General features: G+C 41.1%; 1 non-coding gene and 1 pseudogene across 1 annotated transcript; one reads left to right on the top strand and one right to left on the bottom strand.

The window, feature by feature from the left end:
• Positions 1-27,556: 27,556 nt before the first annotated feature.
• On the bottom strand, positions 27,557-27,664 carry LOC130972554 (small nucleolar RNA R71). Its single transcript, XR_009083716.1, has one exon. It is a non-coding gene; the product is annotated as a small nucleolar RNA R71 (small nucleolar RNA).
• A 10,788-nt stretch (positions 27,665-38,452) lies between these two features.
• Positions 38,453-61,074, top strand: LOC130966285 (uroporphyrinogen decarboxylase 1, chloroplastic-like; annotated as a pseudogene).
• The last annotated feature ends 11,015 nt before the right edge of the window (positions 61,075-72,089 follow it).

The following is a 72,089-nucleotide window of genomic DNA, read 5'->3' as shown; positions in this document are numbered from 1 at the left end:
AATTGCTCGATGGTCTAGAATTCCTCTCATAGAAATAAGGACTCTTTCGTTGTAAGCATAGTTCTAAACTAACAAACAATTCCCACATCAAAAATTTGAGTTGTCACAAGTACAAACCCCAAATAAGATTTAACCGAAGTATTTCAACTTCGGGTCATTTCACAAGGAATTACAATGAAATGCTCAATTATTGGCTATGAGGATGCAAGGGGGTTTGATTTTATATTTTTTTGCAAGAAAAGTAAATGGCAAGAAAAGTAAATGAACAATGAACCAACAAAAGAAATAGAAAAGTACTCTTGGCTAGACATAGGTAATTGAGATCACCATCCTTGTCTACAAACCAAATATTGGTAATTATGAGAGGCCAACCTATTAAGTCTACTTCCAAAAGCATTAAGTACGTAATATCTACTCCTAGGCTTGAAGTACGTCAAATAGGCTTAATCACATTAACCCATAAGGTCTAACCTCATACTAATTAACCTAGTAGTAGGAGTGTCAATGGCTATCAAATTGATCACCAAGGGTTCTCAAATCACCAATTCATTGAGACCCAATGATTCAAGGTCACTCGATTCCCTTAGCCTAGGCCAAGAGTAAAGAGAACTACTCAAAAACTAGTGTAAACATTTCATCAAACACCTAGAATGCAAGAAAAGTAAACATCACCAAATGCAAAAGTTAACAAGATCCATAACTATTATCAACAAGAAATCAACAATAACAATGAAGGTAACATAAAAGAAACATAGAAACATGAAATTGCATTCAAAGAAATCAAGATTCAACAATGGTTCATAAACATAAAAATGGCAAAATAGGGAAATTAACAAGAACTAGAAGAACAAAGGTGTAACAACAAGAAATTAAAAGAGAAAACTAAATCCAAACAAGAATCGGAAGATGAATTTGAGAGAATTAAACCTAAACTACCCTAAATTCTAGTGAGAAGAGAGAGCTTCTCTCTCTATAATTCTATCCTAAAATATGATGAAAACTAAACTATGACTACTTGGTTCATTCCCCCTTCAATCCTTGGGTTCAATAGCATCAGAAATGAGTTAGATTGGGCCCAAAACGAGCTAGAAATCGCCCCCAACGAGTTGCCCAAAATGGACCCATGCTGCTCCATCGGCGCGCACGTGTACAGTGCATGAGCACATCCTTAGACGTCAGTCAACTATGATAAATTTTATATCATTTCGAAGCCCCAGATGTTAGCTTTCCAACGCAACTTAAGCCGCCTCATTTGGATTTCTGTAGTTCAAGTTATGGTTGATTGAGTGCGAAGAGGTCAGGCTTGACAGCTTTATAGTTCCTTCATTTCTTCATGAGTTCTCCCACTTTGCATGCTTTTCTCCTCATTTCTTCCATCCAATACTTGCCTTATGAACCTGAAATCACTCAAAAAACACATCAAGGCATCGAATGGAATTAAAGTGAATTAAAATTACCAATTTTAGGGCCTAAAAAGCATGTTTTCACATTTAAGCATAAATCAAGGGAGAATTGCAAAACCATGCTATTTCACTGAATAAATGTGAGAAAAGGTGATAAAATCTCCCAAAATAAGCACAAGATAAACAACAAAATTGGGGTTTATCAAATCTCCCCACACTTAAACCAAGCATGTCCTCATGCTAAGAATAAAGAAGGACAAGAAAAGGGTATGAAAATTTATTCAATGCAAAGAAACTATATGCACCTATCTATATGAATGCAACTAAATGCAAAATGATTCTACCTACTTGGTCAAAAGAAATTGAATATCCAAGAGCATGTATAAACAAGTTGGGCTAAGGTCATATGATGATTCATGAATCCTACCAATTCAAATATCAAAATGAGGTTCAAATAGACTTGCAAGAAGAAAGCTCATGAAAGCCATGAGCAAGGAATTGAGCATCGAACCCTCACCGGAAGTGTTTCCGCTCTTGTCACTCAAGTGTATAGGTTTGATTCACTTAATTCTCTTCTACTCATGCTTTCCATGATTTGTTTTTCATCTAACAATCAACAATTATTCAATGCATGCATACATTCATCAAGAGGACTTGCGATGACAAGTCATCATATACCCATTTTTCAAGCTAATTTCACTTGTTTTATTAGTCTTTATGCACTTTCTTGCATCCTAAGCAAGAGATTTGGAATGAAAACACATAACTTCTTTAGATCAAGCAACTACCATTAAATTGATGCTAACTCATGAGGTTTAAGCTAATTTTAATTGAATTTTAATTGATTTATAAGCCTTGTGAATTTAGTGATACTTTGAGTAGTTGTTTTGGTTTATTGTAGGTGAATAAAAGAAGAAAAGAGGAAGCGTGGCTTAAGAAAGCGTGGCCCAAGGAGAAAAGAGCGTGGTGCATGAAAGGGAGGAAGCAAGCATTGCCCTCCACAAGGGCACACTGCCCTCTAGGAGGGCAACATGAGTAAACAAGCCTTGAGAGGCAACACTGCCCTGCCCACGACAAGGGCAGAGCACAAATTGATGCCATGGATCAAAGGGAACAAAAACACTGCCATGCCCTCCTCAAGGGCAATATCGGGCTCAACAAAGGAAGAAATCCAAAGAAAAAGCTCACCATTGCTTGCCACAAGGATCGAACACGGCACCATGAGGAAACAAGAAACTAAGCCTTAATTTGGTGCCAAGAAAACCAAGGAAAAGAAGTAGCGTGTGCATCCACCAAGTTTCGAACTTGGAACTTCACTTTTGGAAACACTGCCCTGCCCTCCGCGAGGGCAGGGCAGCATTTTGGTGATGCACACACGTGCACCATTCTGACGCACCAAGGGAAGGCTCGGCAGCACCAGCAGCACGCACAGGCACCAATCTGGTGCACCAAAAAGTTCTGCCCTGCCCTCCGCGAGGGCAGGGCAGCATCCTGCAGCATCACACACCAAGCACGCAAGCACCAACACGCACCATTTTCTGCCCTGCCCTCTACAAGGGCAGGGCAGCCTCCTTGGAGCAACACCCATGGGCCAAAATTTAATTAAAATTCCCTTTGAACTCAATTCTTCACCAATTGAACCAAGGCCATCCAAGACCCATTTCTCCTCAAATCCAAAGCAAGCAAAGCCCACATCATCACTCAAAGGCACATGGATAAATTAGATTAGGATTTTTATTTTAATTGTAATTTGTTTTAATTTCATTTTCATTTTCACTTTGAAAAGCCTATATAAAGGCATCACTCTCATTTCAAAGGGGAGAGCTCTTTCCTTTATTTTTTTTCTGTCTTAAATCTGGGATTGAGAGTGAAGGAATTCTGTTTCCCTCTTGGTCTAAGATTTCTCTTGTTATTCTTTTGCAAAATTTCAGTAAATTAAGGATTTCTCTTGTTTTGAACCAAAACTCTCTTTACTGCTTTCATCTTCTTTCCATCTGCAATTGTTCCTGGTTGGATCAAGGAAGGGAGTGAGATCTAGACTTGTTTTCTACTCTCTTTGATTCCCTGAGATCTTCAATTTTATTTTGCAATTGAGTTGAGTTCTTAGCTGCTCTTCTATTTTTACTGTTCCATTGGCTTTCAATTTACTTTCAAGCAATTTAATTCTTCTGCACTTGTTCTTCATTTTACATTTCTGTTCATGATCCCAATTTACTTTCCTGCAAGTTAAGCTTTCTGCAAGCGTTCTGAGTTTTGATCTATTGCTCCTTTAAATTTCCTGCACCCAATCCCCTTTACATTTGATGCAATTTACATTTCTTGTCATTTAAGATTTTGTTAATCTACTTTTCTTGCTCTTTAAGTTTCCTGCCACCTTACTTTCTGCAATTTAAATTCCCTGCAAATTTACATTCTGTTGCTCAACTTCACACAACTCATTCAATGTTAGCTTGACTAAACTATTCACCCACTAAAGTTGCTTGATCCATCAATCCTTGTGGGATCGACCTCACTCTAAGTGAGTTATTACTACTTGATGCGACCCGGTATACTTGCCGGTGAGTTTTGTGTCGGATCGTTTTCTGCACATCAAGTTTTTGGCGCCGTTGCCGGGGATTGATTAGATCAACAATGATTAAGTGGGTGAGAAGTCTAGATCAAGCATTTTTTTGTTTTTGTTCTCTGTTCTAAGTTGAAACCAAGGTGTTTGAGTTATTGCCTCACTAAGAAATTCTATCTCTATGACATGAATTTCAAATTTCATTGATGTTTACAAAATACAAATGGAGTTCAACTCATCTTATGGTCAAACAAAATTTTATGGGATATCACCCACCATTACCGATCTCTAATGGTGTTTGGGAATATCACCAAGAAAATACAAATTCTAAGCACTCCAATCCATGGAGATTTGCTTCACAGACACAAGATGAGCAAGAAAACCATATGGGATATTTTCTTCCACCACAAAATGATGCTAGTCATGATTCTAATGGTGGCTGGGAAGGAAATTCTAATGCTCCATATGATATTCATCCAAAGATATCATCACTTGACCATGCTTCAACAGAAAGCCTCTATCAAAATTCACCACCCACACAAACTTCCATGAACCAAAGCCTCTCAAAGCTTGAGACCATGTGTGAAAAATATGAGAAGGAGGCACAGATATCCTGGAACGAGCAAGAGAATTTATTCAAAAACATGGAAATAATGTTAGCTCAATTGGTGAGTGCAACAAGGAAAGAGGAAAAACAAGAGGAAGTGGCTACTGAGTTAAGTGAATTTTTAGTGAAGAAGGAAGAGGTGGTGGAAATATTTGAACCTGAAACTGCACTTGAGATGACAAGAGCACATGACAACTCACAAATCTCACAAACTTCCCTGGACCAAAATGCCTCAACACTTGAATCCATGATTGAAAGGTATGAAGAGGAGATGAAGAAAGCTTGGGAAGATCAACAAACCTCCTCCATGAAAGAGCTATTAAAGCAAATGTTGAGTGTAAAAGAGGAAGTGGAAGAACAAGCTAGTGAGGAGGATAATCAAGAACGTCCAAACTCAAGGGAAACAGAGAGGCACATGAAGGACAAGCTCATTGAACCACCAATTCAAAAGGCTCTGGATGAAGATCAAACTCCAAAAATCACACAGCAACCATGTCTTGACATCCAAGAAGTGAAGGCAACTAACAAAAGCACCAATCCTGTCCCTGAACCAGCAAGAAAGCTCAATCAAGCCAAATTCAAAAGGAAGCTTGCTGAGAAGAGGCCAAGAGAAGGGACAATAGCTGAAACTTCTCCCCCATTGAGGTCATTCCTCTTAACAAACTGGAAGAAGAGGAAGAAAGTGAAGAACAACATGTCAAGCTAATGACACTAAAAGAGCACTTGTTGGGAGGTAACCCAACCGTAGGTATAATTTCTCTTCTCTGCTTTGTTTTCTTTCTTTGCTTTGTTTAAATTCAATAAATTGGCATATGGTTATTGTTCATACCCTGACCGGGCTCCCCCAACTCGGTAAATCCATGAAAGGTCCGACCTCGTCCTAAGGCCCACGCCTAAAGGTCGGACCTCGGACATTAAAGGCAAGGAAGGCCCATCAGAAGGAGTGCAGCCCAAAACCTAAAGGCCGAAAAGGCCTAAGGAAGGCGGTTCCACAAAGATAGGGATAAAACTCCCGAAAGATAAGATAAGATAAGAATATCTTATCCAGGGAAGATCACAGCCAACTACTATAAATACACTGGAACACCCAGGTATGAGATTCATTCCACATTCTACACATATCTGCTTGGACCCATGCTAACTTAAGCATCGGAGTGTCATTGCAGGTACAACTACCAACCGTCAACACATCAAGCTCGGGTCCTTGACCCCCACCTCGGGCATCTCCAGACGACCGAGCTACACGTTTCAGGTAACCCTCGGAACATTGGCGCTGTTGCCGGGGACCTGGAAGTCATCCCTCTATCATGGCGGACGACCCTCACAACAATGATCGCGCTGCATCTGAACAAGAGGAAGAAATTGACACCGGAGAACGACCGGACAGCCCTCTATCACCACGCACTCCAGGAGGAAACAAACAGAATCACCCAAAGACATCACTCCCAAACAAAGATCCACCGAATCCCGAAAAAGGGAAGAGCTCGGAGAATTAGAAGAAAAACTGCGGAAAATAGAGGCCAATCTGAAAGACCGGACAGAACGCGGCACCACCCCCGAAGGCAACCATGATCCCTTCATGCAAGAGATCATGAAGGAGAAGGTACCGCGAAACTTCAAACCACCCGACATGGATCTCTACGACGGCACCACCGATCCAAGCCACCACCTCAGCAACTTCAGGAGCAGAATGTACCTAGTCGACGCCTCCGACGCAATTCGGTGCAAAGCCTTCCCCACCACACTCACCAAGTCGGCCATGAAGTGGTTCGACAACCTGCCACCAAGATCAATCACCAGCTTCGAGGACCTAACCAAAAAAAATTCCTAACAAGGTTCTCTATTCAAAAGGACAAGGCAAAACATGCCCCCAGTCTACTCGGGATCAAACAGGGTAACCATGAAACTCTCCGAGAATACATGGAGCGATTCAACAAAGCTTGCCTGGACATACAACACTTGCCCACTGAAGCAGCCATCATGGGACTAGCAAACGGTCTAAAAGAGGGACCGTTTAGCCAATCCCTATCCAAACGATACCCGACCTCCTTATACGAGGTGCAGGAGCGGGCAGAAAAATATATCAACATGGAGGAAACCTCCCAGCTAAGAGACTCTTCTAGGAAGGAAGCAACCTACCCACTCCGAGATCGAGATCGGGAACAGAAAAAGAAAGAAGAATCCAACTCGGACAAGCCCCGGAAGTACCACAACTACACCCCCCTCCGAGTCTCCCTGGTAGATGTCTATAGAGAAGTATGCCACACCGAAAAGATCCCACCGCCCCGACCGCTAAAACACAAGAGAGCGGGAAGAGATCGGTCCGAATACTGTGAATATCACAAACTCTACGGACATTCTACTAACGACTGCTATGACCTAAAGAATGTCATAGAAAAGCTGGCCAGAGAAGGAAAACTCGACAAATACATAGCGGAGAAAGGAGAAGAAACCAGGAAGAGAAGGCGGGGAGATAACGAAAGTCGGGCCGAACAAAACCCACGAACTCCTGATAGACATGTTCACATGATAAATGGAGGTTTTGCAGGCGGAGGAACATCCAGATCCTCGTAAAAAAGACACCTCAAGGAAGTCTATCATGTCCGAGAAGACAGTCCCCTGCCCGAGTTACCTACTATCTCATTTACCCGAGAAGATGCTCAAGGAATAATTCCCGGGCACGACGATCCGATGGTAGTCACCATTATCCTAGCAAACGCCAACTTACATCGAACCCTGATTGACCAGGGAAGCTCAGCAGATATCCTGTTCAAATCGGCATTCGACAAGCTCGGACTTGAAGAAAAAGAACTAAAGGCCTATCCTACCGACCTATTTGGGCTAGGGGATACCCCGATCCATCCCTTAGGATACATCTCGCTACACACCACCTTTGGAAAAGGCGAACAATCTAAAACATTAAGCATCGACTACATTATAGTCGACGTCACTTCGGCATACAATGCCCTCATTGGGCGACCAACCCTAAACAGGCTGGAGGCTATAGTCTCGACCCCACACCTCTGTATGAAGTTCCCTACCGCAAAGGGAATCGCTACTCTAAAAGGCGACCAAAAACTAGCGCGGCGATGCTATAACGAAAGCCTGAGCCTGAAAGGGAAAGAGGTCAACACGATAGAACTCGGACGAGTTCAGTCCCGAGAAGATCTTCGACCACAACCAGAGGGAGAAACCGAACAAGTCCAGATTGGGAACACACCTGAAAAAATCACAAACATAGGAGCAAACCTCAAAACGGGCCTAAAAGAGGAACTCATAAACCTCTTAAAGGAAAACTCCGACCTCTTCGCCTGGAAAGCCTCCGACATGCCAGGAATAAATCCCGACCTGATGTGCCATAAGCTATCAGTTTACCCGGGATCCCGACCTGTCCAACAAAGACGTCGGAAGCTCGGACCCGAGCGTATGCAAGCAATAGGAGAACAAGTACAAGCACTACTAGATGCATGATTCATTAGGGAAGTAAAATACCCCCTATGGCTTGCAAACGTGGTCCTGGTAAAAAAGCCCAACGGAAAATGGAGGATGTGCGTCGATTACACAGATCTCAACAAAGCCTGCCCCAAAGACCCATATCCACTACCAAACATCGACGCCTTAGTAGACGCGGCCTCAGGCTACAGATATCTCTCCTTCATGGACGCATACTCGGGATACAATCAAATCCCGATGTACGGACCCGACCAAGAAAAGACCTCGTTCATAACCCCAAGGGCAAACTACTGCTACGTAGTAATGCCCTTCGGGCTGAAGAACGCAGGGGCAACCTACCAGAGGCTAATGAACAAAGTGTTCTCAGAGCACATCGGACTACAACTAGAGGTGTACGTCGACGACATGCTGGTAAAGGCACAAGAGGACAAAAACTTACTGACCGACCTCACCAGCGTCTTCGGCACCCTCAGAAAACACAACATGAGACTTAACCCGACGAAGTGCACCTTCGCCGCAGAAGCCGGAAAGTTCTTAGGCTTCATGCTGACTCAAAGGGGCATCGAAGCGAACCCGGACAAATGCCAAGCGATACTCAATATGAAAAGCCCGACGTGTGTCAAGGAAGTACAACAACTGAATGGAAGGCTAGCCGCACTATCAAGATTCTTGGCAGGATCAGCAATAAAGTCACTGCCTCTCTACTCACTCCTAAAGAAAGGGAAACCCTTCTCATGGACCCCAGAATGCGAAAAGGCCTTCCAAGAATTCAAGGAATTCCTCGGGCAGCCACCAATCCTAACCCGACCTCTAAAGGGAGAAGAACTCGTACTATACCTCTCGGTTGGACATCGAGCAGTCGCTTCAGCATTAATACGAGAAAATGACCAAGGACAACACCCCATATACTTTGTAAGTAAGGCACTACAAGGGGCCGAATTAAACTATCAGAAGATAGAAAAGTTCGCCTACGCCCTAGTGTTCACAGCTCGGAGGCTCCGTCCCTACTTTCAAGCCCACACCATCAAAGTCCGGACAAACCAACCCATGAGACACATCCTCCAAAAAACAGACCTGGCAGGACAAATACTGCAATGGGCGGTGGAACTGTCCGAGTTCGACCTCCACTATGAAACTTGGACTGCCATAAAGTCTCAGTATCTAGCCGACTTCATCGCAGAATACACTGAGACCCCTGGAACCCCACTCTCATGGAACCTATATGTCGACGGGTCCTCAAACAAAACTGGAAGTGGAGCCGGGGTTATACTCGAAAGCGACCAAGGAACGCGGATAGAACTATCCCTAAAATTCGAGTTCCAAGCTTCAAACAACCAAGCCGAATACGAAGCCCTACTAGCAGGTCTAAAGCTAGCCGAAGAGGTCGGAGCCCGGAAAATCACAATCTTCAGCGACTCCCAGGTCGTCACATCACAAGTAAATGGAAGCTACCAGGCCAAAGACCCAACTATGAAAAAATACCTGGACCAAACACAGGCACAATTACGCCACTTTCCAGAGATACAGATCCAGCACATACCTCGGGAACAAAACGCCCGGGCAGACGCCCTCTCAAAACTTGCCAGCACCAAACCAGGAGGCAACAACAGAAGTCTCCTCCAGGAAACCTTACAATCTCCCTCCGTGCTAAGAGAGGAAGAAACGCTAAATATATCAGACCAGCAGCAAGGATGGATGACCCCCATACTCAGCTACCTGAAGTCGGGAACTCTACCCGCCGAAAGAAAGGAAGCCAAAAGACTCACGAAAGACACCCAGAATTACACACTAATTCACGACGTATTATACAGAAGAGGATTCGCAAGCCCCCTCCTTAGGTGCGTCCCGACCTCAGAAACAAAGAGCGTCCTCGAAGAAGTCCACGGAGGCATGTGTGGGAACCACCTCGGAGCTCGGGCATTATCCAAGAAAGTAGTCCGAGCCGGGTTCTACTGGCCAACTTTGCAAAGAGACGCAACGGAGTTTGTGAAAATATGCCCCCCTGCCAAAAACACGCCAATTTTCACAAAGCACCACCCGAAGACCTTATCAGCATCACTGCACCATGGCCCTTCGCAAAATGGGGACTCGACCTACTCGGCCCATTCCCCCAAGGACCGGGGCAAGTCAAGTACCTCATAGTAGGGGTCGACTATTTCACAAAGTGGATCGAAGCTGAACCTTTAGCCACCATTACGGCTCAGAAAAGCCGGAAATTCCTATACAAAAACATTGTCACAAGGTTCGGAGTCCCCTACTCCATTACCACAGACAATGGAACACAGTTCACGGACACAAGTTTTCAGAACTTGGTGGCCGAACTAAAAATCAAACAGCAATTCACCTCAGTCGAGCACCCACAAGCCAACGGACAAGCAGAGGCCGCAAATAAAGTCATCTTGGCCGGGTTAAAACGAAGACTCCAAGAGGCCAAAGGGGCATGGGCCGAGGAGCTCCCCCAGGTATTATGGGCATATCGGACAACTCCACACTCTACAACGGGAGAATCGCCATTTCGACTAGCCTATGGGATGGAGGCAATGATTCCTATCGAAATAGATGAAGGGTCACCCAGAGTCATCTTCTACAACGAAGAAGGTAACCCGCAGGCACAAAAGGAAGAACTCGACCTCCTACCCGAGGTCCGAGAAAGAGCCCGAATCCGAGAAGAAGCCTTAAAACGGCGAACGGCCCTCAGATACAATCAGAAAGTAATAAAACGAAGCTTCTCCACTCACGACCTAATTCTAATCCGAAATGACATCGGAACACAAAAGTCGGGAGAAGGAAAGCTAGCCGCAAATTGGAAAGGACCCTACAAAGTAACTGAAGTCTTAGGAACAGGCTATTACAAGATATCCGACCTAGAAGGCAATGAGCTGCCCAGGGCCTGGCACGCCTGTAATCTAAAACGGTACTACAGCTAGAAAAATCTGACCCGAGGTGTACTCTTTTTCCCTACAGGGGTTTTTTAATGAGACACCCGATCAGATAAGGCACCCGACCTAGTCAAGGGTAAACACTTTAAATATTCTTTCTTTCTTAATATTAATCAAATTTCTCTATTTTCTTTTGTTCCTTCTCGTGATAAAACAAATCCTGAAAAAGTACCCCGTCAAGGCGCATTAATTTATGCTCGACAAAGCGCAAAAAATCATTTGCCAAGAGACCACACAAGGTCGGCAAAGATAAAGCGACGAGGTTCAAATTAATGTGAGAAGTTATAAAAGTAACTCTGAAAAAGGCTCAAAAAAGCCAAATAAAAAGAGATTACAAAAATAACTTAAAAGGCCGACCAAAGACAAGGTCGGACCAACAAAGGGTGTACTCGACCGCGCCACCCGAGGTCCGATAAAAAGCTCGGACCCGAGAAGGAAGCCTTAAAACGGCGAAGACAAAGATTTCGAAAACGCTTACAAAAAAGTTGCTATACAAAAACAACTAAAAAAGTACGAGCGAAAAAACGAAATCAAACGCTAGCTAAAAAGTTGTTATCCAAAAACAACTAAAAAGCATAAAAGCGGAACAAACAAAGTCAAAACGCGAACAAAAACACCGCATAATAAGCTAAAAAAGTTACTACAAGTAGCTAAAAGCAAAAAATGTGTCCAAAAGCATCCACAGAAATCATCCAAAAAACAAAAGAGCCCACAGGCCGGGCAAAAACCCAAAAGATAAAGGGATTACAGAGGATCAAGATCCTTCCCGGTCGCCGCATCAACAGAAGGCTGCGGAAGAAACATAGAAATCGGGACAGCATCGACAGCACCATCATCCCGGTTCAAAACCTCCGCACCAGACCCATCCCCGACCAAAGGTGAAGTCGGGTTCGCAACCGGAACCTCGGGGACGGACACCGGAACCTTGGGGTCGGACACTGGAACCTCATCCTCGTTGGGAGCAGGAACAATCTCTCCCTCCACAACAACGTTATCCATACTAAATAAGCTCAGATCCAGGTCAGGAGCAAGAACCCGGACCTGAGCCTTCAAATTTTCATACATAGCATCCATACCCTTCGCCACATGCCCTTCTAGCTCGTAAAAGTCATTCTGAGCAGATTGCAACTTCTCCTTCGTCTCCGCAAGCTCGGCAAGTGCCCGAGTATAATTTTCCTTCGCTGCCTTCGCCATCCCCTCAGATGCATTCGCTGCCGCCACAGCCGCGGTAGCCTTAGCTTTCTCCTTCTCTAAAGATGCTTCCAACTCAGCAATCCTAGCAGCCTTCAGCTCACTAATCTTCTCGAGCTCGGACTGAGCCTTCTCAAGTCGGGAACTGGTCGCGCCAAGGGGAGATTTCTTGAACTCTCGGGCAATAGCAGCATGAAGACTAGCCATCCGAACACAACTCCGCGCCATATACTGAAAATGGTGCTCCATAGACACATCATCAGTAGAAATAAAGGTCTGAGGGAGAATATGCTGTTCAATCCAACCAAGAGCATCGAAATCCTTGTCATTAAAACCCGCAGGCTCTTGAGAGGTCTTCTGCTTCTTGGGAGGAGGACCCGAGAACGGGGGAGGAGAAGAGGTAGCAGGCCCGGAGGTCGGAGGATCTTGAGTTATAGCTCGGAACTGGGGAGTCGGAATAGTCATCGACCGAGTCTGAACACCCACAGTAGACTTCTCCGGAGAAGATCGGGCAGAAGCCCCCCCAGCTTCAATATTTCGAGCGGCCACAGACTTCTTCGTCCGACGAAGATACTTCATGGAATCCGCCTGAGAAGACATCTCTGCAGAAATAAAAGAAAAGGAGTTACCACAACAGAAATTCCACCAAAACAAACAAGGCCAAAATACTAAGAAAAAGATGAATCTCGAAAGAGGTCTGGAACTACCTAACTCGGAACGGAGAAGGCTTGGATCTCCCAACATTTTCTTCGTATCCAAGTGAGGTGCCCGACCCCATAAACTGCTCACCACACCCACAAAAGCCTGCTCAACCTCATCTAGACTCTCAAAGGTATATTTAACAGACACTACATTCTCCTGCCAACAAAGAGGAAAAGAAGGCTCCCCACTCTCATCTAGAAAGAAAGGTCGGACGTCTCCAGTAGCCCGGACCTTGAAGTAAAAATTCTTGAAATCATGAAAAGACTCATCACAAAGGGTACAAAACTTCCTTCCCTGGTTAGCCCTAAAAGAAACCCAAGATACCTTCCCTCCACCCGACCCCGGCTTCGTCAACACAAACAAATAGGAAAAAAGAGAAATAGAGGGAGGGACCCCCAAAAACTGACACAAAAGTTGAAACAACTTCAAAAACGCCCAAGAATTTGGATGGAGCTGCGTAGGGGCAAGGTTACAAGACCACAACACCTCGGACTCCAGGTCGGTAAAAGGAAGTCGGACACCCAGCTTAGAGAAAAAACAATCATAAGCATAAAAGAAGAGCTTCTCGGAACTCTCTAAAGGCGGGAAGCACACTCTCTCCTCGGAATCCGGGGCCACTAGTTCATAATCCCTCTCAGACTCTCTATTTTCACATATGCTACTGTGCCTACGGAACTTAGCTAAATATTCAGAATCTACCACAGAAGGGATTCTCAAAGGAAGAGGATCTACCCAACCAAGACCACTCGGAATCTTGGTCGACACCGCTTGAAGAACCTTTCGAGACATAAATTCCTACCTACAAAGAAAAATACAACAGAAAGCAAAAACCCATTCAGCAATGCAAGAAAACAAAAACCCCGCGAAGAAAATGCAGCAACCCAGACCGAAAAACACCAGAGAACAAAAAAGAACCCCCCCATATACAAACAACAGCAATGGCGGCGCCTCTTTTTCGGGGCAACCCAGGCATAAAGAGACAAAACAAAGAGCCACACAAAGAACAGAAGCATATGATCACAAGAAGGTAAAAACATGGAAAACAAACCTGGAAAGTAGAAACGAAGGCGAGGAGCTCCGAGGCAAAGGAGAAACGAAGGCGGCAAGCTCCGGAAGCAAGAAGCACGAAACAACGGCGTAGAGGAAACCCCGGAAAAACGCACGGAAAGAATCAGGGAAGAAGAACAAAGAAAAAGAAGAAGCGGCGCTCGAAAAAGAGATGGCGAAAACTTAGAAAAACAAGAAAGGAACAGAATAAACGAAGAAAAAGGAAAGGGAGCGAATAAATAAAGCCTTCACGAAGGCCGGAACGAAAATCAAGGAAAAACGGTAAAAAAGCAATAAATGCAGAAACGGCCATTTTTTGAAAATTTGAAAAACTACTATGCCCGAGCTCGACCTCTCAAAAAGGACGAACTCGGGCAGGGGCACTGTTCATACCCTGACCGGGCTCCCCCAACTCGGTAAATCCATGAAAGGTCCGACCTCGTCCTAAGGCCCACGCCTAAAGGTCGGACCTCGGACATTAAAGGCAAGGAAGGCCCATCAGAAGGAGCGCAGCCCAAAACCTAAAGGCCGAAAAGGCCTAAGGAAGGCGGTTCCACAAAGATAGGGATAAAACTCCCGAAAGATAAGATAAGATAAGAATATCTTATCCAGGGAAGATCACAGCCAACTACTATAAATACACTGGAACACCCAGGTATGAGATTCATTCCACATTCTACACATATCTGCTTGGACCCATGCTAACTTAAGCATCGGAGTGTCATTGCAGGTACAACCACCAACCGTCAACACATCAAGCTCGGGTCCCTGACCCCCACCTCGGGCATCTCCAGACGACCGAGCTACACGTTTCAGGTAACCCTCGGAACAGTTATATTCTAAGTTTGGTGTTGCCATGCAACACATTGTTTTCAATCTTTTTGGATGATTGCATCAAATCAAAAAAATGAAAGTGACACACCAAGATTCTAAGTTTGATGTGCCACCTATTTTTCTATGCAAATCATTCAGCAACACCACTTGTCTGCATAACCATAATGTCTTTGCAGTGTTAATTTTCTTTTGGGTTGATATTTTGTTATTCTGTTTACTTTAGTTAATTCTTTGTTTTTAATGCTTTTATTTTAGTTTGCTTATTTACTGTGTTTGTTAATACATTACCAAGAGAGCTTTATTAATGACAGATTCTTGGCTTGGTGATTGTATTTAACATATAACAGTTTCTTTTGTTTAGTTTTAATTCAAATAAATTGACATATGGTCGTATTCTAAGTTTGGTGTTGCTATGCAACAAAATTTGATTCCAATCCTTACAAGATACTTGCATCAATTCCAAGTGAAAGTGTCACACTAAGTTTGGTGTGCCACTTATATTTTTTTATGCAATGTATCATGCATACCATCTTATGTTTGCAATCATAGTGTTTTTGTTTCTCCGTGCCTTGATTGTTATCCTCAATTTTGCTTGCTTGAAACACATGTACTACTAACATTTCATTGTGTAAGACATTCATGATCCATCTTAGCCCCATAGCCATTGTTCTAATTATTGCTTGAGGATGAACAAGCATTCTGAGTTTGGTATGGGAAGGAGGAAAATGGGAGGAAAATGACAACAATAGAGAAGATGAACTACAAGGTTGTAAAGTTCCTTTTCCTCTCATTTGTTTCATAAACTGCATGATTGTCTTTACCTTCTCCGTATCATGTGTGTATGAATAAGCATAGCTTGAATTTTGATTTATAATATGTTGCTGTGGCATTATAACTACCAACTTGAGCTTTGTGAATTCAAAAGCAATAAAGCATCATGATCATAAACAAACAAGGCATTAAAGAAGATTTTAGCATGTGCATACAAGTATTGGAAAGCTAGTATGATTAATTGTTGCTCAATTGCATTGGATTTTATTTAATTGAAGTTTTTTATCTAGTATATTTTGTGAAATCTTTTAAAATCATGAAAACCTTGAAGAAGCAAATACAATTAAAGCAAGAAAAGAAAAAGGAAAGGAATGAGAAAGCTGAAGGCTCTGAGTACCAATGGCAATTTATTTGCTAAGTGCTTGTGGTGTTTATGTATCAAGCCAAATGCTTGAAAACAAAACACTTAGAAGTCAAGGCTAGGCTCAAGTGCAAAAGCACTCCCTCAAAGCTCAAGGCTCTGAGCATCAATGATTAGAGAGTCAAGAAAAGAAAAGAAAAATGAGCTTAATGAAGTCCTCTAATTAAATGATTGTGGTGCTTATGTATCAAGTGGTAATACTTGAAAACAAAGCATTTAGAAGTTGTAGCTTTGTTATCAACTCATGGGGCAAAGCACCCAAAAGGAGAAGCTAAAAAAAATAATAAAAATAAAATCAAAAGCTTGTTTCAAGGAAGAAATATAAGAAAAAGATTTCATAAAATAAGCTAGATAGAAGCATCAATCATTTACATATCTTTTGTAATTGTAGCATGCATAGAAAACTAGCTTGCCATGAACATTAACTTGCTACTCTTCTTACCTTGGATTGTCAATTTCTATTGCATGATTCTTTTCTTGCTTGGGGACAAGCAAGGTTTAAGTTTGGTGTTGGGATGACAAGTCATCATATACCCATTTTTCAAGCTAATTTCACTTGTTTTATTAGTCTTTATGCACTTTCTTGCATCCTAAGCAAGAGATTTGGAATGAAAACACATAACTTCTTTAGATCAAGCAACTACCATTAAATTGATGCTAACTCATGAGGTTTAAGCTAATTTTAATTGAATTTTAATTGATTTATAAGCCTTGTGAATTTAGTGATACTTTGAGTAGTTGTTTTGGTTTATTGTAGGTGAATAAAAGAAGAAAAGAGGAAGCGTGGCTTAAGAAAGCGTGGCCCAAGGAGAAAAGAGCGTGGCGCATGAAAGGGAGGAAGCAAGCATTGCCCTCCACAAGGGCACACTGCCCTCTAGGAGGGCAACATGAGTAAACAAGCCTTGAGAGGCAACACTGCCCTGCCCACGACAAGGGCAGAGCACAAATTGATGCCATGGATCAAAGGGAACAAAAACACTGCCCTGCCCTCCTCAAGGGCAATATCGGGCTCAACAAAGGAAGAAATCCAAAGAAAAAGCTCACCATTGCTTGCCACAAGGATCGAACACGGCACCTTGAGGAAACAAGAAACTAAGCCTTAATTTGGTGCCAAGAAAACCAAGGAAAAGAAGTAGCGTGTGCATCCACCAAGTTTCGAACTTGGAACTTCACTTTTGGAAACAATGCCCTGCCCTCCGCGAGGGCAGGGCAGCATTTTGGTGATGCACACACGCGCACCATTTTGGCGCACCAAGGGAAGGCTCGGCAGCACCAGCAGCACGCACAGGCACCAATCTGGTGCACCAAAAAGTTCTGCCCTGCCCTCCGCGAGGGCAGGGCAGCATCCTGCAGCATCACACACCAAGCACGCAAGCACCAACACGCACCATTTTCTGCCCTGCCCTTGTGGGAGCAACACCCATGGGCCAAAATTTAATTAAAATTCCCTTTGAACTCAATTCTTCACCAATTGAACCAAGGCCATCCAAGACCCATTTCTCCTCAAATCCAAAGCAAGCAAAGCCCACATCATCACTCAAAGGCACATGGATCAATTAAATTAGGATTTTCATTTTTGTAATTTGTTTTAATTTCATTTTCATTTTTATTTTGTAAAGCCTATATAAAGGCATCAATTCCATCTCACTAAGGGGGGGAGCTCCATTAGAAAGGCTAGCTTCACTAGGGAGTATTAGGATTTGAGAGCTCTCTCTCTGAGTTTTTATTTCTGTTTTGAAATTTTGGATTGAGGTTGGAGGAATTCTGTTTCAATCTTTAATCTGAAATCCATCTTTGTTCATCTTCTGCATAATTTCTAAGAATTGAAAGTTGAATCTGCGTTCTCATTTACTGCTTCCATCTTTCTTTCTTCTTCAATCTGCTTTCTATATTGATCAAGGAAGGGCTTGAGATCTAGACTTGTTCTCTAGTCTCATTGATTCCCTGAGATCTTAAATTTCTTTTCTGAATTTCACAATTGAATTGAATTTTGTTTCTGTCTTGATCAAGTGAGCAATTGAGCTCTTGGCTTTCCTTCTATTTTTTTTACTGTTTCATTGAAATTGTTAATTTCACTTTAAGACTTGAGAAATAATCTATGTCTCTTTGTTGCATCTCATTGCTCCCAATTTAATTTCCTGCACTTGTGTTCTTCTGCAATTTACATTTAAGCTACTGTAACCTTGAATTTACTTTTCCTGCAATTTAATTTCCTTGCAATTGTTCTAAGCTTGGATCTACTGCTTTCATTTAATTTCCAGCACCCCAGCCCCCTTTACATTTGATGCAATTTATAATTCTTGCAATTTAAGTTTCAGCTATTTTACTTTCTTGTTCTTTAAGTTACTTGCAATTTTACTTTCTGCACTTTAATTTTCCTTGCTATTTACTTTCTGTTGGCTACACTTCATCCAAATTCACTTCAATGTTAGCTTGATTAAACTAATCACCCACTAAAATTGCTTGATCCATCAATTCCTGTGGGATCGACCTCACTCTAAGTGAGTTATTACTACTTGATGCGACCCGGTACACTTGCCGGTTGGATTTGTGTGTTGGAAATTTGTTTTTCCACAAAAACACCATCAACTTGTTAATAGGTTGTAATGGGGCTAGGGTAAAGGTAGGGATGTGTATGGTCAAGTGAGCTTGGAATTTGAATCTTTGATTAACCTAAGCTCTCACCAAACACATATAGCAACCTATACAATTCTAATACACAACCTAGCTACCCATGATTGCCACTTTTTCACATACTCATGTATTCTCTTTAATTCACATTCCATATGCATTGATTTTTATTGAACTTTACTTTGGGGCATTTTTGTCCCCTTTTTATTTCTTTTTCTCTTTTTTTATTTTTTTCTATATTTTTTTCTTTTATATATATATATTTATCATTTTTTTAAAAGCATATACAAACGTATCGATGCATATGGTTTTACATATAGTGCATGAATATGTACCGAATTCCCAATATTTTTAACAAAAATAAAATTTACACTTTTACCTCAACCAATGTCCCAAGTTTCCCATATCCAAATGATACACACCCTCACTAGCCTAAGCTAATCAAAGATCCAAATTAAGGACATTTATTGTTTTTCACTTAGGGGTAGTGATGTGCTAAAATTAAGAACAAAAGAGATTAAATATGCTCAAATTTGGCTAACAATGGTTGATGAAAGGTAGGCTATTTGGGTAAGTGAGCTAAATGAAATAATGGCCTCAATCATATAAATGCATGTATACATGAAATAATGGACATAAAGAATCAAACAAATCAAAGATCACAATCATAGAAAGCGAACAATGCACACAAGAATGAAAATAAGTGGTTATAAGATGTAACCACGCAATTAGGCTCAAAACTCACATGTTTGTGTTCTTAGCTCAAAAACCATGTTCCAAAATAAATTCTTCAAGCAAGTTCAAAATTTTTTTTTTCAAATTGGTACAGTGCCCTAAAAATAGTTTCTTGGAAAAGAAATCATCACCCTAACCAAGTAGTCCTAACATAAAAAGAAATGATAGAATATATACAAATTCTAACTAACATGCAACCTATCATGCAATGCAACAACTAACTAACAAAGACAAAAATTAAGAATTGGTGTTGAAAAAGGAAGTTGTTACCCTTGGAGGTCGGTCGGACGACCTCCCCACACTTAGAAATTTGCACCGTCCTCGGTGCATGCAAAGAAGGGCAATATGGATGGGTTGCTACAGTTGATGAGCTCCTTCAAAAGGTTGTGCGGATGAACTTGTTTGTTGGCCCCATTAAAAGCTTTTCCATTCCTTTCCTTCTTGGTGGCCAACCTCAAAGGAGAGAAAAAGAAAGAAAGTTAAGCCTATAACAAAGATATTGAAGCAACTAGAACATAGGCGGGGCTCAGCACTACATGTTAGCTACGCATGTGAGTGAGAAAGCAATATATGCAAATGGCATATCAACTAATACTTGATGCAAGAACAAGTTAATGCATGAAGAGCATGTTGAGAATCAAGTTTAATCAACAATTGGCACACCCAAGATTAGTGATAAGTATGAGAATGTTTGGTCCCATCCTAACTCAATGATGATGAGGTATAAAAACAAGGGATCATGAGTTAGGAAAGACTAAAGCACTAATCTTGTGTGTAGAGCAAATATTACAATTAATGTCAAACAAGTCACAAAGCACCAAGATTAACCAAAAAATTCTCAACAATTGAGTAGGAAAATTCAACACCATTATTCAAATACGAAGCTCAAAAAAAATAAGGGAAAAATAGGCTATAAAAACAAAATGAAAATGCAAAGAATAACAGTATGCGAATGCAATGGACCAAAGAAAATGGAAGATGGGAAATAAAAACTCTTTTTTTTTGCGACGCGGATGTGTCATGCATGCCCACGCACCGATGGGCAGATTGGCAGAAGGGACAAGCGACGCAGACCCGCATAGTACGCGTACGCGTGCTTGATGAAGTTGGCGACCGACGCGGACATGTCACGTATGCTTGCACGTCAGGTCGCGGGCACAGAGTAGGCACAACTTGGGCATAACTCTCTGGTTTTTGTACCAGGAGTGTGAGATGCACCACCGACGCGCGCGCGTACAGCACGCTTGCGCACGGATGCCTGCTTTTTTAAAGATGCTTAGAACAAAAACAGGGCACTCTCCTAATCTACAAACATTCTAAAACAATCAAAATCAAATTTAACAACAAATCTTTTTAGTTTTTGAAAATTTTTCAAATATAAAACAAACAAAACTTACACTTCAAGCAAAATGCAATTTAACAACAACTAAACTAATCAAAACAAACTAAGAAACAACCAATCAATCAAAGCAAAATGTATAAGAGTATAGAAAATAACAAAAACTACCTACAATGGCAACTGCAATCACTTATTAACCAAATCTAAAAGAGAGTGAAAAGAATTGTGGGGTGTCTCCCACCTAGCACTTTTATTTTAAGTCCTTAAGTTGGACATTTGGGAAGCTCCTTGTCATGGTGGATTATGCTTGAACTCATCTTGGAACTCCCACCAATGCTTGGTTCTCCATTGTGCTCCAAGATTTCCAATAAGTTTCACCAAATCTTGATGGAGTCCTTTACAAGCTAAGGGTTCCCAAAGTTGATCCTCATATATACCCGGATCCCAAATCTTGTTTCTACACCCATCTTTAAGTTGATAAAGACAATTCCATTTGGGTGGCAAGTGATTCGAATTTTCAAGTAAACACCAAAGCATCTTCCTAGACCCTTTCAATTGAGAACTATACCAACCATTGCACTTAGACTTTGAGTTTCTAACCATAAGGAACCTTGATTGGCACTTCCATCCACTAATCAATTTCCTTTTGCTCCTAACCCCACAAAGAGCTCTAAGTTGTCCATCCGTCTCAATCAATCCATATTCAAGTGGGAAAGTGAATATTAGAGATAAGAACTTTACCCACTTGAATGTTATGTTAGATAGTGACTTAGGAAGGGACGTCTCCAATGGTCTTATAAGTTTCATTCCCTTGTGCTCTTCTTGGACTACCTCCACCTCTTGGCAAGCTTCTTCTATGTTCACCTCTTGACAAGGCTCTTCATATTCAATTACTTCATCACCAACCTCTTCTAGCTCTTCTCCATTTTTCATATCACAACTTAGAGGTAATGTGGAACTTATCTCAACACCCACCACAATTTCAAGATGAGGAGATTCTTTAAATACCGAAGGATCATGTGTTGGTGTGGGATCATCTTCAAGAGGAAGATTTGTTGCTTGCTCATCTTCTTCCAATCCTTCATCATTCATTGTATGCTGAGGAGGTTGCGCACCCTCCTTAACATTGCCTTCAAGCTCAATGGAAGAAGGTTCAACAACTTCCACAAAATTGTCAACCACATTGCTTAGTGTGGAAGTGTCATCCAACTTGAAATCCACCTCTTGTTCAACTTCGCCTAGGTCTTCAACCACCTCTTCTTCATTAACAATCTTTCCCTCCTCCACTTGTTGCAAGACATACCTATTCATACCCTGGGTCGAGCTGTCTGACCCGGGATGTTCTACCGATAAAGCGACCGACCTCTTCAGGTCAGGACAATCTGACCTCTTCTCAAAGAGCTCGGCCAAACTACCAGGAAAGCCCAATAAAGGGCCCAAACAGAGGAACACGACCCGAATCCAAGGGCAGCCCAAGCCTACAGAGATAAAGTCGGTTCCCTTAAAGATAAGATGGCCTCACTCGAAGATAAAGATAAGATAAGATAACTAACTTATCTTATCTAAGGAAGGTCTCTCTACACCATTATAAATACACTGGAACACCCAGGTATAACTCATACTCTGATTCTACTCAATACCTACTTAATACCCTTGCTAACTTAAGCATCGGAGTCCCTTGCAGGTACCCCCCTCCGGGGACGAAGGAATCAACACCATCATCAAGTCCAACAAATCGGATACAACCGTTCCGACCAGCACAGAAGATTTCGTTCGAGATCGACCAACAGTTTCAGGTAACCCTCGGAACATTGGCGCCATTGCCGGGGAACCTGGAAGTCATCTCATCACCATGGCGGACAACCATGACAACGATCATAATTCAGACCTGGAAGATAGAACACTGCATAAAAATGCAGACATTACCCCAGAGAATACTCCTCAGCTTAACAACAAAAAGAATTCAAACTTGAGAGCCATGGAGATACTTCAAGATTGTCTAAAATAACTTGAGAAAGACGCTCTATGTCAACGAGAAGCTGAGAAAGACTTACAGAAGGAAATAAGACGACACCAGGAATTGGAGGACAAATTCTTAAAACTCGAAGCCGATCTCAAGACCAAAGCTAATCAATCCCCTCATGAGGATAGCTCCCACAAGGAACAAGATCCATGATGAGCGGATAATTTATACGCTTTTTGGCATTGTTTTTAGGTAGTTTTTAGTATGATTTAGCTACTTTTAGGGATGTTTTCATTAGTTTTTATGATAAATTCATATTTCTGGACTTTACTATGAGTTTGTGTGTTTTTCTGTGATTTCAAGTATTTTCTGGCTGAAATTGAGGGACCTGAGCAAAACTCTGATAAGAAGGCTGACAAAGGACTACTGATGCTGTTGGATTCTGACCTCCCTACACTCAAAATAGATTATCTCGAGCTACAGAACTCAAAATGGCGCGCTCTCAACGGCGTTGGAAAGTAGAGATCCAGAGCTTTCCAGCAATATATAATAGTCCATACTTTATTCGAGATTAAATGACGCAAACTGGCGCTTAACGCCAATTCCATGCTGAATTCTGGAGTCAAACGCCAGAAACACGTCACAAACCAGAGTTAAATGCCAAAAACATGTTAGAACTTGGCGTTTAACTCCAAGAGAAGCCTCTATATGTGTAAAGCTCAAGCTCAGCCCAAGCACACACCAAGTGGGCCCCGGAAGTGGATTTCTGCATCAATTACTTATTTTTGTAAACCCTAGTAGCTAGTCTAGTATAAATAGGACATTTTACTATTGTATTAGATATCTTTGGTCTTAGTTTTATTCTATTGTTCATCTTAGGAGACTATTGATCACGTTTGGGGGCTGGCCATTTGGTGCACGAATTTGCAATCCGTACAACTAACCAGCAAGTGCACTAGGTCGTCCAAGGAATACCTTACGTGAGTAAAGGTCGATCCCACGGAGATTATTGGTTTGAAGCAATCTATGTTTATTTTATTAATCTTAGTCAGGATGTCAATAAGGTTATTTGTATTTAATTGTCAGAAGTAAAAGTATTTGGAATAAGTAATTATTACTTTATTAATGAAGAATATGTTGGGGTTTTGGAGATGCTTTGTCCTCTGAACTTCAACTCTTCCTTGAAATCCTTTTCCACACGCAAGGCTCCTTCCATGGCAAGCTGTATGTAGGGTGTCACCATTGTCAGTGGCTACCTCCCATCCTCTCAGTGAAAACGTTCCAGATGCTCTGTCATAGCACGGCTAATCAGCTGTTTGTTCTCGATCATGTTGGAGTAGGATCCATTGATCCTTTTGCGTTTGTCATCACGCCCAGCAATCGCGAGTTTGAAGCTCGTCACAGCCATTCAATCCTTGAATCCTACTCGGAATACCACAGACAAGGTTTAGACCTTCCGGATTCTCAAGAGTGGCCGCCATCAATTCTAGCTTATACCACGAAGATTCTGATTAAGGAATTTTAGAGAAGCTCATTCAATCTGATGTAGAATGGAGGTGGTTGTCAGGCACACGTTCATGGATCTGAGAAAGGTGATGAGTGTCACGGATCATCACCTTCTTCATGTTTAAGCGCGAATGAACATCTTAGATAGGAACAAGCGTGTTTAAATGGAAAACAAAGGTAATTGTATTAATTCATCGAGACGCTGCAGAGCTCCTTACCCCCAACAATGGAGTTTAGAGACTCATGCTGCCAAAAGGTACAAATTTCAGATCTAAAAATGTCATGAGGTGCAAAGTAAATCTCTAAAAGTTGTTTAAATAGTAAACTAGTAACCTAGATTTACAGAAAATGAGTAAACTATGATAGATATTGCAGAAATCCACTTCTGGGGCCCACTTGGTGTGTGCTGGGGCTGAGACTTAAGCTTCTCACGTGCCTGGGGCTGTTTTGGGCGTTCAACGCCAGGTTGTAACCTGTTTCTGGCGTTGAACTCCAGCTTGTAACCTATTTCTGGCGCTGGACGCCAGACAGCAGCATGATACTGGCGTTGAACGCCAGTTTACGTCATCTATCTTCGCGCAAAGTATGAACTATTATATATTGCTGGAAAGCCCTGGATGTCTACTTTCCAACGCCATTGAGAGCGCGCCAATTAGACTCCTGTAGCTCCAGAAAATCCATTTCGAGTGCAGGGAGGTCAGAATCCAACAGCATCTGTAGTCCTTTTTCAGCCTAACTCATATTTTTGCTCAGCTCCCTCAATTTCAGCCAGAAAATACCTGAAATCACAGAAAAACACACAAACTCATAGTAAAGTCCAGAAATATGATTTTTGCCTAAAAACTAATAATATTCTACTAAAAACTAATTAAAACATACTAAAATCTACATGAAATTACCCCCAAAAAGCGTATAAAATATCCGCTCATCACCATTCGGCCATGCCTGGACCATCACTTATGTATTTTTAACGGTGAAATTTCTACACACCATAGATTAAGGGTGTGGAGCTCTGCTGTACCTCGAGTTTTAATGCGCTACCAAGTTTATTGGCACCATTGTTGATGATCACAATTTCGTGCATCAAGTTTTTGGCGTCGTTGTCGGGGATTGTTTGAGTTTGGAGCCAGCGATTATTCAAGATTCCAGCGACAACACCAAATTGTTGGCGCCGTTGTCGGGGATTATTCGAGTTTGGACAACTGACAGTTCATCTTGTTGCTCAAGTCAGGTAATTTTCTTTTTGTTTTATTTTCAAAAAAAATTTCAAAAAACTTTCAAAAATTTATCACCTGTTTTCGAAAATTTTCTGTTTTTAAGAATGAATTCTAGAGTTTCATGTAAGATGTTGAAGTCTGGTTGGCTGTAAAGCCATGTCTAATTCCTGGACCCGAGCTTTTGACTAACATTACATGATTCCTGGAATTCTGATTGAGAACTTTGGATTCATTACTTCCTTTTTCCAAAATATGTTTTCGAAAAATTTATTACAAAAATCCCAAAAAGTTAATAAAATCATAAAAATAAAAAATATTTTGTGTTTCTTGTTTGAGTCTAGTGTCAATTTTTTAGTTTGGTGTCAATTACATGTTTTAAAAATTTATGCATTTTTTGAAAATTCATGCATGGTGTTCTTCATGATCTTTAAGTTGTTCTTGGTAAGTCTTCTTGTTTGATCTTGATGTTTTCTTGTTTTGTGTCTTTTGCTGTTTTTCATGTGCATTTTTGTATTCATAGTGTCTAAGCATTAAAGATTTCTAAGTTTGGTGTCTTGCATGTTTTCTTTGCATCAAAAGTTTTCAAAAATATGTTCTTGATGTTTATCATGATCTTCAAAGTGTTCTTGGTGTTCATCTTGACATTCATAGTGTTCTTGCATGCATCATTGGTTTTGATCCAAAAATTTTCATGTTTTGGGTCATTTTTATGTTTTTCCCTCTCATCATTAAAGATTCAAAATTCAAATATATATATATATATATATATATATATATATATATCTTTTCCTTATTTCTCTCAAAATTTTGAAAATTTGTGTTGACTTAGTCAAAAATTTTTAAAACTTAGCTATTTCTTATAAGTCAAGTCAAATTTTCAATTTTAAAAATCTTATCTTTTCAAAACTTTTTCAAAAATCAAATCTTTTTCATTTTTCTTACTATTTTTCGAAAATTTTTTAATTTGAGTTTTAAAATCTTTTTCTTATCCTTAATTCATGATTTTCAAAGGCTTTACTAACAATTAATGTGATTGATTCAAAAAATTGAAGTTTGTTACTTTCTTATTAAGAAAGGTTCAATCTTTAAATTCTAAAAACATATCTTTTAGTTTCTTGTTAATCCAGTAATCAATTTTGATTTTAAAAATCAAATATTTTTCGAAATATCTTTTCCATCATATCTTTTTAATTAAATCTTTTTCAATAATATCTTTTTATCTTTTTCAAAAAAAATTTTATTTCAAAATATCTTCTCTAACTTCTTATCTTCTCAAAATTGATTTTCAAATCTTTTTCAACTAACTAATTGACTTTTTGTTTGTTTCTTATCTTTTTCAAAACTACCTAACTACTTTTCCCTCTCTAAATTTCGAAAATCACTTCCCTCTTTTTCAAAATTTTCTTAATTGACTAATTGTTTTAATTTTTAATTTTAATTTTATTTCTTCTCTTAATTTTCAAAAATCACTAACTCTTTTTCAAAGTTTATTTTCGAATTTCTCCCTCTCTCATCTCTTTCTATTTATTTATTCATCTACTAACACTTCTCTTCTACTCAAGAATTCGCACCTATCTTCCCCCTTGTGTTTGGATTCTTAACTCTTTTCTTTCTTTTATCCCTTTCTTCTTCTACTAACATAAAAGAATCTCTCTACTGTGGTAAAGAGGATCCCTATTATTATTTTCTGTTCCCTTCTTTTTCATATGAGCAGGAGCAAGGAAAAGAATATTCTTGTTGAAGCAGATCCTGAACCTGAAAAGACTCTAAAAAGGAAACTAAGAGAAGCTAAATTACAACAATCCAGAGACAACCTTACAGAAATTTTCGAAAAGGAAAAGGAGATGGCAGCCAAAAATAATAATGCAAGGAGAATGCTTGGTTATTATACTACACCTACTTCCAAGTTTGATGGAAGAAGCATCTCAATCCCTGCCATTGGAGCAAACAATTTTGAGCTGAAACCTCAACTAGTTGCTCTAATGCAACAGAACTGCAAGTTCCATGGACTTCCATCAGAAGATCCCTACCAGTTTTTAACTAAGTTCTTACAAATCTGTGAGACTATTAAGACCAATGGAGTAGATCCTGAAGTCTACAGGCTCATGCTTTTCCCTTTTGCTGTAAGAGATAGAGCTATAACATGGTTGGACTCACAACCTAAAGATAGCCTGGACTCTTGGGATAAGCTGGTCACAGCCTTCTTGGCTAAGTTCTTTCCTCCTCAAAAGCTGAGCAAGCTTAGAGTGGATATTCAGACCTTCAAACAAAAAGATGGTGAATCCCTCTATGAAGCTTGGGAAGGATACAAGCAGATGACCAAAAGGTGTCCTTCTGACATGCTTTCAGAGTGGACCATTCTGGATATATTCTATTATGCTCTATCTGAGTTCTCCAAGATGTCACTGGACCATTCTACAGGTGGATCCATTCACCTAAAGAAAACGCCTGTAGAAGCTCAAGAGCTTATTGACATGGTTGCAAATAACCAGTTCATGTACACTTCTGAGAGGAATTCCGTGAATAATGGGATGCCTAAGAGGAAGGGAGTTCTTGAGATTGATGCTCTGAATGCCATATTGGCTCAGAACAAAATGTTGACTCAGCAAGTCAACAAGATTTCTCAAAGTCTGAATGGATGGCAAAATGCATCCAATAGTACTAAAAGGCATCTTTTAAAGAAGAAGCTTATGATCCTGAGAACCCTGCAATAGCAGAGGTAAATTACATGGGTGAACCATATGGGAACACCTATAATTCTTCATGGAGAAATCATCCAAATTTCTCATGGAAGGATCAACAAAAGCCCCAACAAGGCTTTAATAATGGTGGAAGAAATAGGCTCAACAATAACAAGCCTTTTCCAACATCTTCTCAGCAACAAACGGAGAATTCTGAGAAGAGCACCTCTAACTTAGCAAACATAGTCTCTGATCTGTCTAAGGCCACTTTAAGTTTCATGAGTGAAACAAGGTCCTCCATCAGATATTTGGAGGCACAAGTGGGACAGCTGAGTAAGAAAATCACTGAAACTCCTCCTAGTACTCTCCCAAGCAATACAGAGGAGAATCCAAAAAGAGAGTGCAAGGCCATTGATATTGTCAATATGGCTGAATTCAAGGAGGAAAGGGAGGACGTGAATCCCAGTGAGGAAGACTTCATGGGACATCTCTCAAGCAAGAAGGAGTTCCCTATTGAGGACCTAAAGGAATCTGAGGCTCATATAGAGACCATAGAGATCTCATTAAACCTCCTTCTACTATTCATGAGCTCTAAAGACTATTCTTCCTCTAAAGAGGATGAAGATGTGACTGGAGAGCAAGTTGCTCAATATCTAGGAGCCATCATGAAGCTGAATGCCAAGTTGTTTGGTAATGAGACTTGGGAAGGTGAACGTCCCTTGCTCATTAGTGAACTAGATACATGGGTTCAGCAAACTTTACCTCAAAAGATACAAGATCCTGGCAAATTCTTAATACCCTGTACCATAGGCACCATGACCTTTGAGAAGGCTCTGTGTGACCTAGGATCAGGCATAAATCCTATGCCACTCTCTGTGACGGAGAAGCTGGGGATCATTGAGGTACAGCCTGCCACATTCTCATTATAAATGGCAGACAAGTCAGTAAGATAAGTGATGAGCGGATAATTTATACGCTTTTTGGCATTATTTTTAGTATATTTTAGTTAGTTTTTATTATTTTTTTATTAGTTTTTAGTTAAAATTCACTTTTCTGGACTTTACTATGAGTTTGTGTGTTTTTCTGTGATTTCAGGTACTTTCTGGCTGAAATTGAGGGTCCTGAGCAAAAATCTGATTCAGAGGCTGAAAAGGACTGCAGATGCTGTTGGATTCTGACCTCCCTGCACTCGAAGTGGATTTTCTGGAGCTACAGAAGCCCAATTGGCGCGCTCTCAATGGCGTTAGAGAGTAGACATCCTGGGCTTTCCAGCAATGTTTAATAGTCCATACTTTGCCCGATATTTGATGGGCCAAACCGGCGTTGTAAATCAGCTTCAGAATTTCCAGCGTTTAACGCCGGAACTGGCATAAAAATTGGAGTTAAACGCCCAAACTGGCATAAAAGCTGGCGTTTAACTCCAGAAAAAGTCTCTACACATGAAAGCTTCAATGCTCAGCCCAAGCACACACTAAGTGGACCCCGGAAGTAGATTTTTACGTCATTTACTCATTTATGTATACCCTAGGTTACTAGTTCACTATTAATAGGACCTTTTGACATTGTATCTGGACAGCATGACACTTTACACGTTTCTCATTGTATCTTCTACAGCATGAGTCTCTAAACCCATGGTTGGGGGTGAGGAGCTCTGCTGTGTCTTGATGGATTAATGCAATTATTACTGTTTTTCATTCAATCATGCTTGCTTCCATTCTAAAATATCACTTGTTCTTAAACCTGATGAATGTGATGATCCGTGACACTCATCATCATTCTCAACTATGAACGTGTGCCTGACAACCACCTCCGTTCTACCTTAGATTGAGTAGATATCTCTTGGATTCTTTAATCGGAATCTTCGTGGTATAAGCTAGAATTGATGGCGGCATTCAAGAGAATTCGGAAGGTCTAAACCTTGTATGTGGTATTCTGAGTAGGATTCAAGGATTGAATGACTGTGACGAGCTTCAAACTCCTGAGGGCTGGGCGTTAGTGACAGACGCAAAAGAATTACTGGATTCTATTCCAACCCGATTGAGAACCGACAGATGATTAGTCGTGCTGTGACAGAGCACGTTGAACATTTTCACTGAGAGGATGGGAGGTAGCCATTGACAATGGTGAAACCCTACATACAGCTTGCCATGGAAGGAGCCTTGCGTGTTTGAAGAAGAAGACAGTAGGAAAGCAGAGGTTCAGAAGACAGAGCATCTCCAAAACCTCAACCTGTTCCCCATTACTGCAAAACAAGTACTTATTTCATGTTCTTTTGCTTTTTACAATCAACCCTGATAATTATTGATATCCTGACTAAGAAGTACAAGATAACCATAGCTTGCTTCAAGCTGACAATCTCCGTGGGATCGACCCTTACTCACGTAAGGTATTACTTGGACGACCCAGTGCACTTGCTGGTTAGTTGTGCGGGATTGCAAAAGTGTGATTGCAATTTCGTGCACCAAGTTTTTGGCGCCGTTGCCGGGGATTGTTCGAGTTTGGACAACTGACGGTCTATCTTGTTGCTTAGATTAGGACTGTTTTATTTTTGTTGGTTTAGAGTCTTTTATTTGAGTTTAGTTTCATATTTTAAGTTTGGTGTCAATTGCATGCTTTTGTTTTCCTTTTAATTTTTTGAATTTGCATGTTCTTAGTCCTTTCTTGTTCTTTAAAAAAATTATAAGTTTGGTGTCTTCCTTGTGTTTTTCCTTTAAAATTTTCGAAAATTAGTGTTTGATTTTCTAAAAATTTTAAGTTTGGTGTCATTTTGTTATTTTTCTCTTTCCTCATTTCAAAAATCAAATATTTTTCAAAATAATTTTCAATCATATATTTTCAATTGCTAATTCCAAAATCTTTTTAATTAACTAATTGATTTAGTTTTTAATTTGCTTTGATCTTATTCTCTTTTAGTTTTCGAAATTTGATTTTTTTTATTTGTTTTATTTTATTATTTTCGGTCAAAAAAAATATTTTACTTTACTTGTGAATTCATATCATATTCCCTTTCTCCATCATGGATTTAAGTGGAATTGAACAGTCCAGAAGGACTCTGGGGTCATATGCTAACCCTATTACAGCTGCATATGGGAGTAGCATCTGTATACCTCCCATTAAAGCAAGCAGCTTTGAGCTAAATCCTCAACTCATTATCATGGTGCAGCAAAATTGCCAGTATTTCGGTCTTCCACAGGAAGAACCTACTGAGTTTCTGGCACAATTCTTACAACTTGCTGACACAGTACATGATAAAGAGGTGGATCAGGATGTCTACAGATTATTAGTGTTTCCATTTGCTGTAAAAGATCAAGCTAAGAGGTGGTTGAATAACCAACCTACAGCAAGCATAAAGACATGGAAACAGTTATCAGACAAATTTCTGAATCAATTTTACCCTCCAAAAAGAATGACACAGCTAAGGCTGGACATCCAAGGCTTTAAACAAGAGGATAATGAATCCCTTTATAATGCCTGGGAGAGGTATAGAGGTATGCTAAGAAAATGCCCCTCTAAAATGTTTTCAGAGTGGGTACAGTTAGACATCTTCTACTATGGACTTATTGAAAAAGCTTAGATGTCTCTAGACCACTCAGCAGGTGGATCTATACATATGAGGAAGACGATTGAGGAGGCTCAAGAGCTTATAGATACTGTTGCTAGAAACCAACATTTGTACTCTAGCAATGAGCTCTCCACAAAAGAAGAAGTTATGGCAGTAGCCACTGATCCTAATCCTCAAGAACAGATGATTGAGCTTAATCAGCAATTACACCTGATGACAAAACAGTTAGCAGAATTTAAAGAGATGCTCCAAGAAACTAAAATTGCTAACAAGAACATAGAATCACAGTTGAATCAGGCAAAACAGTAGCTATCTAAACAGATAACAGAAGAATGCCAAGCAGTTCAACTGAGGAGTGGGAAGACATTGAATAACACTACTCAAAGTAGCAAAAAGCCAATAAAGGAACAATTGACAGAGGATAGCCAAACCACTATCCAAAATCCCTCTGAGGACAGTAAGAGCCCAGAGAGGAATACTCTTGGCATTCAAACGCCAGAAAAGGGGGGAAAGCTGGCGTTAAACGCCCATTCCCTGCCCAGTTCTGGCGTTCAAACGCCATAAAAGGGGGAAAAGTTGGCGTTAAACGCCCATTTTTTACACAATCCTGGCGTTCAAACACCAATGGAGAATCAGACACCTGAGAGTGCTGATAGTAACCCCTCTAAAAAGGCTTCTCCAACCACTTCTGTAAGGAATAAACCTGCAGCAACTAAGGTTGAAGAATATAAAACCAAGATGCCTTACCCTCAGAAACTACGCCAAGCGGAGCAGGATAAGCAATTTGCCCGCTTTGCAGACTATCTAAGGACTCTTGAAATAAAGATTCCGTTTGCAGAGGCACTTGAGCAAATACCTTCTTATGCTAAGTTCATGAAAGAGATCTTAAGTCATAAGAAGGATTGGAGAGAAACTGAAAAAGTATTTCTCACTGAAGAATGCAGTGTAGTCATCCTGAAAAGCTTACCAGAAAAGCTTCAAGATCCAGGAAGCTTTATGATACCATGCACATTAGAAGGTGCTTGCACCAAGACAGCCCTGTGTGACCTTGGAGCAAGCATCAATCTAATACCTGCATCCATTATCAGAAAGCTTGGGTTGACTGAAGAAGTCAAACCAACCCGGATATGCCTCCAACTTACTGATGGCTCCATTAAATATCCATCAGGCATAATTGAGGACATAATTGTCAAGGTTGGGCCATTCGCCTTTCCAACTGACTTTGTAATGCTGGAAATGGAAGAGCACAAGAGTGCAACTCTCATTCTAGGAAGACCTTTCCTAGCAACTGGACCAACTCTCATTGATGTACAAAAAGGGGAAGTAACATTGAGAGTCAATGAGGATGAGTTCAAGTTGAATGCTGTAAAAGCTATGCAGCATCTAGACACATCAAATGACTGCATGGGCGCTGACATTATTGACTCTTTGGTGGAAGAGATCAATATGACTGATAGTCTCGAATCAGAGCTAGAGGACATCTTTAAAGATGTTCAGCCTGATTTAGAGGAATCAGAGAGAATAATAGAACCTCTAAAAATCCCTCAGGAAGAGGAGAAACCTCCCAAACCCGAGCTCAAACCATTACCACCATCCCTGAAATATGCATTTCTGGGAGAAGGTGATACCTTTCCTATAATTATAAGCTCTGCTTTAAATCCACGGGAAGAGGAAACACTGATTCAAGTGCTAAGGACACACAAGACAGCTCTTGGGTGGTCCATAAGTGATCTTAAGGGCATTAGCCCAGCAAGATGCATGCACAAGATCCTATTGGAGGATAATGCCAAACCAGTGGTCCAACCACAAAGGCGGCTAAATCCAGCCATGAAGGAGGTGGTGCAGAAAGAGGTCACTAAATTACTAGAGGCTGGGATTATTTATCCTATTTCTGATAGCCTCTGGGTGAGCCCTGTCCAAGTTGTCCCCAAGAATGGAGGCATAACAGTAGTTTATAATGAAAAAAATGAACTGGTTCCTACAAGAACAGTCAAAGGGTGGCGTATGTGTATTGACTACAGAAGGCTCAATACAGCCACCAGAAAGGATTATTTTCCTTTACCATTCATAGACCAAATGCTAGAAAGACTAGCTGGTCATGATTATTACTGCTTTTTGGATGGCTATTCAGGTTACAACCAAATTGTAGTAGATCCTCAAGACCAAGAGAAAACAGCATTTACTTGCCCTTCTGGCGTGTTTGCCTACAGGAGGATGCCTTTTGGTCTTTGTAATGCTCCTGCAACCTTTCAGAGATGCATGCTATCCATCTTCTCTGATATGGTGGAGAAATTCCTGGAAGTCTTCATGGATGACTTCTCAGTATATGGAGACTCATTCAGCTCCTGTCTTAACCACCTAGCACTTGTCCTAAAAAGGTGCCAAGAGACTAACCTGGTTTTAAACTAGGAGAAATGTCACTTTATGGTGACTGAAGAAATTGTCCTTGGGCACAAAATTTCAAGCAAGGGAATAGAGGTGGATAAGGCAAAGGTAGAGGTAATTGAAAAATTACCACCACCTGCCAATGTTAAGGCAATCAGAAGCTTTCTGGGGCATGCAGGATTCTACAGAAGGTTTATAAAGGATTTTTCGAAAATTGCAAAACCTCTGAGCAACCTGCTAGCTGCTGACACACCATTTGTGTTTGACACACAGTGTCTGCAGGCATTTGAGACCCTGAAAGCTAACCTGGTCACAGCACCAGTCATCTCTGCACCAGATTGGACATTGCCATTCGAACTAATGTGTGATGCCAGTGACCATGTCATTGGTGCAGTGTTGGGACAGAGGCATAACAAGCTTCTGCATGTCATTTATTATGCCAGCCGTGTTCTAAATGATGCACAAAAGAATTACACAACCACAGAAAAAGAGTTACTTGCAGTGGTCTATGCCATTGACAAGTTTAGATCCTATCTAGTAGGATCAAAGGTGATTGTGTACACTGACCATGCTGCTCTTAAGTACTTACTCACAAAGCAGGATTCAAAACCCAGGCTCATAAGATGGGTGTTGCTTCTGCAAGAGTTTGATATAGAAATAAGAGACAGAAAAAGGACAGAGAACCAAGTAGTTGATCATCTGTCCCGAATAGAACCAGTAGCTGGGGCATCCCTCCCTTCTACTGAGATCTCTGAGACTTTCCCAGATGAGCAACTCTTTGCCATTCAGGAAGCTCCATGGTTTGCAGATATTGCAAATTACAAAGCTGTGAGGTTCATACCCCAGGAGTACAGCAGGGTGCAAAGAAAGAAATTAATTTCAGATGCCAAGTACTACCTATGGGATGAGCCATATCTCTTTAAGAGATGTGCAGATGGAATGATCCGCAGATGTGTACCCAGAGAGGAAGCACAAAGGATCCTATGGCACTGCCATGGATCACAGTATGGGGGACATTTTGGAAGTGAGCAAACAGCCACTAAGGTCCTCCAATGTGGCTTCTACTGGCCTACTCTCTATAGAGATGCCCAAGAGTTTGTGCGTAACTATGACAGCTGCCAAAGAGCTGGTAACTTACCTCATGGATATGCCATGCCTCAACAAGGGATCTTAGAGATTGAATTGTTTGATGTATGGGGGATTGACTTCATGGGTCCGTTCCCACCATCATACTCAAACACTTACATTCTGGTGGCAGTAGACTATGTATCTAAGTGGGTAGAAGCAATTGCTACACCCACTAATGATACTAAGACCGTGCTGAAATTCCTCCAGAAACACATCTTCAGCAGATTTGGTGTCCCCAGAGTCCTAATCAGTGATGGGGGTACTGATTTCTGCAATAAACAGCTCTACTCTGCTATGGTCCGATATGGAATTAACCACAAAGTGGCAACCCTGTATCATCCACAGACAAATGGGCAAGCTGAAGTCTCTAACAGAGAGCTAAAAAGAATCCTAGAACGGACTGTAATTACCCGTAGAAAGGATTGGGCAAAGAGCTTGGATGATGCTCTATGGGCATACAGAACAGCATTCATACTACAACAAATATGGGCTTTAGCAACGCCAAATTTTGCAACGCCTTAAAACCGTTCTCTAAGATAGTTTTAGACAACGGTTTTTTGTAGTGTTACTGTTGAATTCAATTTTTCATTATTTTATAGCAACAAATTAAAACCGTTCTCTTAGACTATTTTAAAGAACGGTTTTATAACCGTTACTATGATTTGTTTTTAAGCAACGCTTTTTTATTGTTGTTTAAATAATTGTACAAAAGAAACGCATAAAAACCGTTGCCAAAATGCTACACTTTAAAACCGTTCTATTAGATGGTTTCAGACAACAGTTTTTACAGTGTTGCTGATGAAGTTCAATTTTTCATTACATTATAGCAACCAAATAAAACCGTTCTCTTTGACTATTTTAAAGAACGGTTTTATAACCATTACAACAATTGTTTATCAAACAACAATTTTCTAATATTATTTAAATAATTATACAAATTAAAAGATATATATAAAAATAATTATAAATAATCATACAAATTTAAACAATTTTTTCTATAAATACTAAATTTATAAAATACTTAAAAACTATTGTTATCAGTATATAACACATATTATTTTTAGAAAAAATAAAATTAAAATAAATTTTAATAAATATTATATATTTTTGTTATAAATATATAATGTAACATCTTGTATTTTTGAAAATCTAAATATGAATAAATTGAGATTTTATCTTATTAAGTTTAAACTTTATAATTTTAGAAATTATTCTATTAGAAAATAATTAAAGAGATTCAGAGATAAATTCATTTTGAATAAATAAATATTCTTAAGTAATTTTATTATAATGGAATATTTTGTATAATTTTAGTAATTGAAAAAGAAAAAAGAATTGTACAATTTAATTTAAGTAACTTTTATTATGAAAAAGTTATTACTTATTATTAATTTGAACTCCTTATTTGATAAACTAATCTATTAAGAATAATTAAATTAGTTTTATTAATATTTGGAGTTAAGTTAATTAATATTTTTGTGTAATTTTTATTAATTGATTATTTCATATAACTTAAAATTAAAGTTCTAACGATAAAAAATGATGAAAAGTTATATTATTTAATTTAAATAATTAATATTTTTAAGTTTAAAATTATATTTTATAAAATGTGATTAATAATTTATTTTATAATTTAAATTAAAAATAATTATTTTAACTCATTAATATATTGATGAATAAACATTTTAAAAATTATTTTTACAATATTAAATTTAAATTCTAAATTATTATTTTATCTCAAATATTTTATAAAATTATTATATTATTCATATATATTTTATCATAATTCTAAAATTACCAAATAAAACCCTAATTTTAAAAAATTCCAAAATTTGTTACCGTGAATCCCTAAACACACATTAAGAAAACGAAATAGAAGACGAAACAAAAAGAAAGGGGGAAAGAAAGAAAAGGAAAAAAAGAGAAGGGGGAATCAGGGATGAAGAAGGGAAGGAAAGGGAGAAGAGCGCGCCGTTGCTACGCCCTGCCCGCCTGTCGCCGCCGTTCCGTGGAGCAGCTGCCATCGTCGCGCGAACCGGAGGGTGTGGAGACGGAGAAGAGTGCGCGCGAGAGAGGAGAAGTAGCCACCATCGTCAAAGACTCTATCACCGCCGCTGAAGGTCCTGACCGTCGAGCTCGTCGTCGCCGTTGCACCTCCCATCACTGCCGCCACTGAGGAGCTCGACGAGAGAGAAAGGGTTCACGCAGAGAGAGAAACACGATGAGGGAGGAGGAGGTTGCCTCTGTTGCTGCCAAGCCGTCACTGGCGGGGTTGGATTCGCCGTCGCCATTGAGCTGTGTGCCGCCGTTGGTGTCTGGATCGCCACTCTATTTCTGCTGCAACTCGCCACTGTCCTGGTGAGCTTTACCCTGCTAGTTTCTTTGCTGTCACCTAATATTGATTTTAATGTTGATTTGGTATAATGCTGTTCTGATGTTGATTTGGTAACTGGTTATTTAGAAATGCTGTTGTGATTTTATTTTGATTTTAAGATTGATTTAGTATGTAACTGTTTCTCTGGTAATGCTGCTCTGATTTTGTTTCGATTCCAATTGCCCTCATACTCAATTTCACCAAACTAGACATATACTTACATTGAAGCAGCTTGGTCTGATCATTGGCAAAGGTCAGTTATTCATTATTATTGGTAGCTTGACATTGTGGTTTAGTTCTTTTACTTTCATATTCATTGCATAGGACAATAATTTATGCATTTTTTCCTTTGAATCTACCGCTACTTGTGCAATCTGATGATGAGAAGTTTTTTTAATGGTCAAGTATATGGCTAAATTCTTGCATAGGACAATAATTGGTTTCCATGTTGTGTTTGTAATTGAAACGTCCAAATTTAATTAAGTTTGTATCCTTGAAAGGCCAGCGTGGAAGGAAGCTTGTGCTACTCTTCAAAAGCTCCTTTCAGGTACAAGTTGCTCAATTTGTTCTTTTCTTTTACTTTGTTTCCACATTCTAATTCCTTAAACGCTACACTTTCACTCCCTTTCAGCCCAAAACCGCACTTCTCCGTCACTTGCTCTGCCTCTTCTTCCGGTACCACAGCTTTTCCTTCTTCTCATTTTGTTCAATTTAACTTCTTTTTCTTTTTTATTTTTCTTTCAGTTCATTTATTTTTTGAAGTGGTAATGTAGCTACTTTATCTGTGTGATAATAAAGGTGACGTTGCTGGTTTCTAATAGCATTCAGTTTTAACAAATTTGTTGCTTTAGATAGTGGTGCAAATTGTTATAGGGTTCTAGGAGAGGGTAATTCAGGTATTTTTGAGTCTTTTTCATTTAAGCAAGAGAAATTCATGATTTTTGTGGTGATTTTGTCTTCAGATCCTCTGCTGGTGAAGGCTGCCAGAGGAGAACCTGTTAGTCGGCCATCAGCATGGATGATGCGCCAGGCGGGAAGGTACATGGCTGTTTACAGAAAGCTTGTTGAGAAATATCCATCCTTTCGAGAGAGGTCGAAGACAACTGATCTCATAGTGGAAATTTCTTTGCAGCCTTGGAATGCCTTTAGGCCTGATGGAGTGATTATTTTCTCTGACATCCGTACGCCTCTTCCTGCATTTGGGGTCGAATTCGACATTGAAGACGTAAGGGGTCCTGTTATTCAGTCCCCAATACGTTTTAAGGAGGGACTAAAGGCTCTGCATCCAATTGACCTGGAAAAGCTCAGTTTTATTGGAGATTCACTGAAGATACTGCGCAAGGAGGTAAACCTAGTTGCATTACCGCTTCTATATATCATGGCTATCCTTCAAAGGAGCCGTTTTCCTTACTTATTGCTTTTTACTTAGGTTGGTGGTGATGCTTCCGTTTTAAGTTTCATGGGAGCACCTTGGAAAATAGCAACATATATAGTGGAAGGGGGTACAACACGCACCTATACAACCATTAAGAGTATGTGCCATACAGCACCACATTTATTGCGGACTCTGCTCTCTCATTTGGCGCAAGCAATAGCAGATTATGTTGTTTTCCATGTGGAGTCTGGGGCTCACTGCATACAAATATTTGATTCATGGGGTGGACAACTACCACCTGATATGTGAGAACGCTGGTCAAATCCTTATATCAAAGAGGTAATATAGAAATAGTTCCCATTTATTTTCATCTTATTGAAATTGTGTTCTAATTTTTCAAACTATTCTATTTGGGATCCACGTCATAGCAAGCTTAAGTGTATGTATTTCAACTTTTGCTTATTTGTTTAGTTGAATCTTTGAACTAGACAAACCATGTGTCGCTTTCAAAGGTTTGCAATGATTACAGGTTTTGTTTTATGTAAATTATTGTTTTGTTCCAAGCTCTCATGATTGTCATTTGGTTGGTAAATAATAAGATGAGCTAAGAGCTTGTAATTTGTAAGCATCGAGTGGTAAATAAGCTCACTGGATGTTGACCTTGGTCTTCTGAATTTCGGAGAGAAAGTCCAAATCAGAGGCTACACCTTCAAACTTTTTTATTTAATTGAAACTATGTTGCTGTTAGTGCATCATCATAATTTATGAAACATAAAATATTTGCGAATTGAACGTTGGGCGCAAGATGCTATTGTTCCATATTTTTTCCTCTTTTGCCATGTACTGATTTCTAAACATCCAGATTGTAGATTTGGTCAAGAAAAGATGCCCTGAGACACCGATTGTTCTTTATATAAATGGAAATGGTGGCCTTCTTGAGCGTATGAAAGATACTAGAGTTGATGTTATTGGGCTGGACTGGACTGTGGATATGGCAGATCGAATATCAGATTTAAGATTTCTCCTAGTTCTTTATGTGGAGCAGTTGCCATTGAAGCCAAGAGAGTCCACTCAAGCTGAGTTACCACACCAACTTTGTTGAAGAAAAATGAAAAAATTGCTACCCTTAGGTTATAGTATTATGGTATTTTGAAAAATGATGATGATATAAGTAAAAGTAGTTATGACCTAGATTAGTATTATGTTATTTTGCAATGATATATATTGTGATTGTGGATCTTACAACAATTTTTGTAAGTCAAATTTGATGATAAATGTTCAATTAGTTTTCTTTCGTAATTTCATTTAAATAGTTTAGGTTATTAATATTGCTAAATTAAAAAAAAGTTGGAACTAATTTCATTATTCATGAGAAAATTCTTGTAAATAAAAAATTATATTACGAAAAACCGTTGTCAAAAGTAACAAAAGGCAATGGTGTTAAAACCGTTGTCAAAGACAACTATAAAATGGCAATAGTATTAAAACCGTTGCAAAAAAATAACACTAATGGCAACGCTTTAAAACCGTTGGCTTAGTGAATAATAAAACTAAAACAGTTTAAAACCGTTGCCTATCCAGTTATGGTTTTAAACCGTTACATCATGAAAAAGAACGGTTTTAAACCGTTGCCTATCTAGTAACGGTTTTAAACCGTTCTTTAAAAATTGTTGTCAAAACCGTTGTCTATACCAGTAACTTTGGCAACGGTTTTTTTGTTATCGTTGCCTTAGGTAAAAAACCGTTGCCTTTGAGCATTGGCAACGGCCGCATATACCACAGGTCAAAAACCGTTGCCAAAGCGTTGCCTAAAGTTTTGGGAACGGTTTTTCAATCTACGGCAACGGTTTTTGACCGTTGCGAAAACCCTTATTTGTTGTAGAATCAAGACTCCAATAGGAACCTCTCCATACCAACTTGTGTATTGCAAGGCCTGTCATTTGCCCGTGGAACTGGAACATAAAGCCTACTGGGCAACCAGATTCCTAAACCTAGATGCTAAGTTAGCTGGTGAAAAAAGATTGGTCCAGCTAAATGAGCTAAATGAATTTAGACTCAGTGCCTTTGAAAATGCAAAAATCTATAAGGAAAAGGCAAAGAAGTGGCATGACAAGAAGTTGTCATCCAGAGTCTTTGAGCCAGGACAAAAGGTTCTGCTCTTCAACTCTAGGCTCAGACTGTTCCCAAGAAAAAATAAATCCCGCTGAGAGGGGTCCGTATGTGATTACTGGAGTATCACCATATGGATATGTTGAGCTTCAGGATACTGATTCTGACAAAAAGTTCATTGTTAATGGACAAAGGATCAAGCATTATCTTGAAAGCAATTTTGAGCAAGAATGCTCAAAACTGAGGCTTGAATGACCCTCAGTGAAGGTCCAGCTAAAAATAATAAAGAAGCGCTTGCTGGGAGGCAACCCAGTCATTAGCAGGTTATCTGTTTTGTTTAATCAAAGTTTGATACATATTCTCAAAGGGCAAATATCAAAATTGAAGGAATTCACAGAGTTACAGAAGGAATCAGTGCAAAAAGCAGAGAAAAAGAGCTTGCTGGCAAAAAAATGCCAGTAAAGGGTACTTTGGGCGTTAAACGCCAGAATGGGCACCATTCTGGGCGTTTAACGCCAGGTGTGCAACATCCTGGGCGTTTAGCAAAACGCCCAGTGACGAAGGGAATTCTGGCGTTTAACGCCAGCCAGGGTACCTGGCTGAGCGTTAAACGCCAGCCAGGGTACCTGGCTGAGCGTTAAACGCCAGAATGGATACTGTTCCGAGGGTTACCTGAAACGTGTAGCTCGGTCGTCTGGCAAGACCCGAGGTAGGGGTTCCGTGACCCGAGCTTGGTGTGCTGAGCGGCTGGGGGTTGTACCTGCAATGACACTCCGATGCTTAAGTTAGCATGGGTCCAAGCAGATATTGAGTAGAATTAGAGTATGAGTTATACCTGGGTGCTCCAGTGTATTTATAGTGGTTGGTCGTGATCTTCCCTGGATAAGATATTCTTATCTTATCTTATCTTTTGGGAGTCTTATCTCTATCTTTTGTGGAACCGCCTTTCCTAGGCCTTTTTCGGCCTTTAGGTTTTGGGCTTCGTTCCTTTTGATGGGCCTTCTTCTTTATTTGTCCGAGGTCCGACCTTAGGCGTGGGCCTTTAGGACGAGGTCGGACCTTCTGTGAACTTCCCGAGTTTGGAGAGCTCGGTCAGGGTATGAACAGTGCCCCTGTCCGAGTTCGTCCTTTTGAGAGGTCGAGCTCGGGCATAGTCGTCTTTTCAAAATTTGAAAATGGCCGTTTCAGCATTTATTGCTTTTTACCGTTTCTCCTCGATTTCCGTTCGGGCTCTGTGAAGGCTTTATTTATTTGCCCCTTTCCTCATTTTCTTTGTTTATTCTGTTCCCTTTCCCTTTTTCTGGGTTTTTCGCCACCTCTCTTTCGAGCATCTTCCTTCTTTCTCTCTGTTCTTCTTCTCCGATTCTTTCTGTGCGTTGTTTTTCGGGGTTTCCTCTGCGCCGCTATTTTCGTTTTTCTTGCATCGGAGCTCGTCGTCTTCTTCCTTTCTTCCAGGTTTGTTTCTCGTCTTTACTTTCGCTGTGCACATATGCTTTTGTTTCTTTTTCTTCTATGCTGGGGTTGCCCCGAAAAGAGGCGCCGCCATTGTTTTGGTTGTTTGTATGTGGGGGGGGCTCTTTTCTCTTGGTACTTTGTTTTCGGGTTACTACATTTTTTCTTCTAAAAGAACTTTTGTTTTCTTGCTTCTGCTGAATGGGTTTTTTGCTATCTGCCTATTATGTGATTTTTGGCTTGCTGTTGTATTCTTCTTTGTAGGCAAGATTTTTTATGTCTCGAAAGGTGTTTCAAGCAATGTCGACCAAGATTCCGAGTGGTCTTGGTTGGGTAGATCCTGTTCCTCTAAGGGTCCCTTCTGTTGTAGATTCTGAGTATCTAGTTAGGTTCCGTAGGGAGTGTAGTATTTGTGAGAACAGGGAGTCTGAGCGGGATTATGAGCTAGTAGCCCCGGAGTCCGAGGAGAGAGTGTGCTTCCCGCCTTTAGAAAGTTCCGAGAAGCTATTCTTTTATGCTTACGATTGTTTTTTCTCTAAGCTGGGTGTACGACTTCCTTTTACCGACTTGGAGTCCGAGGTCCTTTGGTCTTGTAACCTTGCCCCTACGCAACTCCATCCAAATTCTTGGGCGTTTTTAAAGCTGTTTCAACTTTTGTGTCAGTTTTTGGGCGTCTCCCCTTCTGTTTCTCTTTTTTCCTATCTGTTCGTGTTGACGAAGCCGGGGTCGGGTGCTGGGAAGGTGTCCTGGGTCTCTTTTAGGGCTAACCTGGGAAAGAAGTTTTGTACCTTGTATGATGAGTCGTTTCATGATTTCAAGAACTACTATTTCAAGGTCCGGGCTGCTGGAGATGTCCGACCTTTCTTTCTAGATGAGAGTGGGGAGCCTTCTTTTCCTCTTTGTTGGCAGGAGAATGTAGTGTCGGTTAAGTATACTTTTGAGAGTCTAGATGAGGTGGAGCAGGCTTTTGTGGGTGTGTTGAGCAGTTTGTGGGGTCGGGCACCTCACTTGGATACGAAGAAAATGTTGGGAGATCCAAGCCTTCTCCATTCCGAGTTAGGTAGTTCCCGACCTCTTTGAGATTTCATCTTAGTATTTTGGCTTCGTTTTGGAGGTTTTTCTGTTGTGATAATCCCTTTCTTTTGTTTCTGCAGAGATGTCTTCTCAGGCTGATTCCATGAAGTTCCTTCGTCGGTCGAAGAAGTCTGCGGCTGCTCGGAATATCGAGGCTGAGGCTTCTGCCCGATCTTCTCCGCAGAAGACTACCGTGGGTGTTCAGACTCGGTCGAAGACCATTCCGACTCCTCAGTTCCGAGCTATAACTCAAGATCCTCCGACCTCCGGACCCGGTCACCTTTCCCCGTCTTCGACCTCGGGTCCTCCCCCCAAGAAACAGAAGACCTCTCAAGAGCTTGCCGGTTTCAATGATAAGGATTTTGACGCTCTTGGTTGGATTGAGCAGCACATTCTTCCCCAGACCTTTATTTCTACTGATGATGCGTCTATGGAGCATCACTTTCAGTATATGGCGCGGAGCTGTGTTCGGATGGCTAGTCTTCATGCCGCTATTGCTCGGGAGTTCAAGAAAGCTCCCCTTGGGGCGACCAGCTCCCGACTTGAGAAGGCACGGTCCGAGCTTGATAAGATTAGTCAACTGAAGGCTGCCAGGATTACTGAGCTGGAGGCCTCTTTGGAGGAAGAGAAAACTAGGGCCACCGCGGCTGTGGCGGCGGCGAAGACATCTGAGGAGATGGCGAGGGTGGCGACGGAGAACTATACTAAGCTGTATGCCGAGCTTGTGGAGACGAAGGAGAAGTTGCAGTCTGCTCGGGATGATTTTTACGAGCTGGAAGATAATGTGGCCAAGGGTATGGATGCTATGTTTGTGAATTTGAGGGATCAGGTCCGGGTTCTTGCTCCCGACCTGGATCTGAGCTTATTCAGTACGGAAAACATTGTTGTGGAGGGAAAGATTGTTCCTGCTCCTGCCGAGGATGAGGTTCCGGTGTCCGACCACAAGGCTCCGGTGTCCGACCCCGAGGTTCCGGTTGTGAACCCGACTTCACCTTTGGCTGAGGATAGATTTGGTGTGGAGGTTTCAAGCCGGGATGATGGTGCTGTCGATGCAGTCCCGATTTCGATGTTCCCTCCGCAGCCTTCTGTTGATGCGGAGACCGGAAAGGACCTTGATCCTCTGTGATCTTTTTAGTGGTTTGCCCGGCCTGTGGGCTTTTTGTTGGATGGCTTTTGTGAACACTTTTGGACACCTTTTGTCTTTATTTAGCCACTTGTGGTGACTTTATTATGCGGTGTTTGTGTTTTGACCTTTGGTTTCTGCCTTCGTGCTTTTTAGTTGTTTTTCGGATAACAACTTTTTAGCTAGCGTTTTGACTTTATGTTTCCGCTTTCGTGCTTTTTAGTTGTTTTTCGGATAACAACTTTTTAGCAAGCGTTTTGACTTTATGTTTCCGCTTCCGTGCTTTTTAGTTGTTTTTCGGATAACAACTTTTTAGCTAGCGTTTTGACTTTATGTCTCCGCTTTCGTGCTTTTTAGTTGTTTTTCGGATAACAACTTTTTAGCTAGCGTTTTGACTTTATGTTTCCGCTTCCGTGCTTTTTAGTTGTTTTTCGGATAACAACTTTTTAGCTAGCGTTTTGACTTTATGTCTCCGCTTTCGTGCTTTTTAGTTGTTTTTCGGATAACAACTTTTTAGCTAGCGTTTTGACTTTTCTTTCGATTTCGTTCTTTTCGCTTTGTACTTTTTAGTTGCTTTTTGTAAAGCAACTTTTTAGTAAGCGTTTTTCGAAATCCTGGTTCTTGCCGTTTTAAGGCTTCTTTCTCGGGCCGAGCTTTTTCTCGGACATCGGGTGCTCGAGTACCTCCTTTTTGTTAGGTCCGACTTTGTCGTTGGTCGGTTCTTTTGAGTTATTTTTGTAATCTCTTTTTATTTGGCTTTTTGAGCCATTTTAGAGTTACTTTATAACTTTTCCCTTTGTTGGGTCCGACTTCGTCGTTTGGTCGGCCTTTTTAAGTTATTTTTGTAACCTCTTTTTTATTTGGCTTTTCGAGCCATTTCAGAGTTACTTTATAACTTCTCACATTAATTTGAACCTCGTCGCTTTATCTTTGCCGACCTTGTATGGTCTCTTGGCAAATGATTTTTTGCGTTTTGCCGGGCATAAATTAATGCGCCTTGGTGGGGTATTTTCTAGGATTTGCTTCATCATGAGGAAGAGAAAATAGAGAAATTTGATTAGTATTAAAAAGAAAGAATATTTACAAAGTGTTTACCCTTTAGGTCGGGTATCCTACTTAACCGGGTGTCTCATTAAAAAACCCTTGTAGGGAAAAAGAGTACACCTCGGGTTAAGTTTTTCTAGCTGTAGTACCGTCTTAGATTACAGGCGTGCCAGGTCCTGGGCAGCTCATTGCCTTCTAGGTCGGATATTTTGTAGTAGCCTGTCCCTAAGACTTCTGTTACCTTGTAGGGCCCTTTCCAATTTGCGGCTAGCTTTCCTTCTCCCGACTTTTGTGTTCCGATGTCATTTCGGATTAGAATCAGGTCGTGACTGGAGAAGCTTCGCTTTATTACCTTTTGATTGTATCTGAGGGCCGTTCGCCGTTTTAAGGCTTCTTCTCGGATTCGGGCTCTTTCTCGGACCTCGGGGAGGAGGTCGAGTTCTTCCCTTTGTGCTTGTGGGTTGCCTCTTTCGTTGTAGAAGATGACTCTGGGCGACCCTTCATCTATTTCGATAGGAATCATTGCCTCCATCCCGTAAGCTAGCCGGAATGGGGATTCTCCCGTTGTAGAGTGCGGGGTTGTCCGATATGCCCATAGTACCTGGGGGAGTTCGTCGGCCCACGCCCCTTTGGCCTCTTGGAGTCTTCGCTTTAACCCGGCCAAGATGACTTTATTTGCAGCCTCTGCTTGTCCATTGGCTTGTGGGTGCTCGACCGATGTGAATTGCTGTTTGATTTTTAGTTCGGCCACCAAGTTCTGAAAACTTGTGTCCGTGAACTGTGTTCCATTGTCTGTTGTGATGGAGTAGGGGACTCCGAACCTCGTGACGATGTTTTTGTATAGGAATTTACGGCTTTTCTGAGCCGTAATAGTGGCTAAGGGTTCGGCTTCGATCCACTTTGTGAAGTAGTCGACCCCTACTATGAGGTATTTGACTTGCCCCGGTCCTTGTGGAAACGGTCCGAGTAGGTCGAGTCCCCATTTTGCGAAGGGCCATGGCGCAGTGATGCTGATAAGGTCTTCGGGCGGTGCCTTGTGAAAATTGGCGTGTTTTTGGCAGGGGGGGCATATTTTCACAAACTCTGTCGCGTCTCTTTGTAAGGTCGGCCAGTAGAACCCGGCCCTGACTACTTTCTTGGATAGTGCCCGAGCTCCGAGATGGTTCCCACACATGCCTTCGTGGACTTCTTCGAGGATGCCCTTTGTTTCTGAGGTCGGAACGCACCTAAGGAGGGGGTTTGAGAATCCTCTTCTGTATAATACGTCGTGAATTAGCGTATAATTCTGGGCGTCCTTTGTAAGCCTTTTAGCTTCTTTTCTTTCTATGGGTAGAGTTCCTGACTTCAGGTAGTTGAGTATGGGGGTCATCCATCCTTGCTGTTGGTAGGATATATTTAACGTTTCTTCCTCTCTTAGCACGGAGGGAGATTGTAGGGTTTCTTGGAGAAGACTTCTGTTGTTGCCTCCGGGCTTGGTGCTAGCGAGCTTCGAGAGGGCGTCTGCCCGGGCATTTTGTTCCCGAGGTATGTGCTGGATTTGTATTTCCAGGAAGTGTCGTAATTGTGCCTGTGTTTGGTCCAGGTATTTTTTCATAGTAGGGTCTTTGGCCTGGTAACTTCCATTTACTTGTGATGTGACGACCTGGGAGTCGTTGAAGATCGTGATTCTCTGGGCTCCGACCTCTTCGGCTAGCTTTAGTCCTGCTAGTAGGGCCTCGTATTCGGCTTGGTTGTTTGAAGCCTGGAACTCGAATTTTAAGGATAGCTCTATCCGTGTTCCTTGGTCGCTTTCGAGTATAACACCGGCTCCGCCCATTGTAGGATTCGTCCTGCCATGTCTGTTTTTTGTAGGATGTGTCTCATGGGTTGGTTCGTCCGGACTTTGATGGTGTGGGCTTGAAAGTAGGGACGGAGCCTCCGAGCCGTGAATACTAGGGCGTAGGCGAATTTCTCTATTTTCTGATAGTTTAATTCGGCCCCTTGTAGTGCCTTGCTTACGAAGTATATGGGGTGTTGTCCTTGGTCATTTTCTCGTATTAATGCTGAAGCAACTGCCCGATGTCCGACCGAGAGGTATAATACGAGCTCTTCCCCTTTTAAAGGTCGGGTTAGGATTGGTGGCTGCCCGAGGAATTCCTTGAATTCTTGGAAGGCTTTTTCGCACTCCGGGGTCCATGAGAAGGGTTTCCCTTTCTTTAGGAGTGAGTAGAGAGGTAGTGATTTTATCGCTGATCCTGCCAAGAATCTTGATAGGGCGGCTAGCCTTCCATTTAGTTGTTGTACTTCTTTGACACACGTCGGGCTCTTCATTTTGAGTATCGCTTGGCATTTGTCCGGGTTTGCTTCGATGCCTCTTTGAGTCAGCATGAAGCCTAAGAACTTTCCGGCTTTTGCGGCGAAGGTGCACTTGGTCGGGTTAAGTCTCATGTTGTGTTTCCTGAGGGTGCCGAAGACACTTGTGAGGTCGGGAACCAAGTTTCTGTCTTCTTGTGTCTTTACCAGCATATCGTCGACGTACACTTCTAGCTGTAGCCCGATGTGCTCTGAGAATACTTTGTTCATTAGCCTCTGGTAGGTTGCCCCGGCGTTCTTCAGCCCGAAGGGCATTACTACGTAGCAGTAGTTTGCCCTTGGGGTTATGAACGAGGTCTTTTCTTGGTCGGGTCCGTACATCGGGATTTGATTGTATCCCGAGTATGCATCCATGAAGGAGAGATATCTGTAGCCTGAGGCTGCGTCGACTAAGGCGTCGATGTTTGGTAGTGGATATGGGTCTTTGGGGCAGGCTTTGTTGAGATCCGTGTAATCGACGCACATCCTCCATTTTCCGTTGGGCTTTTTTACCAGGACCACGTTTGCGAGCCATAGGGGATATTTTACTTCCCTAATGAATCCTGCATCTAGCAGTGCTTGTACCTGTTCTTCTATTGCCTGCATGCGCGCGGGTCCGAGCTTCCGGCGTCTCTGTTGGACGGGTCTGGATCCCGGGTATACTGATAGCTTATGGCACATCAGGTCGGGACTTATGCCTGGCATGTCGGAGGCCTTCCAGGCGAAGAGGTCGGAATTCTCCCTTAAGAGGGTTATGAGTTCCTCCTTTAGGCCTGCTTCGAGGTTTGCTCCAATGTTTGTTACTTTTTCAGGTGTGTTCCCAATTTGGATCCTTTCGGTTTCTCCCTCTGGTTGTGGCCGAAGGTCTTGTCGGGTTTGAACTCGCCCGAGTTCTATTGTGTTGACTTCTTTCCCTTTTAGGCTTAGACTTTCGTTGTAGCATCGCCGTGCTAATTTTTGGTCGCCTTTTAGGGTGGCGATTCCCTTTGCGGTAGGGAACTTCATACAGAGGTGTGGGGTTGAGACCACAGCTGCCAGTCTGTTTAGGGTTGGTCGCCCAATGAGGGCATTGTATGCTGAGGTAACGTCGACTATAATGTAGTCGATGCTTAACGTTTTAGATTGCTCGCCTCTTCCGAAGGTAGTGTGTAGCGAGATGTATCCTAAGGGGTGGATCGGGGTGTCCCCTAGCCCAAATAGGTCGGAGGGATAGGCCTTTAGCTCTTTTTCTTCAAGTCCGAGCTTGTCGAAGGCCGCTTTGAACAGGATATCTGCTGAGCTTCCTTGGTCAATCAGGGTTCGATGTAAGTTGGCGTTTGCTAGGATAATGGTGATCACCATAGGATCGTCGTGGCCGGGTATTATCCCCTGAGCATCTTCTTGGGTAAATGAGATGGTTGGCAGCTCGGGCAGGGGATTGTCTTCTCGGACATGATAGATCTCTTTGAGGTGTCTTTTTCGCGAGGATCTGGATGTTCCTCCGCCTGCAAAACCTCCGTTTATCATGTGTATGTGCCTTTCAGGGGTTCGCAGGGTCTGTTCGGCCCGATCCTCGTTATCTCCCCTCCTTCTCTTTTTGGTTTCTTCTCCTTTTTCCGCTATGTATCTGTCGAGTTTTCCTTCTCTGGCTAGCTTTTCTATAACATTCTTCAGGTCGTGGCAGTCATTAGTAGAATGACCGTAGAGCTTGTGGTATTCACAGTATTCGGACCGATCTCTCCCCGCTCTCTTGTGTTTTAAAGGTCGGGGCGGTGGGATTTTTTCGGTGTGGCATACTTCTCTGTAGACGTCCACCAGGGAAACTCGGAGGGGAGTGTAGCTATGGTACTTCCGTGGTTTGTCCGAGTTGGACTCTTCTTTCTTTTTCTGTTCTCGATCTCGGTCTCGGAGTGGGTAGGTTGATTCCTTCCTAGAAGAGTCTCTTAGCTGGGAGGTTTCCTCCATGTTGATATATTTTTCTGCCCGCTCTTGCACCTCGTATAAGGAGGTCGGGTATCATTTGGATAGGGATTGGCTAAATGGTCCTTCTTTTAGGCCGTTTGCTAGTCCCATGATGGCTGCTTCAGTGGGCAAGTGTTGTATGTCCAGGCAGGCTTTGTTGAATCGCTCCATGTATTCTCGGAGAGTTTCTTGGTTACCCTGTTTGATCCCGAGTAGACTGGGGGCATGTTTTGCCTTGCCCTTTTGAATAGAGAACCTTGTTAGGAATTTTTTGGTTAGGTCCTCGAAGCTGGAGATTGATCCTGGTGGCAGGTTGTCGAACCACTTCATGGCCGACTTGGTGAGAGTGGTGGGGAAGGCTTTGCACCGAATCGCGTCGGAGGCGTCGACCAGGTACATTCTGCTTCGGAAGTTGCTGAGGTGGTGACTTGGGTCGGTGGTGCCGTCGTAGAGATCCATATCAGGTGGTTTGAAGTTTCGCGGTACCTTCTCCTTCATGATCTCTTGCGTGAAGGGATCATGGTTGTTTTCGGGGGTGGTGCCGCGTTCCGTCCGGTCTTTCAACTCGGCCTCTATCTTCCGCAGCTTTTCTTCTAACTCTCTGCGCTTGCGAGCTTCCCTTCTCAAATCTTGTTCAGTTTCTTTCTGCTTTTTTATGTCCTCTTCGAGTTGTTTCAGTCGGTTTTGCTGTGCCCGTACTGCTTCTAGAATTTCTGAGCTCTCTTCTTTTTCGGGATTTTGTGGATTTTTGTTTGGAAGTGATGTCTTTGGGCGATTCTGTTTGTTTCCTCCTGGAGTGCGTGGTGATAGAGGGCTGTCCGGTCGTTCTCCGGTGTCAATTTCCTCTTCTTGTTCTGATGTAGCGTGGTTATTGTTGGGAGGGTCGTCCGCCATGGTAAAGGGATGACTTCCAGGGTCCCCAGCAACGGCGCCAATGTTCCGAGGGTTACCTGAAACGTGTAGCTCGGTCGTCTGGCAAGACCCGAGGTAGGGGTTCCGTGACCCGAGCTTGGTGTGCTGAGCGGCTGGGGGTTGTACCTGCAATGACACTCCGATGCTTAAGTTAGCATGGGTCCAAGCAGATATTGAGTAGAATTAGAGTATGAGTTATACCTGGGTGCTCCAGTGTATTTATAGTGGTTGGTCGTGATCTTCCCTGGATAAGATATTCTTATCTTATCTTATCTTTTGGGAGTCTTATCTCTATCTTTTGTGGAACCGCCTTTCCTAGGCCTTTTTCGGCCTTTAGGTTTTGGGCTTCGTTCCTTTTGATGGGCCTTCTTCTTTATTTGTCCGAGGTCCGACCTTAGGCGTGGGCCTTTGGGACGAGGTCGGACCTTCTGTGAACTTCCCGAGTTTGGAGAGCTCGGTCAGGGTATGAACAGATACCATTCTGGGCGTTTAACGCCAGAAAGGTGGGGACAGAGATTTCGCTTTCTAATCAAAATTTTTTCAAACTTTCCTGTTTTGATCCATAATTTTCTACATAAACACATTTCAAACTTTCATCATTCACCTTCAAATTTTCAAAAATTTAAATCATTCTTCAAATCTCTCTCAAATCCTTCCAAAATCTTCTTTAAAAACTCAAATATTTCTCAAATTCTTTCCATATCTTCTCAAATGTCCTTCAAAATTTTCGAAATCTCTCCCCCTCCCTTATAAATACACGTTCGGCCACCCCTTTCTCCCCACCATTCGAATTTGCTCTCCTCCTCTCTCCCTTCTTTCCTTTCTTTTGCTTGAGGGCAAGCAAACCTATAAGTTTGGTGTGCTTTTCCGTGATCACTAAGCCAAGATTCATCAAGATCATGGCTCCTAAGGGAAAACAAACCAATTTAAGAGGCAAGAAAGAGAATAATCCAAAGAGTCTTTGGAATCAAGAGAAGTTCTTAACCAAAGAACATGAAGACCATTATCACAAAATAATGGGTCTGAGGTCAGTGATCCCGGAAGTCAAATTCGATCTAAAAGAAGATGAATATCCGGGGATCCAAGAGCAAATTCGAAACAGAGGATGGGAAGTTCTAACCAATCCTGAGATAAAGGTTGGAAGAAATATGGTTCAGGAATTCTACTCAAATCTGTGGCTGACAGATAAGCAGAGAATGACTGGAACTGCTTTCCATACTTACAGAACCATGGTCAGAGGGAAAGTTATCTACTTCCATCTGGACAAAATAAGAGAGGTCTTCAAACTGCCTCAACTGCAAGATGATCCTGAATCCTTTAATAGGAGAATGGTGAGAGCAGATAAGGGGTTGGATCAAGTTCTAGAGGACATTTGCCTCCCTGGAACTAAGTGGATAACCAATTTAAAAGGTGTCCCAAACCAACTCGAGAGGGGAGACCTCAAACCAATTGCAAGAGGCTGGCTAGACTTTATTGGGCATTCCATATTACCCACTAGTAACCGTTCTGAGGTCACTATCAAGAGAGCAGTGATGATTCATTGCATTATACTTGGAAGAGAAGTGGAGGTTCATCATCTGATTGCTTGTGAGATCTACACAATTGTAAACAAAAATTCCACTGAAGCCAAACTGGCTTACCCGAGCTTGATCTCCTTGCTCTGTAAAGAGGTTGGGGTGAAGATGGGAGTAGATGAATTCATACTAATTGAACATCCAATCACCAAGAAGTCAATGGAAGGACAAATGCAAGACAACTCTATCAAAAAGAGGGCGCAGGAGTTCCTCCCTGAATTTCCTGAAATTGACTACTGGACTAGCCTAGAAGCATCTATCACCAAGTTGCAAGAAACTATGGAACAACTTAAGGAAGAACAGCAGAATCAGAACTGCATGCTCTGCAAATTGCTGAAGGAACAAGAGAAGCAGGGGCGTGAACTTCAAGAGTTGAAACGCCAAAAGCTCTCCCCTCAAGTTGAGGGAGCATCCACTTCTCAAAATCAAGGTTGTTGAGTCCTAACTCTGTGATAACCTCTATCATTAGGAGCCTATTTAAATTTTTCTTTTCTATTACTATTAGTCTTATCTTATATCTATTTTTGAGTCTTGTTCTTAATTCATGATTAATAAAATTTAAAGTTCATGTCTTAAAGCTATGAATGTCCTATGAATCCATCACCTCTCTTATATGAAAAATGCTTTAATCACAAAAGAACAAGAAGTATAGGATTTCGAATTCATCTTTGAAACTAGTTGAATTAGTTTGATGTGGTGACAATACTTTTTGTTTTCTGAATGAATGCTTGAACAGTGCATATGTCTGTTGAATTTGTTGTTTTAAGAATGTTAAAATTGTTGGCTCTTGAAAGAATGATGGAAAAGGAGAACTGTTATTGAGGATCTGAAAAATCATCAAATTGATTCTTGAAGTAAGAAAAAGCAGTGAATACCAAAAAAAAAACGAAAAAAAAAGTTGTTATCCAAGGCAAAAAGAGTGTGCTTAAGAACCCTGGACACCTCTAATTGGGGACTCTAGCAAAGCTGAGTCACAATCTAAAAAGGTTCACCCAAGTATGTGTCTGTGGCATGTATGTATCCGGTGGTAATACTGGAAGACAGAGTGCTTTGGGCCACAGCCAAGACTCATAAAGTAGCTATGTTCAAGAATCATCATACTTAACTAGGAGAATCAATAACACTATCTGAGTTCTGAGTTCCTATGGATGCCAATCATTCTAAACTTCAAAGGATAAAGTGAGATGCCAAAACTGTTCAGAAGCAAAAAGCTACTAGTCCCGCTTATCTAATTGGAGCTAAGTTTCTTTGATATTTTGGAGTCTATAGTATATTCTCTTCTTTTTATTCTATTTTGATTTTCAGTTGCTTGGGGACAAGCAACAATTTAAGTTTGGTGTTGTGATGAGCGAATAATTTATACGCTTTTTGGCATGGTTTTTAGTATATTTTAGTTAGTTTTTATTATATTTTTATTAGTTTTTAGTTAAAATTCACTTTTCTGGACTTTACTATGAGTTTGTGTGTTTTTCTGTGATTTCAGGTACTTTCTGGCTGAAATTGAGGGTCCTGAGCAAAAATATGATTCAGAGGTTGAAAAGGACTGCAGATGCTGTTGGATTCTGACCTCCCTACACTCGAAGTGGATTTTCTGGAGCTACAGAAGCCCAATTGGCGCGCTCTTAACGGCGTTGGAAAGTAGACATCCTGGGCTTTCCAGCAATGTATAATAGTTCATACTTTGCCCGAGATTTCATGGCCCAAACCGGCGTTGCAAATCAGCTTCAGAATTTCGAGCGTTTAACGCCGGAACTGGCATAAAAATTGGAGTTAAACGCCCAAACTGGCATAAAAGCTGGCGTTTAACACCAGAAAAAGTCTCTACACATGAAAACTTCAATGCTCAGCCTAAGCACACACTAAGTGGACCCCGGAAGTGGATTTTTACGTCATTTACTCATTTATGTATACCCTAGGTTACTAGTTCACTATTAATAGGACCTTTTGACATTGTATCTGGACATCATGACACTTTACACGTTTCTCATTGTATCTTCTACAGCATGAGTCTCTAAACCCATGGTTGGGGGTGAGGAGCTCTGCTGTGTCTTGATGGATTAACGCAATTATTACTGTTTTTCATTCAATCATGCTTGCTTCCATTCTAAGATATCACTTGTTCTTAAACCTGATGCATGTGATGATCTGTGACACTCATCATCATTCTCAACTCTGAATGTATGCCTGACAACCACCTCCGTTCTACCTTAGATTGAGTAGATATCTCTTGGATTCTTTAATCGGAATCTTCGTGGTATAAGCTAGAATTGATGGCGGCATTCAAGAGAATCCGGAAGGTCTAAACCTTGTCTGTGGTATTCTGAGTAGGATTCAAGGATTGAATGACTGTGACGAGCTTCAAACTCCTGAGGGCTGGGCGTTAGTGACAGACGCAAAAGAATCACTGGATTCTATTCCAACCCGATTGAGAACTGACAGATGATTAGTCGTGCTGTGACAGAGTGCGTTGAACATTTTCACTGAGAGGATGGGAGGTAGCCATTGACAACGGTGAAACCCTACATACAGCTTGCCATGGAAGGAGCCTTGCGTGTTTGAAGAAGAAGACAGTAGGAAAGCAGAGGTTCAGAAGGCAGAGCATCTCTAAAACCTCAACCTGTTCCCCATTACTGCAAAACAAGTACTTATTTCATGTTCTTTTGCTTTTTACAATCAACCCTGATAATTATTGATATCCTGACTAAGAAGTACAAGATAACCATAGCTTGCTTCAAGCCGACAATCTCCGTGGGATCGACCCTTACTCACGTAAGGTATTACTTGGACGACCCAGTGCACTTGCTGGTTAGTTGTGCGGGATTGCAAAAGTGTGATTGCAATTTCGTGCACCAATAAGCTTATGGATTGGTAGAGGACGTGTTAGTGAAGGTTGAAGACCATTACATCCCTGCTGATTTCATAATCTTAGACACTAGGAAGGAGGAAGATGAATGCATCATCCTTGGAAGACCTTTCCTAGCCACAGCAGGAGCTGTGATAGATGTTAACAGAGGAGAATTAGTCCTTCAATTGAATGGAGACTACCTTATGTTTAAAACCCAATGGTGTTCTTCTGTATACATGGAGAGGAAGCATGAAAAGCTTATCTTAAGACAGAGTTAAACAAATCCCCCACAATCAAAATTTAAGTTTGGTGTTGGGAGGCCACAACCAAACTCTAAGTTTGGTGTTAAAACCCCACATCCAAACTCTACGTTTGGTATTGGGAGTCTACAACATTGACCTGATCACCTGTGAGGCTCCATGAGAGCCCACTGTCAAGCTATTGACATTAAAGAAGCGCTTATTGGGAGGTAACCCAATTTTTATTTATCTAATTCTATTTTTATTGTTCTTTTATGTTTTATTAGGTTCATGATCATGTGGAGTCACAAAACAAATACTAAAATTAAAAACAGAATAAAAAATAGTAGAAGAAACAGCATACCCTGGAGGAAGACCTTGCTGGCGTTTAAACGCCAGTAAGGAGCATCTGGCTGGCGTTCAACGCCAGAACAGAGCATGGATCTGGTGTTGAACGCTAGAAACATGTAGCAATCTGGCATTTAAATGCCAGGATTGTACACTGAGGAAAGCTGGCGTTCAACGCCACAAAAATGCTGCAGACTGGCATTGAACGCCCAAAACAAGCATATAACTGGCATTTAACGCCAGAAACAAGCATCAATCTGGCGTTAAATACCAGGATTGCATGCAGAGGGCATTTTACATGCCTCATTGGTGCAGGGATGTAAATACTTAACACCTTAGGATCTATGGATCCCACAGGATCATCTCAAGATCTGTGGACCCCACAGGATCCCCACCTACCTTCCCCCTCTCTCTCACACCTCAACCACTCTCCCCCATCACATATTCACCACTCACATCCATCATCTCTTTCCCCACCCAATCCTACCCATATGGTCGTAACATGCACATCTCTCCCTCTCCTCCATATCTTTTTCTTTTTCCATTCTTTCTTCTTTTGCTCGAGGGCGAGCAACATTCTAAGTTTGGTGTGGTAAAAGCATAGCTTTTTGTTTTTCCATGACCATTGATGGCACCTAAGGCCAGAGAAACCTCAAAAAAGAAAAAAGGGAAGACAAAAAACTTCCACCTCCAAGTCATAGGAGATGGAGAGATTCATCTCAAGGGTCCATAGCTCAGTAGAAGAGCATTTGACTGCACATCAAGAGATCATGAGGAATTCCCTCATCAAGAAATCCCTGAGATACCTCAGGGGATACATTTTCCTCCACACAATTATTGGGAACAACTAAGGATAGGAGAACCAAAATCACTAGGGATCAAGCCAAAAAGGCAAGGAAGAGACATAGAGGAGCTCAAAGCACCATTGGTCCTTCAAGAAGGCGCCACCATCACTAAGGTGGACTCATTCCTTAACTTCCTTGTTCTTATCTCTCTGTTTTTCGATTTTATGCTATATGTTTGTCTATGTTTTGAGTCTTTCCTACATGATCACTAGTATTTAATAACTATGTCTTAAGGCTATGAATAATTCCATGAATCCTTCACCTTTCTTAAATGAAAAATGTTTTTAATACAAAAGAACAAGAAGTACATGAATTTTGAATTCATCCTTGAAATTAGTTTAATTATATTGATGTGGTGACAATACTTTTTGTTTTCTGAATGAGTGCTTGAACAATGCATATTTTTTATCTTGTTGTTTATGAATGTTAAAATTTTTGGCTCTTGAAAGAATGATGAAGAAGAGAAATGTTATTAATGATCTGAAAAATCATAAAAATGATTCTTGAAGCAAGAAAAAGCAATGAAGAACAAAGCTTGCAAAAAAAAAGTGGCGAAAAAAATTAGAAAGAAAAAGAAAAAACAAGCAGAAAAAGCCAATAGCCCTTAAAACCAAAAGGCAAGGGTAAAAAGGATCCAAGGCTTTGAGCATCAATGGATAGGAGGGCCCAAGGAAATAAAATCCAGGCCTAAGTGGCTAAATCAAGCTGTCCCTAACCATGTGCTTGTGGCATGCAGGTCCAAGTGAAAAGCTTGAGACTGAGTGGTTAAAGTCGTGATCCAAATTAAAAAGAGTGTGCTTAAGAGCTCTGAACACCTCTAACTGGGGACTTTAGCAAAGCTGAGTCACAATCTGAAAAGGTTCACCCAGTCATGTGTCTATGGCATTTATGTATCTGGTGGTAATACTAGAAAACAAAGTGCTTAGGGCCATGGCCAAGTCTCATAAAAGTAGCTGTGTTTAAGAATCAACATACTTAACTAGGAGAATTAATAACACTATCTGAATTCTGAGTTCCTATAGATGCCAATCATTCTAAACTTCAAAGGATAAAGTGAGATGCCAAAACTGTTTAGAAGAAAAAAGCTACAAATCCCGCTCATTCAATTAGAACTAATATTCATTGATATTTTGGATTTATAGTATATTCTCTTCTTTTTATCCTATTTGATTTTCAGTTGCTTGGGGACAAGCAACAGTTTAAGTTTGGTGTTGTGATGAGCGGATAATTTATACGCTTTTTGGCATTATTTTTAGGTAGTTTTTAGTAGGATCTAGCTACTTTTAGGGATGTTTTCATTAGTTTTTATGCTAAATTCACATTTTTTAATTTTACTATGAGTTTGTGTATTTGTCTGTGATTTCAGGTATTTTCTGGCTGAAATCGAGGGATCTGAGAAAAACTCTGATAAGAAGGCTAACAAAGGACTGCTGATGTTGTTGGATTCTGACCTCCCTGCACTCGAAATGAATTTTCTGTAGCTACAGAACTCCAAATGGCGCGCTCTTAATGGCGTTGGAAAGTAGACATCCAGAGCTTTCCAGCAATATATAATAGCTCATACTTTATTCGAGATTAGATGACGCAAACTGGCGCTCAACGCCAGTTCCATGCTGCATTCTGGAGTCAAACGCCAGAAACACGTCACAAACCAGAGTTAAACGCCAAAAACATGTTACAACTTGGCGTTTAACTCCAAGAGAAGCCTCTACACGTGTAAAGCTCAATCTCAGCCCAAGCACACACCAAGTGGGCCCCGAAAGTGGATTTCTGCATCAATTACTTATTTCTGTAAACCCTAGTAGCTAGTCTAGTATAAATAGGATATTTTACTATTGTATTAGATATCTTTGGTCTCAGTTTTATTCTATTGTTCATCTTAGGAGACTATTGATCACGTTTGGGGGCTGGCCATTCGGCCATGCCTGGACCATCACTTATGTATTTTTAATTCAGCTTATTCTTATTCTAAGATATTCGTTGCACTTCAACCTGATGGATGTGATGAGCCGTGACACTCATCATCATTCTCACCTATGAACGCGTGCTTGACAACCACTTCCGTTCTACCTTAGACCGGGCGCATATCTCTTGGATTCCTTAATCAGAATCTTCGTCGTAGAAGCTAGAATTGATGGCGGCATTCATGAGAATCCAGAATGTCTAAAACTTGTCTGTGGTATTTTGAGTAGGATTCAAGGATTGAATGACTGTGACGAGCTTCAAACTCGCGATTGTTGGGCGTGATGACAAATGCAAAAGAATCAATGGATTCTATTCCGACATGATGGAGAACCGACAGATGATTAGCCGTGCTATGACAAGAGCATTTGGACCTTTTTCACTAAGAGGATGGGATGTAGCCATTGACAACGGTGATGCCCTACATACAGCTTGCCATGGAAAGGAGTAATAAGGATTGGATGAAAGCAGTAGGAAAGCAGAGATTCAAAAGGAACACAACATCTCCATACACTTATCTGAAATTCCTACCAATGATTTACATAAGTATTTCTATCTTTATTTTTTGTTTATTTATTATTATTATTCGAAAACTCCATAACCATTTATTATCCGCCTAACTGAGATTTACAAGATGACCATAGCTTGCTTCATACCAATAATCTCTGTGGGATTCGACCCTTACTCACCTAAGGTATTACTTGGACGACCCAGTGCACTTGCTGGTTAGTTGTGCAAAGTTGTGACAAAGTGTGATTCACATTTGAGAGTGCTACCAAGTTTATTGGCGCCATTGTTGATGATCACAATTTCGTGCACCAATCCATTAACCAGGGAGATTATAAAGACCAAAATCCCTAAGGACTTTAAAGCTCCAGATATGACACTATACGACGGCAGTATCCCGGCCATCACCTCAGCAACTTCAGAAGTAGAATGTACCTCACTGATGCCTCAGATGTAGTTTGTTGCAAAGCCTTTCCAACTACTTTGACAAAGACAGCAATCCGATGGTTCGACAATCTACCTCCTAGGTCCATCTCAAGTTTCGATGACTTAGCTAAGAAGTTTTCGGCCAGATTTTCCATCCAAAAAGATAAGGCTAAGCACGCTCCAAGTCTATTGGGAATCAGGCAAGAAGAACGGGAAACTCTCCGCAACTACATGGAAAGATTCAACAAAACATGCCTAGACATACAGAACCTGCCAACAGAGGCTGCCATTATTGGCCTCATCAACGGGTTATGAGAGGGACCTTTTAGCCAATCTATATCAAAAAGGCACCCCACATCTCTAAACGAAGTACAAGAACGAGCAGAAAAATATATCAACATAGAGGAAAACTCTCGACTAGGAGAGACCTCGAAATCTGGACTCACCTCCCGGGATAAAGACAAAGAATCCAAAAAGAAAGAAGATCGACATGGAGAAAAAATAAAAAAATATCACAGTTACACCCCCCTTCGGGTATCTCTCGTGGACGTCTACAGAGAAGTATGCAACACTAAAAGAATACCCCCAGCTCGACCACTCAAAGGCAAAAAAGGAGGAGGAAATTGGGCTGAATATTGTGAATACCATCGAATCCGCGGAGATTCCACCAATGAATGTTTTGACTTAAAAAACGTCATCGAAAAACTAGTAAGAGAGGGGAAGCTAGATCGGTTTCTGGCCACCTGGGAAGATGAACAAAGAAAAAGAAGAAGGGAAGAAGATATCGGACGAATCGAGAAGTCACCCCTAAACCAGAAAGACACATCCACATGATACACAGAGGATTTGCGGGAGGAGGAGTCTCCAAATAATATCGCAAAAGATATCTTAAAGAGGTATATCATGTCGAAGGAAAGGAGGAAGCACCCGAAAATCCCCCCAATTACCATCACCAAAGAAGATGCATCAGGTATAATCTTAGGACACGACGATCCCATGGTCATCACTATTATACTGGTGAACGCAAACCTCCATCGTACATTGATAGACCAAGGGAGTTCCGCAGGCATCTTGTTCAAAACTGCATTCGACAAACTCAGCTTAGAAGAAAAATAACTCAGAGCATATCCGAATAGCCTGTTCGGACTAGGAGATGCCCCGGTTCAACCACTGGGATACATCTCATTGAACAAAAACTTTGGAAAGGGAAACCAGTCAAGAACACTCAAGATAGATTACATCATGGTCGACGTAGGCTCAGCCTATAATGCCTTAATAGGCCGGACAACATTAAATCAGCTCGGTGCAATAGTTTCAACTCCACATCTATGCATGAAATTCCCAACCCCAGAAGGGATAGCTTCAATAAAAGCAGATCAGAAGATGGCACGCCGCTGTTACAATGAAAGTCTAGACCTAAGAAGCGGAGGAAAAGAAGTCCACACAATCGAGCTCGGTGGAGTTCAGAGGCGGAAAGAACTCCGCCAACAACCTGAAGGTGAAATAGAGAAAATTTAGATCGGGGATACCCCGGACCAAACGACTAATATCGGCACACTCCTAAAAGGAGCCGTAAAAGAAACACTCATACTGTTTCTACGAGATAACGTCGACCTCTTTGCGTGGAAGGCCGCAGACATGCCAGGCATAGATCCCAAGCTAATGTGCCACAAGCTAGCAGTCTACCCAGAATCTCGGCCGGTTCAATAGAGGCGTAGAAAGCTGGGACCAGGACGCTCTCAAGCTGTGGAAGAGCAGGTACAAGTTCTACTGGAGGCAGGTTTCATAAGAAAAGTCAAATACCCATTGTGGCCTGCTAACATCGTCTTGGTGAAAAAATCAAACGGGAAGTGGCGAATGTGCACCGACTACACTGACCTCAACAAAGCCTGCCCAAAAGATCCTTATCCACTCCCAAGTATCGACGCACTGGTCGATGCCTCCTCTGGATATAAATACCTCTCGTTCATGGACGCATATTCGGGATACAACTAAATCCCAATGTATCTACCTGACCAAGAAAAAACTTCCTTCTTAACCCCAAAAGCAAACTACTGCTACATTGTCATGCCTTTCGGTCTTAAAAACATGGGAGCTACTTATCAGAGATTAATGAATAAGGTCTTTTCGGATCACATCGGAAAAATTATGGAAGTCTACGTAGACGACATGCTAATAAAGACACAAAATAAAGAAACACTATTGTCCAACCTGACCCAGGTGTTCGACACTATAAGACGACATGGCATGCGACTCAATCCCACAAAATGTACCTTCACAATAGAAGCTGGCAAATTCCTGGGTTTTATGCTCACACAGAGAGAAATCGAAGCAAATCCAGATAAGTACCGGGCCAAACTTTACATGAAGAGTCCAACTTGCGTAAAAAAGGTACAACAACTCAATGGGAGGTTAGTAGCCTTGTCCAGATTTCTAGCCGGATCGGCAATAAGATCTCTTCCCTTCTACGCTACTCTAAGAAAAGGAAAGAAGTTCGAATGGACAAAGGAGTGCGAGCAGGCCTTCCAAGATTTCAAAAGGTTCCTGGGACAGCCACCTATCCTAACTCGGCCACGAGAAGGAGAACCACTCATATTATACCTCGCAGTAGGAAGTCGAGCGGTAGCCTCAGCACTAGTCCGAGAAGATGACAGCAGGCAACAGCCCGTATACTTCATCAGCAAAGCATTACAAGGATCCAAGCTGAACTATCAGAAAATAGAAAATTTTGCTTATGCTCTCATACTAACATTACGACGACTTCGCCCATACTTTCAAGCCCACACCATTAAAATTCAGACCAACCAGCCCATAAAAGGAATCTTATAGAAAACAGACTTGGCGGGCAGAATCCTGCAATGGGCAGTCGAGTTGTCCGAATTTGATCTTTAATACGAAGCTCAAACGGCCATCAAATCACAATATCTGGCCGACTTCATTGCGGAATTCACGGACACACCGAAAATCCCCACAGAATGGAATCTCTATGTGGATGGTTCCTCAAATAAAACGGGAAGCGGCGCGGCTGTGATAATTGAAAGCGACCAGGGAACCCAAATTGAACTCTCCCTCAAATTTGGGTTCCCTACCTCAAACAATCAAGTGGAATATGAGGCACTACTAGCTGGTTTGAAGCTGGCTAGGGAGGTTAGAGCTCAAAAACTTATCATCTTCAGTGACTCATCCAACCAACTCCAATCCTTCTACCAATTAACATCTTAGAAGATTTCACAAAACCCCTGTCGCTTAGCTTTCGACTTTTCGAAAATATATTAGCTGATGAATTAATAGGTAGTTACTTCACAAATAGCAGGAAGCTACCAAGCCAAAGACCCCACTATAAAAAAGTACCTGGACAAAACCAAGGCACATCTCAGACAACTCAGAGAATATAAGATCTGTCACATACCCCGAGAACAGAATACCCGAGCTGACGCACTCTCAAAACTAGCCAGCACCAAACCAGGGGGGCAACAATTGAAGCATCATCCAAGAAATTCTGCAAAATCCATCAATCTCAGAAGAAGAAAAAATCATGACCATAACAGGACAGGATCAAGGATTGATGACTCCCATAATAAACTACCTCAAAACAGAAGCACTCCCCATAGAAGAAAAGGAGGCAAAGAGGTTGAAATGGGAGGCACAATACTACAGTATCATCAATAATACTCTATACAAAAGAGGGATTTCAATACCACTACTAAAATGCGTACCGACTTCCAATATAAAGGAAGTCCTAGAAGAAATACACAGTGGCATTTGTGGCAATCACCTCGGAGCACAGGCACTTACCAAAAAAGTACTTCAGGCAAGATTTTATTGGCCAACTCTACAAAAAGAAGCCATAGAATTTGTAAAGACATGTTCATCATGTCAGAAACATGCCAACTTTCACATCGCCCCGCCTGAAGAACTCATCAGCATGACCTCACCTTGGCCATTCACAAAATGGGGACTCGATCTTCTCGGACCCTTTCCTCCAGGATCGGGACAAGTCAAATTCCTCATAGTGGGAATAAACTACTTCACAAAATAGATTGAGGCAGAACCCCTAGCCAACGCCACTACTTAAAGAAGTTGAAAATTCCTATATAGAAACATCATCACAAGGTTTGGGGTTCCATACTCCGTCACTACAGACAATGGTACTCAGTTCACAGATGCAGGCTTCAGAAAGCTAGCGGCCGACTTGAATATAAAACAACAATTCACCTCTGTTGAACACCCCTAAGCCAATGGACAAGCTAAAGCTGCCAACAAAGTCATATTAGCCGGGTTAAAACGGAGATTACAAGATGCAAAGGGAGCCTGGGCTGAAGAGCTCCCGCAAGTCCTATGGGCATATCGAACAACTCCACATTCCACCACAAAGGAGTCACTTTTTCGAGTAGCTTACGGAATGGAGAAAATGATCCCAGTGGAGGTCGAAAAAGGATCACCCAAAGTGATCCACTACAGTGAAGAAGCCAACTCCCAACTTCAAAGGGAGGAGCTCAACCTACTTCCGGAAATCCGAGAAGGAGCTCGAATAAGGGAAGAGGCATTGAAACAACGGATGGCTTCCAGATACAATCAAAAGGTAATACAGCGGGCCTTTGTGGAGGACGACCTCATCCTAATCCGAAATGACATTGGAACAACTCGACCTGGAGAAGGAAAGCTAGCAGCAAACTGGAAAGGACCCTACCGAGTCATAGAAGTGCTGGGAAAGGGCTACTACAGGCTTTCCGAACTTGATGGGCGAGAGCTTCCTACCGAGTCATAGAACTTGACATTGGCACAACTGCAACCTAAGAAGGTACTATAGCTAGGGATGATAAAGGACCTTGGACAAGGTGCACTCTTTTTCCTGAAAAGGTTTTTTAACGAGGCGCCAAGCCAAGACCTACAAATCACCCGACTTAGGAAATTAACACCCGCATGTATATATTTCCATTTTCTTTTAATAAAATCTGTTCAGATTTTCTACAAATGCTCAAGCCGCATTATTCCGAAACATTTATCGTCCAATTATAAAGCTGCAGATCGACGAAAAGTAAAAATCAAATGCACTGCGCGATCACGATGAAGACCAAAGATGAAAACCAAATTCATTAAAAGGTCGACCAAACGAGGGTTAAAACCCAAACTCTACAAAATCGGCAAAGATGAAAGCAGAATAATGTAAGAAGTTATAAAAAGTGATCCATAGAAAGGACCTGACGAGGTCCTCATAAAATGGATTGCTATAAAATAACTTGAAAGACTGGCCGGCATAAAAAAGTCAAACTAGCCACAACAACCAAAGTTATAAGTAAAGCCCTGGAAAGAGGTCTGGCCAGCCTTATAAAAGAGGATTACTATGACTTAGAAGAGTCCGGTATGTTGAAGTTGGACTCCCACGATAATGTTACGAAGGTAATCCCTGAAAGAGACCTGAACAAAGTTCAAGAAAGAGGATTACCAAGTAACTCGACAGGGCCCGACGTGACAAAGTCGGCCCAAAATATAAAGTTACGAAGGTAATCCCTGAAAGAGACCTAAATAAGGTCCAAAAAAGATGATTACCAAGTAACTCGACAGGGCCCGACGTGACAAATTCGGCCCAAAATATAAAGTTACAAAGATAATCCCTGAAAGAGACCTGAACAAGGTCCAAGAAAGAGGATTACCAAGTAACTCGACAGGGACCGATGTGACAAAGTCGGCCCAAAATATAAAGTTACGAAGGTAATCCCAGAAAAAGACCTGAACAAGGTCCAAGAAAGAGGATTACCAAGTAACTCGACAAGCCCCGACATGACAAAGTCGGCCCAAAATATAAAGCTACAAAGGTAATCCCTAAAAGAAACCTGAACAAGGTCCAAGAAATAGGATTACAAAGTAACTCGACGTGGCCCGACGAGACGAAGCCAGCCCGAAACATAACTCTACAAAAGTAACCCTTAAAAGAGGGTCACTAACAAACTCTTCGGACAAAAACCGACATGAAGAAGTCGGCAACCTCAGCATTATAATTCCTAATGAAGACCTGAACAAAGTTCAAAATAAATTGCTGAAAACAGCATCAGGTAAAGGAATCAAGCTGATCATGTAAGACAGAGTTCCAACACTCCCAAAGCCTACGAAGATACCAATACAAGTGCAGACAGACATGATATAAAAACACGAAGTTATAATAATAGCCAGCTTCAGAGGCCACCAAGTGCAGCCCACAAAGCTTGGAAACTACTTTGTTTATCAAAATAAAGTTGCTAAACCAGCAACTAAAAAAGTGTCGAAAGTCAGCAAAATAAAGAGTTCAAAAGCCCACAAACCGGGCTATATGCACAAGTAATTATAGAAAACAATTAAACACCCGAAGGCTTCTCGGCAGCATCAGTATGAGGTGAAGGAGGGCGAGTCTGGAGAGGCACTACGTCCACTATCTCATCGTCCCGATTCAAAATCTGGCAATAAGGATCTAATTCGGGACGAACAGGAGCTGAAGAAGCTGACACAACAGAAGCTTTGGCAACAGGCTCAGAGGGAGGCTCAACGTCGTCATCATCAGGATCATCGGGGACGATCTTACCATCCTTCACAACATTATCTAATCTTAATAAAGCAAGGTCGGCCTCTGGGGCAATAACCTGAACCTGCTCCTTAAGGTTCTCATAAGCAGCAGTTACTGATGTTGCATAAACTTGTTATGCTACGATTTTAGGAAATTGCACGAGCGGCAAAATTCCTTCCGGCAAGTGCACCGGTTATCGTCAGGTAAAAAACTCACAATAGAGTGAGGTCGAATCCCACAAGGATTGGTTGAGTGAGCAATTCGGATTAGAAGTTTGGTTAGTTGAGCGGAATCAAGAATTGGATGTGAATTGCATAAAGTAAATTTGGCGGGAAGTGTAAATTGCAAGGAATGGAAATGACGGAATCTTAAATTGCAAGAATGAAAATGCGAGAAATTAAATTGCTGAAATTAAAAGGGATGGGGTGATTGCATGAATTGAAATTGCAGAGTATCAATAGAAAAGGGTAGATCAGAGATGGGGAGTTCATTGGGGTCAGGAGATATTGAAATCTCCGAATCAAAACATTTTTATCTCTTCCTCAACCAATGCATTCATTGAATCTTGCTTGGCAATCTTATATGATTGGATCCCAATTCCTTGGCTCACCAATTCTCTCTAAAAACAAACAAATTCCCAATCCCTTGGTTTAAATGTTCATAAGAAGAGATGATGCTCGATCACTGATTATACCACACAATTTCATGGACCACAATTTGGTAGGATTACATGTCACAATATCCATCCAAACCCCAATCCAATTCACTGTGAGAAAGCTTCTCTAGCATGAATCCATCATTCCTTTCCCAAGGTTCCGAAGGATTCCAATTATGGGTAGTTTCTTTCCCAAGACAACTACCCAATGGAATTAGATCGAGAAGCTTTCTAACAAAATTCAAGAGAAAAGATTGAAGAAAAAGATGAAACTATTATTGATTCATTGAATTACAATAGAGCTCCCTAACCCAATGAAAGGGGTTTAGTGCTTCATAGCTCAGAATTCAATTACACAATATCAAAATTTCTCTAGTGTAAAAAAAATGTCTAAAGGTCAAAAGATCCTCTACTAACTTCAATTCTATCCTATTTATACACTTTCTAAATTGAGCTTCTGTTGTGTTTCTTGGGCTTTGAGGCCTTTCCTTGATTTCCTTTTGCTTTAGGCTTATGGTCCATAATCCTGATGAGGCTGTGATCCAATTCTGTATCATTCATTGAGCAAACTTAGTGATAAACAAGTAATGACACAAGACTCAACAATTTGAAGTTCCAGACTCATCAATTCTTCAGGCCCAATCCCATAAACCATGATATTCACTTGGGTTTCACACCATAATACGTTTAAGTTAATAATTGTGCTCAATTGCTAACTTAAACTTCAATATATTTGGCCCAGAAACCTTTTCAAATGGTAGTGTTTAAGTTGAAGTTTAAGTTTCAGTTTAAGGTCAAACTAAAACTTAAACGTGGAATTGGAAGAAAGCACCCCAGGAGTGTACATAGTCGAACACGTTTAACCTCCAGTTTGAGGTCAAACTGGAGGTTAAACTTGGAAATGAAGAAAGCAACCCCTGGAGGCAATTTGGATCGAACACGTTTAACCTCCAGTTTGAGGTCAAACTGGAGGTTAAACGTGGAATGAAGAAAACACCCTGGAGGAAGGAAATGGTCGAACACGTTTAACCTCCAGTTTGAGGTCAAACTGGAGGTTAAACGTGGAATGCTCCTGGTGCCTCTCTTGCTTCTGGCATTTAACCTCCAGTTTAAGGTTAAACTGGAGGTTAAACGTGGAATGCTTCTTGGTGAGAAAGAAAAGTGTCGAACACGTTTAACCTCTAGTTTGAGGTTAAACTAGAGGTTAAACGTGGAATGCTCCCTTGGTTCAAATCATCATTCTGGCGTTTAACCTCCAGTTTAAGGTTAAACTGGAGGTTAAACGTGGAATGCTTCTTAGTGCCCTTTCTCATTCTGGCGTTTAACTTCCAGTTTAAGGTCAAACTGGAGGTTAAACGCCAGTTACAGCATTTCCTTTCTTCTCATGATTTTGGCGTTTAAGCTCCAGTTTAGGCTTAAACTGGAGCTTAAACGTCCCATTTGAATTTCAAGCTTCCTTTATTGATTTTGTTGCTTCCTTGCCTAGCCTCTCTTCCCTGAAATCATCCAAACAATTGCATTAAAGTCTTGCAAAATTTCATGAGAATTCATCCATTCATAGCATTCAAGTAATATCACTAAAAACTCATGGAATTTACATCAAAATCATAATGTTTTGGATGGTTCATTGCTTTGTTGTTCATTTAACCATTCTTGGTTACTTTAAGCTCAAGAAAATGCATAAAACAACTAAAACTAACAGAAAAATGCTAGTGAAACTAGCCTAAGATGCCTTGGCATCACAACACCAAACTTAATACTTGCTTGTCCCTAAGCAAGTCCTGAGTTATTTGAGAAGAAAGTATGAAACAAAAAGCAATTACATTGGCTATATTAGCAAGCATTTGAAGCTCATCAGAAGGGTTTTATGCAGAAAGTTGCAGCATCACTTTTTCATTCTTATCAGGTAGAATCATCACTTTTTCATTGCATCCATCAAACACTGCTATGGCCTCTTGTTATTCTCATGTCCTTGGCAATTTTTCTTTCTTTGTTTTTCTTTTTCTTAGAGCTCTTTTGCTCCTTGTTTGCTCAGTGTCATGTGTTGCACAAGCCTTTGGCATTTTCTTTTTCTTATCAGTGCAGTACACATATCCACTACAGGCATTTTAGTTCACATTTCTTTTTGAGACATTGGTGCCCAGCACCTCTTTGTGTAACTAAATGTTTTGTAGCTAGGTTGCTCTTGATAATGGACTTTTGGTTGATAATCCCGAGTTAGTTAACCCAAGTTACCAAGTGTTGAAACACTCCACAGAACCTATTCATCCAAGCAGATCCTAGTACATAAACACCACAGGCATATGTCTCAAAAGTTCAAACCATTGGTGCCTAGCTTTATTTTCTTAATTCTTTTGCTTTTTGGTTGCCCTTTTTCAGTGGCTTTTCTTTTTCTTTTTCTTTCTTTTTCATGGCCAAAGACATTTATTCATCAAGATCCATAGACAATATTCAACTTCTACACAAAAAATGATAATTCTACATTCAATTTTCAGTGAGCTAACTAAACAATCAAGCATGCATACCACCACTTAATTCTACTTGATTTGTCACTAATTGAGCCAAATTACTTTTGTTCAAACTTTTCTTTTAATTTTTGGAAAACAGAACAAGCAGGGCAAGCATTTGTTTAAGAAGGTGGAGTTATATCCAAACATCTAGGCATTCACTTTATTCAAAGCAATAAACAGTCAAACCTACTAAAAACTTCACATTCTAGAAAGATTCAACAATTTCAGTTTAACCAGAACAAGCATGCTTTTGTTTGCCTTTTAAAGAAAGGTCAAGGAATAACACCACCTTGTGAAATTTCTTGATTTCTCTTTGTTGCCAGGAAACATTTTGATTTCTCCTTCTTCTACTAGTTGTTGCATCATGTTCTTCCTAAGATCCTTGTTTCCTTTCCTGCAAAGAGTGATGAAGTTGCTTGTTTCTCAAGCACTTGAATGGTTAGCTCACTATATATGGGCAAGTGTCTGAGTCTTAAGTTGGTGTGTGAACACCAAACTTAGTCTCCTACTTACTCCTCTGCTCTTTGGATCCTTGAATTCTCCTTGGAATGAAGTTGCTGCTAAGGATTTTAAGCATTTCTGTGATTGCTTAGAATGGTTGTTTCTTTCATATAATTCAAAGGTTGTTGTGTTCAGTTAATCTATATGGTGGAACACCAAACTTAGAGTCACACATTCTCCTTTGAATTATTGATCCACAAATTCATTGTTTGGTGTGAAACACCAAACTTAATTCCTTGCAATGCACAGAAACTTCTTCACCTTTTTATTGAAACAATTAAAAGAAACAGTAAAAGAGTATTACCTCAGGTTGGGTTGCCTCCTGATGAGCGGATAATTTATACGCTTTTTGGCATTGTTTTTAGTATGTTTTTAGTATCTTTTAGTTAGTTTTTAGTATATTTTTATTAGTTTTTAATTAAAATTCACTTTTCTGGACTTTACTATGAGTTTGTGTGTTTTTCTGTGATTTCAGGTATTTTCTGGCTGAAATTGAGGGTTCTGAGCAAAAATCTGATCCTGAGACTGAAAAGGACTGCAGATGTTGTTGGATTCTGACCTCCCTGCACTCGAAGTGGATTTTCTGGAGCTACAGAAGCCCAATTGGCGCGCTCTCAACGGCATTGGAAAGTAGACATCCTGGGCTTTCCAGCAATATATAATAGTCCATACTTTGCCCAAGATTTGATGGCCCAAACCGGGGCTCAAAGTCACCTACAGAAATTCTAGCGTTAAACGCCGGAACTAGCATAAAATTTGGAGTTAAACGCCCAAACTGGCATGAAAGCTGGCGTTTAACTCCAGAAATGGTCTCTACACGAAATTCCTTCATTGCTCAGCCCAAGCACACACCAAGTGGGCCCGGAAGTGGATTTTTCTGTCATTTACTCATTTCTGTAAACCTTAGGATACTAGCTTTTACTACATATAGGATCTTTTAACATTGTATCCGTACCTTATGACCTCATAACATTTTAGACGTTTCATTGTGTACCTTCCACAGCATGAGCCTCTAAACCCCATGGTTGGGGGTGAGGAGCTCTGCTGTGTCATGATGGATTAATGCAATTACTACTGTTTCTTATTCAATCATGCTTGCTTCCATTCTAAGATAATACTTGTTCTTAATCCGGATGAATGTGATGATCCGTGACAATCATCATCATTCTCAACTATGAACATGTGCCTGACAACCACCTCTGTTCTATCTTAGATTGAGTAGTTATCTCTTGGGTTCTTTAATCGGAATCTTCGTGGTATAGGCAGGACCTGATGGCAGCATTCAAGAGAATCCGGAAGGTCTAAACCTTGTCTGTGGTATTCTGAGTAGGATTCAATGATTGAATGACTGTGACGTGCTTCAAACCTGTAACCTACTGGGCGTTAGTGACAGACGCAAAAGAGGGATTCTATTCCGGTAGGGGAGGGAACCAAACCGGTGATTGGCAGTACTGTGACAGAGTGCGTGCATTAGCTTTCACTGCGAGGATGGGAGGTAGCCATTGACAACGGTGAAACCCTATACGAGCTTGCCATGGAAGGAGACTTGCGTGTTTGATGAAGAAGACAGTAGGAAAGCAGAGATTCGGAAGATGGAGCATCTCCAAAGCCTCAGCCTATTCTCCATTACTGCAGTACAAGTAACCATTTCATGTTCTTTTGCTTTTGACAATCAATCCTGATAATTTCTGATATCCTGACTAAGATTTACAAGATAACCATAGCTTGCTTCAAGCCGACAATCTCCGTGGGATCGACCCTTGCTCACGCAAGGTATTACTTGGACGACCCAGTGCACTTGCTGGTTAGTTGTGCGGGATTGCAAAAGTGTTATTGCAATTTTGTGCACCAAGTTTTTGGCGCCGTTGCCGGGGATTGTTCGAGTTTGGACAACTGACGGCTTATCTTGTTGCTTAGATTAGGACTGTTTTATTTTTGTTGGTTTAGAGTCTTTTAGTTGAGTCTAGTTTCATATTCTAAGTTTGGTGTCAATTACATGCTTTTGTTTTTCTCTTAATTTTCGAAAAAATTAGTGTTTGATTTTCTAAAATTTTAAGTTTGGTGTCTTTTTGCTGTTTTTCTCTTTCCTCTTTTTAAAAAAATCAAATCTTTTTCATAAAAATTTTTCAATCATATCTTCTTAATTGCTGTTTTCAAAATCTTTTTTTTCACTAATTGATTCAGTTCTCAATTTGCTTTGATCTTATTTTATTTTTAATTTTCGAATTTTATTTTATTTTCCTTTTATTTTATTCTATTGTATTTTGTTTTTTTTTCGGTTATTTCAAAAAAAATAAAATAAAAATAAACAAAATTTATCTCCTGGCAA

This window comes from Arachis stenosperma, chromosome 3 (assembly GCF_014773155.1).
Source record: "Arachis stenosperma cultivar V10309 chromosome 3, arast.V10309.gnm1.PFL2, whole genome shotgun sequence".
In the NCBI taxonomy this organism is placed as follows: Eukaryota; Viridiplantae; Streptophyta; class Magnoliopsida; order Fabales; family Fabaceae; genus Arachis; species Arachis stenosperma.
This window is presented reverse-complemented; position numbering and strand designations above follow the sequence as displayed.